Source organism: Onychomys torridus, chromosome 17 (genome assembly GCF_903995425.1).
Source record: "Onychomys torridus chromosome 17, mOncTor1.1, whole genome shotgun sequence".
NCBI classification, from domain to species: domain Eukaryota; kingdom Metazoa; phylum Chordata; class Mammalia; order Rodentia; family Cricetidae; genus Onychomys; species Onychomys torridus.
Window position 1 is genome coordinate 28,144,662 of NC_050459.1, and position 65,979 is coordinate 28,210,640.

At 46.0% G+C, this 65,979-nt stretch overlaps 2 protein-coding genes across 2 annotated transcripts; one reads left to right on the top strand and one right to left on the bottom strand.

Annotated features, from left to right (window-relative positions):
- Positions 1–19,829: 19,829 nt before the first annotated feature.
- Positions 19,830–41,575, bottom strand: Dctn6 (dynactin subunit 6). The gene is made up of 7 exons (XM_036166888.1): positions 41,442–41,575; positions 34,346–34,410; positions 25,832–25,937; positions 24,296–24,384; positions 22,964–23,011; positions 21,863–22,005; positions 19,830–20,243 (listed from the first exon to the last, which is right to left on the bottom strand). The coding sequence occupies exons 1-7, from the start codon at positions 41,462–41,464 to the stop codon at positions 20,145–20,147; spliced, it is 573 nt and encodes a 190-aa protein (XP_036022781.1). The 5' UTR covers positions 41,465–41,575; the 3' UTR covers positions 19,830–20,144.
- A 3,649-nt stretch (positions 41,576–45,224) lies between these two features.
- Positions 45,225–53,963, top strand: Mboat4 (membrane bound O-acyltransferase domain containing 4). Its single transcript, XM_036209365.1, has 3 exons — positions 45,225–45,343; positions 49,789–50,013; positions 53,000–53,963. The coding sequence occupies exons 1-3, from the start codon at positions 45,225–45,227 to the stop codon at positions 53,961–53,963; spliced, it is 1,308 nt and encodes a 435-aa protein (XP_036065258.1).
- Positions 53,964–65,979: the final 12,016 nt, after the last annotated feature.

The window sequence follows — 65,979 nt, forward strand, 5'->3', positions numbered from 1 at the left end:
GCCATGCAGTAGTGGCACACACCTTTAATCCCAGCACTCGGGAGGCAGAGGCAGGCGGATCTCTGTGAGTTCGAGGCCAGCCTGGTCTACAGAGCGAGATCCAGGAAAGGCACACAGCTACACAGAGAAACCCTGTCTCGAAAAACAAAACAAAACAAAACAAAACAAATCTGATTTACGGAAAAGCTGCAGTGATTTAGAGAACTCTCAAACCCAATATTTCCTTTGCACAAGTGCTAAGTTCTGTGTTTCACACAACTAATGAACCAGGACTGGCCCATTAGCACTGACATATGTGCATACTTCCATGGTGGGCTAGGAAATTTTATTTACCTGTTGAACTTCTTCGTTTTTTTAATAGTGCTGGGGCCTCATACACACTAGGCAAACATATCCCAACTCCTTTTTGTTTCTTTGAGACTGGGTCTTAGTGTGTAGCCCAGGCTGGCCTTGGATTTGCAGTCCTGTGTCTGCTTCCTGAGTGATGGGGATACAGGCGTGTGCACACTGCCCTGATTCTTATGAGGGCTTTTCAAAACTTCATCTAATGTTCGCCAGTCTTGGATTTGGCCTTTAGCATTGCACAGCCTGCTTAGTGAGCATATGCCCTTCTTAGTGAGCAAGACCACTAAGGTTTTCATAGACTTTCCTTGGTTTGGATGATTTTGATGATGTTGTTGTTGATTTTGATTGTTTGTTTTTCAAGTCAGGGTTTCTCTGTGTGGCCCTGGCTGTCCTGGAAGCTGCTCTGTAGACCAGGCTGGACTCGGGACTCAGAGATCTGCCTGCTTCCACCTCTCGAGTTCTGGGATCAAGAAGGCATGCGACACCACCGCCCCACTGACTTTGATTAAGGCTGGTTAGATGTTTTGTAGAGTATGGCTCAATTTAAGTTTATCTGATTTTTTTTTTCATGAACAGACTGGAACTTTAAGTTTGGGGGTGAAATTTACCCTAGAGAAGTTTTTCCATCTCATATCAAAGGTCATATTACTCTTGTAATGAACAAAAGACAATGAAATAAATTCTTAAATAAGTACTATACCATCAAACTGTGTTTGTCTCCAGAAAATTAGGAGTGTTTTCTGATAACTTTACCTGTCGAATTCTATGCAAAACAAAAATATTTTAAAGCTAGAAAAAGTTTTTAAAAGTGATGAATATGGGGTTGGGGATTTAGCTCAGTGGTAGAGCACTTGCCTAGCAAGCACAAGGCCCTGGGTTCAGTCCTCAGCTCTGAAAAATAAAAAATAAAAAATAAAAAAAGTGACGAATTTTAAGAGGAAGCACATTGTCATTTTCTGAAAAGAGAGTCATTACTGGAAAATGGGGGTTCTAGCGATCCATAGTGGGGGACCAGAGAGCCCCTGCTTTACTGGCGAGTGGCCCCAAAGACGTTTGCAGTATTAGTCCAGCATACTGGCGTCTCTAGGACACAATGGTTCAGATGGAAAACTTCACCATCCTGTCTATGCTCAGGATCATCATCACCACCACCACCACCACCACCACCACCACCACCACCACCACCACCATCATCATCATCGTCGTCTTTCTGTGAATACCACAAGAAAGGCTGCGACCGGGCATAGCTGTGAGAACAGGGGAGAGAAAGAGAAGGCGTCTCAGCCTCCATCTGGTCTGGCGCAGAGCGGCAAGTGTCAGATTGATGGGGAACACACCAGGGCCTGGCTTCGTGCTCGGGCAGTCAAGATTACAAATGGCAGTGTAGTAAGAAAGAGCAACAAAAGATCGCAGGCCCCGGCTGGGAAGACAGCTCTGATGAGAACACCGAGATGCATTCCAGGCGAAAAAGGGTAGCTCAGAAATGTAAGCAAGCCTGGAGCCGAGATTAGTGAACGCCAAATAAGTCATGCAAGGCTCGGAGCGTGCGGGCAGCTGCTAGGAGCCCAGGGCATCTTGGCATTCTGGCACCACAAACCTTTGTATAAATACTGACTTTTTTAGGGAAGACACGGAAGGTCTCTTTTTTTTTTTGAGGTGGGGATTAAGGAAGTTTATTGATTTTTTTTTTTTTTTAAATCTGGCTATTTATAAGCAGGTCTTATTTTAGATCTAATAAGTCTCCAATGTCAGACTCTGGGTAAAGTGTTTCTAGTTGCTTTGGAAGATGTTACATTGAAACTAAGTAGGCTCCATAAAAACTCAGGGCACTGGTCTAAGAGGGTATTCCAAAGCAAGGGCAATCTTGGCCAGTGTTTGTCTGTCAGCTGGTGTTTTTTGTTGTTGTTTGTACACTAGAGTAAGATAACTTTCAGTGAAAACAGATTTTTAGTTACCACTGGCTAACTTCTACTCATCCTTCCAGATCCAAGGGTTCAGTGACGTCTTCTCTGAGTCTCTGAGATGTCACGGTCGCTTCCACTACACCACCCCTAGTTCCTTCAGTCATTGTAGCCACTGGATCACCAGGTGATGGTCCTCTCTGGTCAGTGAGTCTCCTGATAATGTTTTCCTATTTCACATTCTTTCTGTCACAGTAGCTCGGCCATTGGAGACCAGCAAGCAGCTTGAGGCAAGCCTCCCAAGCATCTGGATAGCCAAAGGAGTGAATTCGGAAGGCCATGAGACCAGAGTGTACACGTGGAACCAGACAGTAGGCACAGACCAGGGAGCTGTGGAATGTAGAGGACTGGGTGTCCCTATTCCAGATCACCTTTAGTCTGTTTATCTCTGGAAAGGTCTGCACTCCCCAGAGTGTTCAAAGGGACCATGTGTCTCCCTGGAGACAAAGAGGAACATCGGATTGTGGTGGTCCCACAGGAAGAAGAACAGTTAGTTCTGCAGAGAAGGAGCCAAAGCAATCTCAGGCACTCGCAAAGACTGCCGTGACCGGGCCACCTGCCAGCTTTGTGTCGTTTGGGAATGGTCTGATCTCTTTGAGCCTTAATCTCATTTGTGAGACTCCAATGCTCGACCTCATCTTATTTCAATTGGCAAGTAGAAATTGTATGTGTCTGTGAACAAAGTGCTATGTTGATTTATATAATTTGTGAAATAATGATGATTAGCACACAAATAAATGAGCTTTTTAAATTTTTTTTAAATGTGGGGTGAACACACTTAAATCTACTCTTAGCAATTTTCAAAGCGTAGCTGACAGTTCTTATTAGTGGGTTCTGAATCTATAAATTTGGCCAGCAGTGGATCAAAAATATTTGGGAAATAAATTGTGTCTGTACTTAACAAAGCCAGACACTTCTGTTATTTCCTCCATACAATATAGTATGACAATGACTTATGGATTTCCACATTACGTTAGTTATTTGTTATGAGTGACATATGGTGACTTAAGGTGTGCAGAAAGATATGAGTAGGTTTTATGCAGTTTTTACACAAGGATTTTGAGCATCTTGATTTGTGGTCTTGGGTGTTCTTTCCTACTTCCAGACCTGTGTGACTTATTAGCTATGTGACAACATTTATACCACTACCAAGTTGTCATCTGTTTCATTAGCATGAAAATTAACTCCTTTCCCATTTCTCAGGCTTGGTCAGAAGATCCAGTGTGTCAATGTTTACGATGTGGTTTAGAGATGATGACGTGCCGTGTAAGCGCATATATAGAAATAGCTGCAGCCCGACTGCATATATCCTACTATGTATTATGTAGTAGCACCATCCAGCATTGACTAACACTGACAGCTGAGAATTCAGTCCATTTGGATTCAGCAGGATGTGGGGCGTGTACCTGTGCTCCTGATTTCCTCCATCAAGTTGAGTCGCTGATATCACCTCCTGCTTCCTCACCTCCTCCAACAATCTGCAGGTTCCTGAACCAGTGGTCAGGCAGGAATTAACTCTCCTTCCTCAGGGGTTTAGGAATCCTTGGCCCCCTGTAATCCCTCCCCATCTTGATCCCAGCTACCAGTTGTAGAGGGTGGGGCAAGTAATTCTAGAGCTTGGAGGGGAGCCCAGAACTTCATCATTACGCATAAAATGTCTGTGTTTTTTAAATCAACATAACATTTAAAAATTATTTTAATTTGGTATGTTTTTAATTGACTCATAGTAATTCTTTATGTTTATAGGGTACAATGCACACCTACAGCACACACTTTTTAATGTTAGAATGGTCAAAATTCTCTGTAGGGGGCTGGAGAGATGGCTCAGAGGTTAAGAGCACTGACTGCTCTTCCAGAGGTCCTGAGTTCAATTCCCAGCAACCACATGGTGGCTCACAACCATCTGTAATGAGATCTGGTGCCCTCTTCTGGCCTGCAGTCATACATGCTGTATACATAATTATTGGTGAAATTATTAAGCCCACTCCACGTAGTTAAAGGGGAGGTTTATTTTGTGGGGTAACTTACAAATGAAGAGATAGGTTGCAAGGTCTGGGAAAGGTTTGGCACAGTCCGGCGGTGTTCTCTGCTCGGTCTACCTCCAGCGTCCAGGGTCCTGGAACCAAGGGAAGCCTCTCCTCTTGATCCTGGGTCTTCAGCTTCCTCCCTCAGCCCTGCCTTGTAGGCGTGACCATTACTGAAGCCTCAATGGGGGTTGGAACTTCTAGGCCAAGGCTGGGATGGCTACCCACTACACATAATAAATAAATAAATCTTTAAAAAAAATTCTCTGTAGGAGCCATTTTGAAACATTCCATTAGCAGTTGACCACAGTCTCCATTAGCCCTTGCATCTAGTTCAAGTGGTTCTTGCTGCCCATCTTGCTTTCCCTGGTCCTCCCCCCCCAAGGAGCTGGATTCTAGACACATCATCTAAGAGCCAGAGGCACACTCTGCTGACCGCTTGTTGCCTGAATTTCCTGTGCTGGTTGGCCAATCCTGGTGGGAACTTATTGCCATGTAGAACTTGGATAGCTTTGAGAGCCGACCCTCCTTATTGCTAGTGAGCAGGCATCTTCCATTTCTTGCTCACACTGGAGCTTCCTACCTGTCCTGTTTCGTCAGAGTAGTACCTCTGGCCTGTGTCCTGGGATGGGGTTTGTTTTCTACTCTGTCAGCTGATTGGTTTGATAGAGGTATTTTGTTTTGTTTTCATAATGCTTGGGATCAAACCCAGGGCTATGAACTTGCTAAGCAGACACTGTGGCATGGACATAGACCCCCAGTCCCAGTCTACTGCCAACTCCCCACCCCCCACTCCTAGACAGGGTTTCTCTGGGTAGCCCTCCCAGCACTCGGGAGGCAGAGGCAGGTGGATCTCTGAGTTGGAGACCAGCCTGGTCTACAGAGCGAGTTCCAGGACAGTCAGGAATACACAGAGAGACCCTGTCTTGAAAAACAAACAAACAACAAATCTTTACTTACATGCTGAGATTTCTCCCATAACACCCCTTTGAATTCTCAGACCCACCAATATTTTAATAGCATTCTGCTCTAAGTAAGAATCTTTGCCATCATTTCAAGTCACTAATCACAACAGTAGCAATAATTACATTAACAAATAGCACCTGCCTAGGCCACATTGTATGCATCCAGCACTCTGCTTCCAGGCGTCCTGTGCTGCGGCCTATCTTATCCGGGTGGTTTACTCTGTCCAGCCTACTGGCCCTCTCCAAAAGCACACTCAGGCAGCAAGAGGACTTTGGTCATAACCAGCCATGGCAGTGTTTATAGCATTGGTTAATTTTCTTTTTTAACGGAAATAAGTAAATCCTTTCCTCTTCCTCCCTATCCTTGCCTCACCCCGTCATACAGAAAGAATTGCCCCCTACAAGCAGACCTTAAGGTGCCAGACATCGTTTCAGTAGATGTCCATGGCATTAAATTCTGGTTTATGTAGTGTCTGATGTGGTCAGAGGGGGCCATAAAGTGTAATGAAACTGTTGAGCAAACACCTGTGTCGTTTTACACGTTTCGTTTTGTTTGGTGTTTTGATGAGAAGAAAACCCAACAGCCACGCAGCTCACCCACTTGGTCAATGAGGCACACTAGGGGGCGCAGTGGGTAGTGGGCTGAGCAAAATAGTCGCCTAGTGTTCTCCGTGGGGTTCTCTCAGGCCCTAAGCGATGAGTCCAACTCCCCATGGACTGAAGCCTCGGGACCACGAACCAAAACAAGCCTTTTCTCCCTTCGGATATGTTTCAGATTTGTTTGTTTGTTACAGAAACAACACTAAAAGGAGCGATTACCACAGAGGATAATGAGGAAGAGAAAGGGGGCATCTTCAAGAGAGATTTTAGATGCAGGGGTGAGCCGGGGAGGGAGGGTAGCAGAGGAGAGGATGGAGTGTGAAAGGTAGACTTGGACTCACACTCTAGACACCCCCCCCCCCCAACTCGGGCGTGTCTAGGATATTCAGACCCAACAACAAGCTGTGTGGTACCCTACCCAGGAGGACATCTAGGTCGACTGTTGGGGAGACTGGGAGACTGCCTGAATGTCAGGAGACGGCCAGGTAGGAGATCCAGACTATAAGTAATTAGCATGTGGGAGCGTTTGGAGCCAGAGGCAGAGGTAAACATCCCCCAGGACAGCAAGTAACACAAGCACTCAGGGAGCCGCTGAGGAGGGGCGGTGGCATGTGAGGTAGGAAGTGAAGACAGAGAGTTGAGCAGAAGCTGGTGGAAGCTGCTGTGTGATTGGTCAGGCTGAGGAAGGCTGCAAGAAAAAAAGGTGTAGCAGTTACATGAGATCAAAGGGGCAGGTAGGGCAAGAGGGGGTGTGTTAACATGTGGGGGGTACTGGGGCTTGTCACACACGGTGTGGTTACATCTGGGGCCGTTCTACCCCACCGTGTACCAACCTTAAAACATCCAGACTCCATTTGGCTGACAGTTGGTTCATAACTCAAAGCTCTAAGGAGGCCACAGTCTTGACCTCCAGGCTCCTAGGTCAGAAGGTAAATCAAGCAGGATGCTCTACTCCTCTCTCCTCATCCCTGGGATCAGAACTTCTGGACCAATGAGCCAACACCTCTCTTTGCTGCTTTGGGCTGAGGAAAATTTCTGTGTGTAGGTTTTTCTGAGCACCGCTTTGATCTCACACTACAGACATTCCGGGGATGAGGGAGAAGAAGTCTTAGGAAGAATCCGCTGTTCCTTTGCTGAACGATTGGGTGCAGGGTTGGCTGATGAAGGTCATGACCTTAGGAGCAAAGCCTGCACCCCCCATCTTGAGATCAGAAGAATCCAGAGTGCTGTCAGACAGTTATGATCTTGCCGCCCTCATGGTTAAGCACCTCTAAAAACTACCACGTGGGAGCTGAATCTTTGGCTTTATTAAAGAAATAAGCAGTCAAGTGGAACAGGGTTAAAACCAGAGGAAAGCCTGCATCGAGCCTGCAAATCTAACCCTCGTCACTTACTTTTAGTTGCTTGACCTGAGACAACTTCAAAAGTCAGCAATGTCTGGAGTACAGAGAACAACTTTACCCTGTTGTCATGACGGCAGCAGCTGAGAAAGTGTGATCAGGCTTGCTCAAAACACTGGTAACTTCTTAACCTCTGATCCCTTTTTCCAATGCTACAGTTCAGAAACACCTCTCAAAACCTATCTTGGAGGAGACAGGCTTAAGACTTAAATGTTCTACTATCTCCACACTTGGGCACCTAATCGACACATTCCCTTTCGCCACGCTTGTTTTCATAATTGCCATGCTATGAAGCAGGCAAAACGGGCCAGATTTGGTAGCAGGATTACCGAGGGTTCATTGACCTACAGCGACATCACTCTGCGCAGAACCATGTCTGTAGCTGGAGGGCTTTTCTCCAGCTCCTGCCAAGCCCTGGCAGTCCCGCAGCCCACTTATAAAATAAACACACAGACTCTTACATTATTTTAACTGTTTGGCCTAATGGCTCAGGCTTCTAGTTATCTAGTTCTTACATCTTAAATTAACCCATTTCTATAAATCTATACCTTGCCACGTGGCTCATGGCTTACCGGTATCTTACATGTTGGTACTCATGGCGGCTCCCTGCCTCAGCCTTCCTGTTCCCAGAATTCTCTTCTCTGCTTGTCCTGCCTATACTTCCTGCCTGGCTACTGGCCAATCAGCATTTTATTTATACAGAGTGATATCCACAACACATGTCTATTACAGTTTCATCTCACATGAGTACAAATAACCTTTACCACATCTATCCATTTATGTCTTTATTTAAATTGTGTGTGTGTGTGTGTGTGTGGCCATATTTGTTGATGTACAGTGTCTCCCTGGAAGCACTGTCTCTCACTTGCACCCAGAGCTTGATGGTCTAGCTAGCCAGCTTCCTCCTGAGCGCTGGATTTACAGGTGAACCACACATCCCCTAGCATTTCCATGCGTGCTAGAGAACCTGAACTCTGGTCCTGATGCTCTCCTAGCAAGCACTATATCCATCTCTGCTGAAGATTTTGAATGTTGGAATATAGGACTGAGGAAGGGGGCTGGAGGATTTAACCTTGATGGCTTGGATCTACAAAGAAGTCATTTTCTCACATTTTCTGTTTTTCATGATCACCTTGTAACTGTACACCTATTAGTATTAATTCATTTTTTTTTCTGGTTAAATATACATTCTAGTAGGTATGGGGGAGATTTTAGAGATGAAAATGAGTTAAGTCAGAAATAAATCTAAGAAAGATGTGCTCACTGGGTGGATTAGGACCAAATGCTCATAGGCCCACCCGCTCACCTGCCTACCTCCTTCCTTGCTCCATGCTCCCCATGTGTGTGTGTGTGTGTGTGTGTATGTGTGTGTGTGTGTGTGTGTATGTGTGTGTGTGTGTGGTGTGTGTGTTTGTATGTGTGTGGGGTATGTGTGTGTGTGGTGTGTGTGTGTAAGTGGTGTGTGTGTGTGTGTGGTGTGTGTGGTGTGTGTGTGTGGTGTGTGTGTGTATGGTGTGTGGTGTGTGTGTGTGTGTGTGTGTGTGTGTGTGTGTGTGTGTGTGGTGTGGTGTGGTGTGTGGTGTGGTGTGTATGGTGTATGTGGTGTGTGTGTGTGGTGTGTGTGGTGTGGTATTGAGGACTGAACCCAGGACCACTTACATGCTAGGTAAACAGTGTTACCCTGAGCAATATTCCCAGCCCACTTTTTAACTTTTTGTTTGGAGACAGAGTCCAACTAAGTAGCCCAGGCTAAACTTGAGCACACTTACTCTGTAGCCCAGGCCCACCCTAACACGGTTCTCCTTCCTCAGCCTCCTGAGTAGCTGGTATTACAAGATGCCACTAGCAAGTCTGGGAAAATGGAAAATGCAGGGTTTTTTTTTTTTTTTTTTTTTTTTTTTTTGTTTTGTTTTTGTTTTTGTTTTTTTGTTTGTTTGTTTGTTTTTCCCCAAGAAAAAAGTAAAGAGGCATTTGAGACACAATTTTTCATTTCAAACCCCAGGATTATTCTCTTTCTCCTTCCAGGTTCCCATGAGGTGAACTAAGTGCTTGTGCTGGGCCGTTTTGCCACAGACCTGAAGGTGATGGGGAACCATGGGCTGCAACTATGATCCCAAGTATCCCTTTTCTCCTTTTGGGGTGGGGTGGAGTGGGGTGGGGTGGGGTGGGTTTGAGACAGGGTTTCTCTGTGTAGCCTTGGCTCTCCTGGAACTAGTAGCTCTGTAGACCAGGCTAGCCTCGAACTCACAGAGATCCACCTGCCTCTGTCTCCTGAGTGCTGGGATTACAGGCGTGTGCCGCCACCACCACCCGGCATCTTTTCTCCTTTTTACACTGATGTGCTCAGGAATTTTGTCACAGCAATGGGATGCCAACAAACACAGTGTCATTCCCAGGGAAGTTCTGGAGTGGAGCTGCTTTTCTGACCTTCTCAGAAGTCAGCCTTGGAAAGTAGCAGCCAAATGTCCTAAAGAGTCTTATTTATTTATTTGTTTGTTTGTTTGTTTATTATTTTTCAAGTAAGGGTTTCTCTGTGTAGCCATGGCTGTCCTAGAATGCATTTTGTAGACCAGGCTGGCCTCAAACTCACTGAGATCTGTCTGCCTCTGCCTCCCGAGTGCTGGGACTAAAGGTGTGTGCCACCACTGCCCAGTTAATAATTAGTGGGGGTTTTTTGTTTTGTTTTGTTTTGTTTTTTTTTTTTTTTTTTTGAGATAGGGTTTCTCTGTGTAGCTTTGGCTGTTCTGGAACTTGCTCTGTCATAATTAGTGTTTAAATTTGAGTCTTACTGTATCTTCAAACATGCCTGTTACTCTCGTTTGTATCTCCCATTTAGATTATGCACCTTTTCCTTTTTAATTAATTAATTGGTTTCTTTCTCTGGGTGATATTCTGATCTGAGTGTTTTATTATATATATTTATTTGTGTGTGTGTGTGTGTGTGTGTGTGTGTGTGTGCTCGTGCAGAGGCAGGTGGATCTCTGTGAGTTCAAGGCCAGCCTGGTCCACATATCGAGTTCCAGTACAGTGAGAGTTACATAATAGCGAGATCCTGTCTCAAAACAAAACTAAAATAACAACAACAACGAACAAAGAACCCCACAATTATGTACATGTGTGTTTGTCTGTAGACATTTGCACCCTCAGAAGCTCGAGGTGTGACTCCTTGGGGACGGAGTTACCCCTAGCTGTGAGCTGTCTTATCTGAACTGGATTCAGGTCCTGGGCAAGTGCTTGTTCTTAGCCACTAAACTGTTTCTCCAGCCTCCCAGATTAAAATTCTTGCTTGGCAGTTTCTGTCCTCATTTCCTTAAGAGTTTGTATTTACCTGTGAAGACCTGGGCAGACCAAGTGCTAGGACATGGTAATTGTGGAGTCAGTCTCCTCCTCCTCCCCCTCTCTCCCCTCCCCCCACTCCCTTAACGCCAGTTTTGCTCTTTGAGGGTTGTTGCCATCCACTTGTTTGTGACCATTCCAAGCTTTATTATTATTATTGTTGTTGTTGTTATTATTATTGTTATTGTTATTATTATTATTATTATTATTTCTAGATGCATGCTGTCACCGAGAGTGCTGTTCTGTTGTCCATGTGGCCAGCTATTGTCCTGACAAATACTCCTTCCATGTTTGGCTGCAAAGTAGAAAAATAACCAAACAATCTATATTTTGTGGTTTTAAATCTTCCTATAGATATCACCAGAGAAAGCCAGTGAGGCCAAAGAGCCTGAGTCCATTTTGTTGCAATCAAACAAATGCACAGCCCAAACCTCGTGTGGATGAGATACGGCTTCCTGTTCCAGTTCCAGCCACCTGCTTCAAGACTGTTGGCCCACTGTCTCTTACCTTACAGATCAGCAACCTCCCGCTTCCCAAAGCCCCGCCCTCCCCTGCACAAAGCCCCTCCCCTTCACAAAGCCCCTCCCTCCACTTCACAAAGCCCCTCCCTCCCCTTCACAAAGCCCCTCCCTCCACCTTCACAAAGCCCCTCCCTCCCCTTCACAAAGCCCCTCCCCTTCACAAAGCCCCTCCCTCCCCTTCACAGAGCCCCTCCCTCCACTTCACAAAGCCCCGCCCTCCCCTGCACAAAGCCCCTCCCCTTCACAAAGCCCCTCCCTCCACCTTCACAGAGCCCCTCCCTCCCCTGCACAAAGCCCTCCCTCCCCTGCACAAAACCCCTCCCTCCTCTTCACAAAGCCCCTCCCTCCACCTTCACAAAGCCCCGCCCTCCCCTTCACAAAGCCCCTCCCCTTCACAGAGCCCCTCCCTCCTCTTCACAAAGCCCCGCCCTCCACTTCACAAAGCCCCGCCCTCCCCTTCACAAAGCCCCTCCCCTTCACAGAGCCCCTCCCTCCACCTTCACAAAGCCCCTCCCTCCCCTTCACAAAGCCCCTCCCTCCCCTTCACAAAGCCCTGCCCTCCCCTTCACAAAGCCCCGCCCTCCCCTTCACAAAGCCCCGCCCTCCTCTTCACAAAGCCCCTCCCTCCACTTCACAAAGCCCCTCCCTCCCCTTCACAAAGCCCCTCCCTCCACCTTCACAAAGCCCCTCCCTCCCCTTCACAAAGCCCCGCCCTCCCCTTCACAAAGCCCCTCCCTCCTCTTCACAAAGCCCCTCCTCCACCTTCACAAAGCCCCTCCCTCCCCTTCACAGAGCCCCTCCCTCCACCTTCACAAAGCCCCTCCCTCCCCTTCACAAAGCCCCGCCCTCCCCTTCACAAAGCCCCTCCCTCCTCTTCACAAAGCCCCTCCTCCACCTTCACAAAGCCCCTCCCTCCCCTTCACAAAGCCCCTCCCTCCACCTTCACAAAGCCCCTCCCTCCCCTTCACAAAGCCCCTCCCTCCCCTTCACAAAGCCCCTCCCTCCTCTTCACAAAGCCCCGCCCTCCCCTTCACAAAGCCCCTCCCCTTCACAAAGCCCCTCCCCTTCACAAAGCCCCGCCCTCCCCTTCACAAAGCCCCTCCCCTTCACAAAGCCCCTCCCCTTCACAGAGCACCCCCTGGTTGTGCTGTGTGCCTCTAGATTCCAGCGTCCTGAGGTTTATTCTGGTCTTTTTTAAAATTTTTTAAATTTTTTATTTTCTTATCTGTTTCACGGTTGTTTCTCTGGAGGACCACCAGCCTGAGAGCTCCCACTCTGCAGCTGTGCACGAAGCCCATCATCTCCTGAATTTGGTCAGTCACCTTTTAAAACGGGGATTTATAAAATTATAATGTAGCTCATCAACATTTTATTTTTAATGCAAAATCAAAATGTAAGTTATGTCAATTCAGTTCCCCCATCGTTTAATTTCATGTCATGGTAGCCTTTTCTTTGACTGCAGGTTGCCAGCTGGGACTGTGCAAGGCTGTGTTAGGACAGCATGATCAGGCCCAGATTTACCAGCGTGAGGACTTCAGCACTTTCGAAGTGTGAGGAAAATTCTTGTAGAATTCGATTTCCCTCCTTCTGCCCAAACCTTCAGGATTGTTTTGTCCACACATAATTCTACAGTTTTGGTTTGTTTTTTTTAGTGAAGTCTATATCAACTCCTAAACATTCAATTTATTTTCATAAAGATTACAACTCTTTTCACACACAGAGTTGGTTGGCTTGGGTGATGCTGAATTCGATTATGTAATTTCGAAGTACAACTTGTATAAACAAGGTTGGGAACAAATATAATTAGCTTTTGGAATGCTCAGGATCCAGGGTTGGATATGATTAGCCCACCATTGAGCAGGCAATTCACTAGTTATGAAAATACAAAGGGCCTTGAGAGCAGTGGCAGTTCAAAGGTCAAAGCCACACAGGGCATGAAGAAAAGCTGAGCTGACTTCACAAATGGAAACTTCTAAGCGTAGCCTAGTGGTGCACACCTGTAATCCTTGCACGCCATAAGTCCAGGGGCAGGAGGATTGCAACTGTTAAGCCATTCACAGGGAAATCCTGTCTTGAAACAAATCAAAAGAAAATAAATAGCAACCGAGAAACAAACAGAAGCAAAAAGGAAAATCTAACTTCAGGACCTCAGCACCATTCAAATCACACGAAGGTTAGGAATGTCAAAGGCTTCGGAAGGGATGTTAACCATGAGGATCTGGTCAAACCATTCTTGGTCAGGTCTCTGGTGGCACTGATAACACTCCCCCACGGACAGTGTGGCTGGTACCTCCTGTAGGACGTTTAGCAACAGGAGACTGATCTCTGCTAACTCTCTGAAATATTTAAATGTAGTAACACTTTAGAGGAGCCAGAAAGGAATCTGCTCTTGGTTTATGTTCCATAATGTCTGAAGTGTCATTGCTACAGGTGACAAAAGTCTCCACAAGGACTGGCCAGCACCTCTGAGCATCAGGGAGAGGCTGCACTCCACTGCTGGACTCTCTTGGGATAAAGCAGATGATGAGCTGCGGTAGGGGCCGCAACGGTTTCAGAGGGAACTCCAAGCCCTTCAGTTCCTTAATGCTTGGACTGCAGTCTAAGAAAGAGCCCTCAGAATGAGAAGAGGCGGTGTCCGAGGGTGGGCTGAGAAATGAGAAGGGTTTCTCACCGCCTAAATCATCGTAAATGAAATTATATTACTGTAATCAGCAAAACCCAAGAACTAAAAAGCAAAACACCAGCTCAAAGTCCCAGCAGTTGTATGATGCTGGCCCTTAGAGTTTTGGGCAGACTGGCAGGGAGCCCCAAAAATGAGGTCCCTGTTTGGTTATTTCTTATCAAATTCAGTAAAAAGACCAAGTAGCCTTTTCTTTTTAAAATTTCCCTATTTTTATTTCATGCAGATGAACTTTATAGATTGAAAAGGTTAAATTCAACTCCCTTTCCCTCCCTAGCATCTAGTGAGCTCACTAAATTACGGAACCTGGATTTTAGAAGTCTTAATAAGACTTCCAAAGGCAGCACAGAGGATGATTCAGATTGCCATCTGTGGGGCCCAAATGTCATTTACTAGCTAAGGGACCTTTGGGCAGTTACCTAACCTCTTTATGCCTCTGTTTCCACATCTGCAAAATACAGGTGCTATTGGAAGAATTGAAGGCGTCAATATGTAGTAAATGAGCTGCCATGTGTATATAAGCTCCATGCAAACAAAATGGTTTGTTTGTTTGTTTTGTTTTTCGAGATACAGTTTTTCTGCTATCCTGGAACCCAGGCTGACTACCTCTGCCTCCCCAGTGCTGGAATTAAAGATGTGTGCTACCACGCCCAGCAAAGATTATTTTTATTATTTTTAATTATGTGTATAGAGGAGGCAGGGAGTGTGCCTAGGAGTGCAGGAGCCATTGAAAGCTAGAGGCACCAGATCCTCCTTGAGTTACAGTTAGAGGTGGTTGTGAGCTTCCTGACATGGGTCCTGGGAACCGAATTCCGGTCCTCTAGAAGGGCACTTCACTTTCTTACCTGCTGAACCATTTCTCTGGCAAGTGTAATAAACACAATTTTTTTTAAAGTCAGAGTTGACTAAATGCGTTTATTACTGTTAGGAATCCTTTAGTACTTTCAGGGGTCTCCCACTGAATATTATCCTTCAAGGCTTTGTTAATAACAATTCATATTAAGCCTTGACAAGTTAAACTGACATCTAATGAGATGTATGTTATATTTAGGGGCATTTCTAAACGGTGAGGCAAAAATATTTGTCTTGGTTCCTGCTGTTGAGTTCCACAAACTTCTGGAACTTACCATCTTGTGTACGCTGAGACCGGGGTCTGAGAATGATGCTTCAGCCCCACCCCACCAACTCCAAGGAGAGTAGAGGAGCCAGAAAGTGGACTGCCACCTCTCAGGTGGCATTCACTGAGCTTCCAGTTGACAACACACTGCCATGCAGGAGAATGATGCTCCAAGGAAATGAAGCCCCATTCCATCCCCACTCCACCTCTTACCTCGCTCACCTCTGCCACTCTGCTATTCCCAAGTTGTACCCTCTACAGTGGGTCTGGAACAGTGAGCATAACTCTCGTTCTGGTGGCTGTGATGAAACACCGTGGCCAAAAGTGACTTGGGAAGGAAAGGGTTTACTTGGCTTACCCTTCCACATTGATTAACGGAGCAGGAACCTGGAGGTAGGTTCTGATGTGGAGGTCATAGAGGGGTGCTGCTTACTGGCTTGCTTAGTCTTTCTTTCTTTCTTTCTTTCTTTCTTTCTTTCTTTCTTTCTTTCTTTCTTTCTTTCTTTCTTTTTCTTTCTTCCTTTCTTTCTTTCTTTTTCTTTCTTTTTTCAAGATTTATTTATTTATTATGTATACAGAAGAGGGCGCCAGATCTCACTACAGATGGTTGTGAGCCACCATGTGGTTGTTGGGAATTGAACTCAGGACCTCTGGAAGAGCAGTCAGTGCTCTTAGCCTCTGAGCCATCTCTCCAGCCCAGCCTTTCTTATAGAACCCAGGACCACCAGCCAGCACAGGGATGGCATCACCCGCAATGGGCTGGGCCCTCCCTCATCGATCACTAGTTTAAAAAATGCCTTACAACCGGATCTTATGGAGGCATTTTCTCAACTGAGGTTCCCTCCTTTCAGACAACTCTAGCTTATGCTAAGTTGACATAAAACTTGCCAGTATACCTCTCCTGGGTCCCGTGAGTCATTTAGGATAATTATTAAAGCCAGAGGGGTAATCGTAGGAACTCTGTATTGGGCAGCAATATGGACAGTTTTGTCCACTTGCAGCTAGCAAACAAGATAGAGACCGTCTTCAGTCTGGAGGGTCTGGGCCAATTCCAGACAGTGTCAGAAGTAAATTGAATCAAGACACTTAGTTGGTATTGGGGGAAAACTCTGCATGCTTTCTGTTAGAAGATACCCTATGATTGGGCTTCAGGGTGGTTAAGACAGAAGGTCTTGACCGTGTCATGAGCCATGATACGTAATAAGCAGCTGCTTTCCAAACTCATCTTCCCTACAGCATGGAGACCTTCAGAGAGATTCTGGATCAGTTTGAAAGGAAGCCAGTCACCGTGTCATGAGGACCCTCGAGTGGTCTAATGTGGTAATGAACTGAGGCTTCCTCTTGACGACCATGACCATGACATCGTGAAGCAGTTCCTACAGCCTTACTCATCTTCTGAGGATCGGAGCTGTGGCCCCTGACAGAAACCAAACCCAGCCTAGCCACCCAGATTCTGGCTCCTCAGAAACTGTGCAGTGACAACACCCATGCTGTTTGAAGCTACTGTTTTGGGGGCAATTTACCACACAGCACAGGCAACTGGTACAGTGGACATGATATGCAATATAAGTATTTTTCAGACTTGACACTTCAACTGGCAAAATCCATCCCCCCTGACTCAAGAGCTAGTGCCAACTGCATCAGGATGCAGGGAAAGAAAGTTTCTTTCTTCCCTGCCTGGTTGCTACCACAGCCAGGGTATGTTGGTCGGCTTATTCTACCATGGAGTTTACTGTCTAGTACTAAAGTGTCGTGACTCAGGGTCAGTGGGAGCATGCCACAGGAAGGCTGGTAGCCTACCTACAGAGGGGAGAGAGCAGCAGAATGTCTGAGCTTTGGTTGTTCGTCTTGCAGGGTCAGATACTACTTCACCAGAATATTCAGAGACTGGGAAACTCAAAGGCCCAAGGGCGACTCCACAGAAGCTGAATTCACACAAGATAAATGTAGAAGCCAGAGAGCTCCTCAGAAGATATAATGTGTGCACTGGATTCTACTCCTGGCCAGAGCTCCTTTGCAAGAAATCAAGTTCACAGTTGCACCTGAAACTAGAAGGTGGTCCAGTTAAGCCAGCAATTAATGCTTTAAAAAATAGTGTCTACATCTGAGGTATGTTCTCCTTCTCTCAAGCCACAGCTGGTCCTGTTGACATGAGAAAACTCTAGTTACAGAATGGCTTAGAGCTCCTGGGTTCGAGACCTCCCTTCATGGATAACACTACATTCACAGTAACATTCAGTTTCTCTAAAATCGATTTTTGGTAGATTGTTCACATTTTCTCATAACTCATAAATGAGTTACTATTCCTTCATAACCTACAGAAGGCTTCAGAGGCACCCAGGGTCTTCTCAGCACATCCCCCCCTCCCCCATCTTGATGGAGCCCAGGGCCTTATGCATGCTAGGCAGTGTTACACCCAGTCTTTACGATGCGTGAATTTGTTAAGCTGAACTCCAATCCTTACGGTCTCACTGTTGCTAACATGCTTCGAGCGGCCATTCTGTGGCACAGCAGAACCTGCCCGAACGTTTTAGAGCCAGCCTAGGGTTTCTCAGGTGGTACTTTTCACAAGCACCGACGACGGGGTTGGAAGCCTGCACTTCACGCCTTAAGCGGGTACTCTTACCTCCAGGCTCCAGCTCGGGTTTTACTCTTTGAGACAAGGACTCGCTAAGTCGACCAGGTTGGTTAGAACTCACAAGGTAGCCCTGGCAGACCTTGAACTTTCCATCTTCCCACTCAGCCTCTGGAACAGCTGAGGTTATACGGGCTGCACTACCAGCCCTGGCTCAGCTCTGTAATTTCTGATGTTCTATTGAATTTCCACAATCAACAGAATTATGACTTCACCGTCAGGCCTTGAAAAGGAAATGGCAGTTACCAAACGGGGTATCAGCAGCGCCATGTTTTCTTGTCCCCACGGCCTCGTTCAGCCTGCTCCAGCTGAGTGCTCCAGCCCCGGAGTCATGGATATTCCTACCAAAATCAAATCTCACCAGTATCAGAAATGTAAAAACTCAGTTCTAGTTCCTAGTCATGTGAAAATGAAGTATCAAGACAGTATCTTAGTATTTTACCATCTTCGTATTAAATTTTTTTTTTTTTTTTTTTTTTTTGAGACAGAGTAGCTCTGTGTAGCTCTGGCTGGCCTTGAACTCATAGAGATCCACTTGCCTCTGCCTCCTGAGTGCTAGGATTAGAGGCGTGTGCCACCACTGTCTGGCATTAATCTTGTAATTTAGTATCTTGGTATTAATGTTATTCACAAGCTGAAAAGTTATGTTCTATTAATTTTATGTACCACTTGTAGATGTAATTCTAAACAGTCTTATTAAATAAGAAACACAGAGCCAAATAAAGAGTTAAAAGCCCCAGAGGTCAGAGCAGTAGCTAAGCCTTTAGTTTACCAGGCCCTGCCGTCTTCCCCTGAGAAAAGAGACCTACTTCCTGTGTGTCTGTATTTTTTATTGACTTTCTGTTCTGCCTTCTCATTGGTTGTAAACTCAACCACATGACTTCCTCATCACTGCCTGTCTATACAGACCTCCAGGCCTCTATGGTTGGTAATTGAGATTAAAGGAGTGTGTCTCCATGCTGGCTGTGTCCTTGAACACACAGAGATCTGCCTGTCATGTGATCAGGATTAAGGACATGTGCTACCACTGCCAGACTTCTGCTAAATGGTTTGCTATTAGCTCTGACCCCCAGGCAACTTTACTTATTAATATACAAATAAAATCACATTTCAGCACAAAGAAAATCTCTCCATAACTACTGTATTGGATTATTAAGATATGAGAGGCTGTAGGTGTGGCTCAGTGGTAGAATATGTGTGCTCAACACATATGAGGTCTTTGGTTCAATCTACAGTCCTTAAGTTTTCACCCTCCACATAATTAGATAAGCAACCTTATGCATACTTACTAGTCAGTGATTAGTACTATTGTCAAAAGAACTTCATAAGCATGTCAAAATGTTTTAGTACTTATCTCCCTACATTTATTTCCTGTGTCTGTGTGTGCGCATCTGTGGAGGTCAGAGTAGACAGCTTGTGGGAGTCAGTTCTCTCCTACCATGTGAGCTCTGGGGATGGAACTCAGGTTACCAGACTTGGTGGCAAGTGCCTGGAGCTTCTGCACATTGAGCTATCCCTCCAGCCCCCAGCCTTCATTTTATTATCCTCAGAAACTCAGGAATACACTAAGCTAAGTGGTCATGTGCTTGCCATTTTAATCAGAGACAAATCCTTCCGAATGTACTTAAGGCTTCTCTTCCTGACTGCTTACCAAGAGAAGAAACATACAGCTCTAGAGTCGTTTAAAGCAGAGTGAGGCCTTACACTCAGGTGCTGCTGGATCTCACCTGCATCTTCAGACGTGAGCCTAGCCCATGCGAACCATCTTCCAGCCCTCATGGGTATTACAATTTGATTAGATGTATTCACCTTTTATGTGTGTGTTTTGCCTACATGTAAGTATGTGCCCCACTTGTACACCAGGTGTTCTCAGAGATTAGAAGAGGGTATTAGATCCCCTGGAATTGGAGCTACAGATGGTTGTGAGCCACCATGTGGGGGCTGGAAATCAAACCCAGCTCTTCTGGAAGAGCAGCCAGTACTTTTTTTTAATAATAATTTATTTATTTTTCTTTTATGTGCATTGGCATTTTGCCTGCATGTATGTCTGTGTGAGGGTGTCAGATCTCGGAGTCAGAGACAGCTGTGAGCTGCCATGTGGATGCTGGGATTTGAACGTAGGTCCTCTGGGAGAGCAGAGCCACTCTCCAGCTCCCAGTACTCTTAACCACTGAACCATTCTCCAGGCCCTCCTCCATTTTTAAAAAGCTATAAGTACACAGGAGGTAAAGGGAAGACTCTCAGCTTGGATGTATCATAAATATTCAGCCAGACTTTTATTTAGTTATGGTTATATTAGAATATAAACACATAACATGACATGTCATCATGGATGGTCTTTACATAATAAATGCAAGGCTAATATTTTGATCATAAAAGACAAACTGAGTCAAAAATCACCACAAGGACAAGAAACAATACACTCCACACAAATTATAAAGGTAGTTACAGTGGGACCCACCTCTCTCCATAACTCAAGTTTCCAACAGAAAGTCAATGGGATGTTAAACTCCCGGCCCGTTCAAAAGCCAGCAGAGACGGAGCACTACTTGACAACAGCTTAATTCTTAACTGGAGTCGAAGCTCCCTTCGTTGTCTTCTTTAGGTGGTGGTAATTGGGCAAGATTTTCATCAAGAAATCCAGCTGCAGTGTCTGGGGCTGAAGAGACAGATGGAAGATTGCAGAAAGCAAGGTCAACACTAGAGATGGAACCGTTTCCAGTTCATGGAGTTGAACATGATTTCACTCATGTGCCCGTTTGCTGTCTTAAGTCTGCAATGGTAATGTCAAACAATTTCACATAGAAAAACACATAGGAATTTCTGTTTATAGATTTTTATCTGGCTCCTAGACATTAGGAGTGCTTCTCATACACCCTGTGATGTCCTAGGCTGAGCTTTACTTCCTTGGGCCAGCACTTGAGGGACTTGTGAAAAGCAGGGATTCTAGCCTAGACACTGTGTCACAGAGTCTGAGGAAGCTGTCTTAATAAGGACCACCGTGTGATCGCCTGGTTACGGTTGGTGACGTCTGGGAGACGGTTGTACACTTCTGACATTAGACTTCGGACGTTCTTGTTCAAGTCCTTCTGATGGCCTTTCTCCAATTCTGCCTTTATTTCTCTTCCTTTACTCACTTTTGTTATTACACAAAAAGGTAATCTAAAAACTTAAATTTCCCCTTTCGCCTATGGAATACCAGTTCATAATAACAACAACAACGCCAAGACTACAAGAGAAGAGTACGCCATTGGGGCGAGGAGGCTGCCCAGTTGAGTGGCCTGTGGCTGGCTTAGCATGCATGAACCCCTGGGTTTGTTCTCAGCATCACACAAAGCAGGCAGTGTTGGTGCATGCCAGTAACCCAGCCCTAGGGAATTGGAATCAGAAGGACAGACGTTCAAGGTCATCGGTGGCTGTAAATTCCAGACCGACAGGGGCTATATTAAACTCTGAGAATGGGAAAGTAGAATAATCTAGAAAGAACTGGTTTTAATTTATGATTAAAAATATGGTTAAGAAAGGTCAAGTATCAAATGTCTTGAAAATATTTTCTTTGGGGGGAGGAAAAGGAAGCTCCAGAAATCTATACTGAGCATGCCAAGACCTGAGCTTTACAACTGCGGTCTGAACGTCTCCTGTCTAAGGGACGCTCAAGGCCTGGGCCTTTCATCTCCTAGTCAAGCATTAGTCTCGATTTGGGTTAGTAGGAGGGGATGATTTCTTGTAAGCCTGGGAAATATCTAAACATACTTCCTTTATTCATAAGCTGTGTTTATAATCCAGCTACACTTTCATAAACTAGGTTAGAAACCCAGTGTGATGTTTGTGGGGGTCATTCCTCATCTTGAAGATTTGTATTTTGGAAGTAAATCAGAATTGATATTTTTGGTGTGAGGGTCAAGGGTAAGGTACATCAAAATATCAATTCCAGATCCTCTTTTACACATTCTCTCTCTCTTTCTCTCTCTCTCTACACACACACACACACACACACACACACACACACACACACACACACACACACACACAGATTTTATATATTTGATTTTAATCTAAAGAATCATGAATGAACTGCAAATAAATTCAAATCTGGGGAATGTTTCTCTGATGTTTTACTCATTTGCCTTTGGAGATGGAACCCAAGGCCTTGCATGCTAATCACACCACTGAGTCACACCCGCAGCCCCTAATTATCTGCTGCCCATTGAGACAATCATATGGGACTTGGGGAGAGTCAGTGGCCCTAGACGACTCCTCTTAGAGAGGCTCCGGTACCTGCGGCCGCTCCGTCTGCACCCTTCGCAGGCAGTCGGCACTGTGGATCACCGTGTTCTCAGGAATGACTTCAAAAGTGTTTAGGTTGCAGCAGGCCCCGATGACACAACCGCTGGTCAAGATGACATTTCTGCCTATGTATGCTGTGGTGAGGACAGAGTCACAGCTTAAGACAAGTGAGTATGGACATTTCTCATTGTTTACACTTTCCCTTATGATCTTAGGTATAAAAGGACAAATAGGCCTTAAGAAGAAATTGAAAGGCAATGCCTAGGTCCAATGATCTCATAGACAGCACAGAACCAGGTGGTGTGTGTGTGTGGGGGGGGTTTATTAGAGTCCCTGCCAGCAGGCCGTGTGGCACTGTAAGTCAGTGGAAGCTCTCTGAGCGGGGAGTCTACCCTCCTTCTCAGCTCCCTTTAAGGAGCAATAGGTAATGAACATACAGTGCCGAGCACATGTCGACTCAGAAATACAGAGAGGCCAACAACAACAGTGATAGTTGGTAATGAAGACTAAAACTATTAAGCAAATTAATGGAAAGTACACTTTGTTATTTCAGAGAAGCAGCGTTCTCTTTCACATCAGTCAGGGCCAAGACAAAGCAGTGTTCTCTCTGAACCGCAGGCCAAGCGGTGGGACCTGGTTCCCAGCAGGGTGGGGACCTCACGTAATCCCCCGCCTGGCTCTAATTTTGATAAGTGGATGACATTTGTCTCTGAATGGCGAGGGTAAAGCAGTCCTGACATTAAAGAGAGCAATTCCTAGCGAAGCGGCCACTTGTCTCTCTCATCCCGCAAGCATGTTCATCCAACCGAGCACAGCCAACAGAGAGAGGAGTCCGGCTCAAGTCCTTCCAAGGAGCTTTAATCCAGCCCCTACTTAACCACACAGCTGGCCTTTTAACTTAATGCAGTTAGTTAGCCACCTTATCAGATGACCACATAACCAGGTTAGGCTCTTTTGAGGCAAAGTCTGAATCTGGCAATGACTCTGGTCCAATCCAGGCATGCCGCCTTGCTTGAACTTAGGTCGTTTCCCGGACATAACAAAGAGAAAGGAGGCAATTACTTTGACAATCAAACTCTGGCCACAGCTTACCTTTTGACTCAATGACATTATTATCTCCTATTTTCATGGCTTGGGAATCTGAAAGCCTTAATTAAGGAAATGCTTTTTCCCACGAATGCAGAGTGTCCTCACAGTGTACTGGGAACAGAGCTGTGAGAACAGCCAGCCGCACAGACTCAGCCTTGCCGGAATTCTTTGTTAGAGCCAATCTATAGCAAAGCTTTAATTCTCAAACACAACTATCTCCAGGTATAAACATACCACCCATAAGCCTTTACGTATTTTATTACATTGACTTGTGTACTGCATATATGGCTACATGTGTGTCTGAACATCCATGTGTGCCAGGTGTTTGTGTTTAGATCAATGACAAATTGAGGGAGTCATGAGCCATGTGGGATGGGGGATAGAGCTCGGGTGGTCCAGCCTGGTGTTCTCTCCCTGAGCCATGTGGGATGGGGGACTGAGCTCAGGTGGTCTAGCCTGGAGTTCTCTCCCTGAGCCATGTGGGATGGGGGACTGAGTTAGGGTGGTCCAGCCTGGTGGCAAGTGCTTTTACTGACTGAGCCACTGTGCCAGCTTTTACATCAAACAGGAGCTGGACTTAGCTTCTCAGTGTTTAATGCCCCCACCACGGTTATCTGTCATCAAGCAGGCCTAGTACATGACTTTCAAAGTGCTAAGATGTGTGCTCGTGAGTGCGTAAGTGTGCGAGTGTGCACGTCAGGGTCAGTATTTACCTGAGGGACTTTGTTTCCTGTGGTAACAGGAATCAAACACAACCCCAGTCCCAGAAAGATACATCTATCTCTTTCACTGTCTCCCTCCCTTGCCCCTTTCCAAGAAAAGATTTCTGTTTTTCATTTTTAATGATTTATTTTTCTTTTATGTGAACTGGTATTTTGCCTGCATGTGTATCTGTGTGAGAGTGTCAGATGCCCTGAAACTGGAATTATAAACAGTTGTGCACTACCATGGGGGTGCTGGGAATTGAACCCGGGTCCTCTGAAAGAACAGCCAATGCTCTTAAGCACTGAGCCATCTCTCTAACCCCCAGAAAAGCTTTTTTTTTTTTTTTTTTTTTGGTTTTTCAAGACAGGGTTTCTCTGTGTAGCTTTGCACCTTTCCTGGATCTCACTCTGTAGACCAGACTGGCCTTGAACTCACAGAGATCCACCTGCCTCCCGCGTGCTGGGATTAAAGGCGTGTGCCACTGCCGCCACCCAGCTAAGATTTCTTAACATACTACAAATGGCCCAGTCTATATATACTTTAAATATATGTGCTAGATAAGATGTATCAGTTTTTACATGGGGAGGAATCATCTAGGGAAGACTTGTAGCAGATTAATGCATAGGATATGACAGCCAACTTCAAACACGTTGTTGGTGCCAATGATCATAGGCTTGGGTTCTGGCTCCTCGGTGTCTGGGATGATATTGTCTGGATGACTGTAAAGAGAACAGACAAGTCAGCAAAGGCCAAGGACAGTCAATGGCTGCTACCCACTGCAGAGTTTGGATCAACTGTCTCAATTTTACCTGCACCAAGGTTAAAACCCACAGCTATCTTGCTCCTGAGGCAGGTGAATTACTTCTTCTCTGTGCTGGGGAAGGGAAGGCTAGCTTCTGAGATGAACAGAACTACAGAAATGTAAGAAGTCACGGATAGAAAAGTGACCTCAGAAGAGGGGCCAACCTCAGCACCTGGAAGGTAGAGGGACGTGGATCTCTGAATTCCCGTACAGCCAGGGCTATGGGGAACCCCTGTGCTCCCCCACCCCCAAATAAAGAGGGTATCGGATCCGCTGGAGCTGGAGTCACTGTTGGATGTGAGCTGCCCCATGTGACGGAGGAGAATCGAACTCAGGTATTCCTCAAGAACAGCAAGGGTTCTTACTACTGAGCCATTTCTCCAGCCTTCCCTTATTTCTTAAATTCTTCCTAACTGTACTTTCAGCCTGCTACAGCAGAATGAAAATCACGCCTAACTTGAAGATTTCTCACTCATCATAACCATTTAAAACTGTAAACAGACAGCCACATGGAACCATTATTTTGTGAGATGGGGTATCTAGTGAAATGTGTGGAAAATAAACCTCTGCTCTAAGAGGATGGCTTTATCTCTGACAGCTGACCTCTGCAGAACAGGCTGCTGGGAATGGACTCACACCCAAGCTGCCAAATAGAGAGCATTCATACTGAAAAAGAAAAAAGAAAAGAAGAGCGAGAGAGAAGGCTTCACGCCCTAAGAAACTCCCACATGACCTGTGCTAAGTGTCAGACAAATCACCTTTTATCATAGCTAAACATTCTCCCACACAAATTCCATACATTGTTGCTACAAATTAGGTAAAAGCTTGAATTTCTTGCCAAAATTTTATCTAGAAAATTTTATACACACTTTTGAAAACATACTGGGTATTGCAGCCCAGTTCACAAAGATTACACATGGTCTGACATCACATTTTTATCTTTAAAGTTTATGAATTGCTACAAGGATCCCACACTTTGTGAATGTAATTCTGGGTGGAACAGGGGAAAACAGTTAAATTCACATGTGGCCATCAAAAGAAATCCAACCAAAAACGTCTTCAGCATGGTAGCCACAACACGAGGGCACTGGATGGTGAGCCGAGAAACCATGAAAACGTGTCACACTGGACACTACTAGACCCAGGGCTGGGGGCTCTGGCTTTCTCACCTTGGGCAGTCTTTTAGTGGTCTGTTTTTGTTTTTTTCCCTGGGTTCCTCGTGTGCTTATGCTGGAAAGAGCCTTAACCCCCTTCTGTAGTTCTGAAAGAGTGCTCTCTCGAGCTCAGCAGGAGCTCGGCTCCTGCACAGCTGACATGGGAAGTTTCCCCGTGGCGCTCAGCACCTGTGCGTCAGTCTTACTCACGCATTGATGATGAGGGCCTGCTCTTCTATCAGGTTTCCTTCACCGATGATTATCGGCCCGGCCTCCGCAATAATTCGTGCTTTGGGGTGGATCACAGTCCGAGCGCCTGGGAAAGAGAGCAGGTGAGAAGTTACTGGTGTAGGCCACACTTCCCGCAGGAGGGTGAGAGGTGATGGAGGTGGGCGAGGCTGCTGGGAGGAACAGTTTCTAAGTCTGTGCCAGGCACCAGGCTAGGTACCTTACAAACACTATCTCTGGCTGTTATCGGCAGCGGTTAGTGCCAAATCCAGAGCCAAAATAAGTGGAAGGGCACAGGCAGCTGAGCCAGACAGTTCAGCCTCCAGCTCCAACCTCCTGTGACCTCATCAGGACATGGGGGTGACCGGAGCAGCAGTCCTGCGGGACCAAGGGAAGGGTTGGATGCGATGACGCTGAAGACAATGGGTGGGTGGCACATGGGCAGTGATAAAACTAATTGCCATCTTTTCTTTCAGACAGGCTGGGTACTCTGCTTATAACATAGAACGTCCATCTTGTACCACGTGATCAAGATTCTGTCCGTGGCCAGGCGGTGGTGGTGCACACCTTTAATCTCAGCAACTCAGGAGGCAGGCAGATCTCTGAGTTCGAGGCCAGCCTGGTCTACACAGAGAAGCCCTGTCTCAACAACAATTCTGTCCATGGGTAGACAGAAGTCTGGGAACACAGGGTCCACGTCAGCCTTGTTCCACTGTGGTTATCTGAGTGCAGGCATGCTCACTGGAAGCAGGCAAGACATGACATGGACAGTTCAAGTACTCAAGAGGACGGAGGCAAGGGGAGCTAAAGACGAATGCCGGGCCACTCAGACTGAGGCTGGGAGACCTGAGACACGTCCTGTCTCAATCTAAGGACAGAGGGAGAGCGCCCTTGGAGAGCACTTATCTGCCTTCAGGCCTAGTATTTTGGTGATAATGAAACCACGCAGAAGAAAACCTATCTTCCTTCAGCCTCACACCCACCTGCTCTTATCTCAGCATCTAAGCGAGTTTCCTTTCCTGTTTCCTGTTTTGTCTCTTACGGCGGGCTCCACTCTGGGTCCCTTGCTGGCCTGGCTCCTGCTCAGCCTCCTGAGTGCTGGATTATTCAAGGCTATCTCAATTTTAAACAGTGACAAGAAGTAACTCACTCAGAAAGGAAGGTGGACAGAAGGATCAAGGGGGTAGAGGTGACACTTCCAGGATTCTGTGATATAAACTGTTCATTTTTAAATAAAAAGTCACTATTGGCTTATAACAGGCAAGACATAATGCTGTATGTTACAGGGCAGCAAAAAACGAACCTGTGATGGGGCCAGGAGTGCAGCTCGGTTGGTGAGCATGTAGGAAGTATGTACAAGACCCCGGGTGGGTCCCCAGCACCAAATCTCTTACACACACATACACACACACACACACACACACACACACACACACACACACACACACGGGACAGGGCGGGGGTAGGGGTGGGGTGGGAGACAGAGACAGAGAGAGCACACAATCTAGTATAAACAGCATAACAGCCTTGATAACTCCCTGACACCTTCGCTATTCAGGATAGAAGATAGGGTTGCTGAGATCCTTGGGAAGATTCTCAAGTGGACCATGTGTGCCTTTTTCTTCTTATGTGTATCTGTACATGTCCATATGTACACACACCTATACACATAGATCTCCTTATTTATGAAATAAATACACAATCATTACTAAAAATGAAAGTATACAAGCACGAAACGAGAAGGTCGGTTTGTGAGCCCCACTCCTGAAGGGCATGCCTGTCTACAGTGCAGGGGACAGGTCCTGCAGACTAAACACCGTGGTATACCTGAGACCGGCAAATACCAGAGCATACAAAAATCACCAAGGAGTTTAAAAATAAATAAACCTTGGGGGAAAGCATTCAACTGCTCCTTTTTGATGGCTAAAAACACCTCACATTTCATTAACGCACTACCATTTACTCATTCTTACTAATGGTCGTCTAGACATCTGCAGTCTCCAGGCGCTCAACAATGCTATCACACATACTGGATTCTCCAAATTCCACATCTTGCAGTGGTACAAGCCAATGGAGAGCTGTAGCTCACACAATACAGATTGCTACTTTACTTCCAAATATTCAAAATATAGGGTCATAGTCTCCTTTAGGTTCTTTGTAGCTGGAGCCCAGCCAGTACCCACCCTTGTCTAGAAAGTCTGGACTGCGGGCTCTCACTCACAGGCAGCGTGCATGCCGGCGCTCTCTCAAGGGCCCATTTCACATCTATAAAAGGACGAGATCCTTAACAGCCTGTCTCACTGGATGGAAATGTGAGCTACAAGAAACAGTGTTTGAAAGGGCTATCACAGGACCTGACCTCCACTTATTCAGGTGAGATTCCGGGGCTGACAGGATGGTCCAACAAGTAAAGACACACTGCCAAGCTAGGGACCTGAATTCTATCCACATGCTGGACCGACCCCTCGGGGCTGTCCTCTGACTCCACATACTTGCACGCACAGACCAAACAATAAAACATTAAAAATGAGAAGTCCACTGTTTGCCACGAAGAGCTAAAAACTTCTGAAAAAGAAGCAAATGGTGAATTTAGGCCCTCAGGACAGAGCAGGGCCTGCTTTTCTCCTTTATTCAGGGATCCTGGGAATGGCTGTTAAGCACAGGAGAGACTTCCGGTTCGTACAGGGTTGACTGAGTAGGACACAGAGCTTGTCAGGGCTTGCTGTAAGCAGCCAGGGGTTCCAGGCCTCCTGCTGACCCTCAAGCTGCAGCTTGGACAAGAAGAACATGAGAGAAGCCAATGAGGATGGATTCCTCTAATAGACCTCTGGAAAGAAATGACACTGTTTTCTTTCAAAAATACTGACGTAGGACTGAGACAGCTCAGTCAGGATCCCTGCAGCTAGCTGCCTGCTGAGTTCTACAATACAAAAGGTAGGTGCCTGAGAGGGTCACCTGAGCTTGTCCCTGGCCTTGACATGCACATGAACCCTGGTATCCAAACACACCCTCCCATACACTAAATATGGGGCCACCTGTAACCCCAACACTTAGGTGGGAGGGAGCAAGAAGAGCTGAAGTTCAAGGCCATCCCAGACTTCACAACGAGTCGGGAGGCCAGCCTCAAAAAACCCAAACCAAAGAAGCAAAATAAAACAAAGTTATTATATAGCAAAACCAAATCAGAATAAGTATTTTTTGGAGGCAGAGTCTCACTATGTAGTGCTGGCTGGCCTGAAACACTGTATGAAGACCAAGCTGACCTTGAACTCGGAGATCCGCCTGCCTCTGTTTCCAGAGTGCTGAGATTAAAGGCGTGCACCACCACCACCGCCCAGCATCTGAGCAGTTTAATCTGGTGTTTTATTACTGCCGTTATTATTTGTTAATCATTAGTACTAACAGGTAACTGGAACACACACACACACACACACACACACACACACACACACACACACACACACACACAGAGTTTAAATGAGGCCTTTGATTTGGACACTACTGCCACCTGCTGGCATCACGGCCTAACTGCAGGCTGTGGCACACCGGGGCTGAAATAACCAGGGATAAACCAGTCTGCTTTGAATCGGGAGATGGAAGCAATTGTCGGGGCAGCAATAACTGAACAGTCCGAGAGTGCGCGAGCACAAAGCACAGGGGACAGCGAAGAGTGTGGTTTGGCAGTCCTAGCAGCCTCAGGGACAGCAGCGTGCTGGCTGGCAGGCCGTCTCCTCCGGGTTCCCCTGTGTATCAGGAAAGCTTTTATCTAGAATGGGTCTGATTTACAGCCATGTTTAAGGGTCTTGAAGTTAATAATGCTTAAAAAAAAAAAAAAAACAACTCCGTCCCCGTGCGGAGCCCTTTCCCATTGCGCTCTGGCGAGGACCTTCTTGGCGCTCCCCCTGGCAGGGCGGTCTGTGGGTCCCTACTGAGTGTGCTGAAAGCCTCTCTGGCTTATCTCCTTGTTTGGACAAATGTGTCTGGAGTCGGAGCCGCCGGAACTGGCGGATGAATTCTTTTTCTCAGCGGCTGGCTGGGCTTCCGGAGCAGGGCCAGGCAGACATTCCTGCAACACGTCTCCTTTTCCCTCATTTGGTAAAGGGCGCTCGCCACCTCTTCCACAGACAGCAATCCCTGGGTACAGTTTCATCTATCAATAAATAATTTTAAAGTAAACCCCAGCTCTTTTGAAAATCACCTCCCTTGACCAAGGCTTTGCTGGAGAAGGCTCCACCGGCGGGAGGGCTTTGGGGCTGAGTGCGCTCGGCGGGGGAGAGTGGCTAGCAGGGACAGTTTCCCACTGTGCCCAGTCTGTCGCTCCACTACTCATGCTCACAGCAGGAGTCCGCCCTCACAAGCACAGGGACGGGACACCACGGGGCCCTCCTCACGTGCTAGTCAGCTCTCCAAAGGAGGATTTGCAGAAAATGATGTTAGCTAAGAAACTGCGCTGGACTCTCAGTCTGAGCGCCCTCCAAGGAGGGCGTGGGGAGGTGGGGAGGTGGGGAGGTGGGGGCGCTTCCCCAGGGCTGTAAGTCAGAGCACTCCGGACAAGGGCTAGACTGTGGAGATCCACCCCGACACCCCTCCCTGTCCTACGCTGCCCGCCTTCCCTGCTCCTTTCCAGACAATGTGCTGTAGGCAACCTGACATATACACACCTGCTTCACATTTTAATCAATTTCACTGATGGAGCAAACAACTGAATTCCTAGAAAACTGCAGATCTGTTTAAGGGGCCAAAAACTTGAAACATGGCAAAAACAACCAACCAACTGGAAAAAACAAAACAAAACGAAACAACAACCAAAAAAAAAAAACAAAACAAAAAAAAAACCCAAAAAACCCTGCCCTCTCCAAACTAGTAAAGGTGTAAAAAGTCCACACGTGGAGGACCCCAACAGTGGACCAACAGAACCCCATTTCTGTTTACTGCTCTCGAGCTCTCTGGTAAGCAGTTTATCAAGTGCCCAAACCGCCAACTCCACAGCACAAGGGAAATACAGCAAGTTCAGCAGAAACTTGAGCAAAACAAAACAAAAAGCTTTAAAGGAAAACCAAGACCTGGTGGGGGAGCTGGAACCAGAAAACTCTGCTCCGGTTAAACTTTATAACTGTGTCTCTCAGGAGGGTTTGAATCAGGGGTGTTATCTCAAAAAAAAATGAACAGCTGCCACAGATGAGATAATGTAATAAACGACAGAAACAGTTATCTAAGCACAAACTCTGGAAACCCCTATTTATAGACACAACTAAAGAAACAGAAGGTTTGAGTACCGGGTGGGGGGAAGATAAAAAATATTCATAACAAATATGAGATAAAACTGTGGGAGACAACATCGTGTAACTACATCACTCTTTGCCTCTTTTCCTTGCTTTAAACAGAACTGCTTGCTAGGCAGTAGTGGAGCACGCCTTTCATCCCAGCACTCAGGAGGCAGAGGCAGGTGGAGCTCTGTGAGTTTGAGGCCAGCCTGGTCTACAGAGTGAGTTCCAGGACAGCCAGGGCTACACAGAGAAACCCTGTCTCAAAAAAAACCAAAAAAACAAAAACAAAAAACCCAAAACCAATAACAAAAAAACAAAACCAACCAACTAAACAAACAAAAACAACCAGAATTGTTTCTAAAATAAATGTAAGCATATTCAGAACATGTCTGATGACAAGCACCACTATATGTTTGTAGTTTATATACACACATACATAACATACACAAAACAATTCACTGTTGATAAACATCAAATCATTCTAGCTTTTTTTCCTTAAAGATTTTAAAAAATCATTTCTGAGGGGGTACGTATGAACATGATCAAAATACATTGTATAACGTTCTCAAAAGAGTAATAAAACTATTTTTTAACCACTTCTTAAGGCCAGGTGTGGTAGTACATGCTTTTAATCCTAGCACTTAGGAGGTGGAGGCTGATGGATCCTTGCGGGCTCAGGCTAGCCTGGTAAAGCAAGACTGTCTCAAAACTTGTTATCTCTTACTAAAAATCTGTAAGACAGACCATCTTACATGTTTAATATTCTATCTGTATACTATCAACAAGTGACCAAATGTCAGACCAAAGTGACATTTCAACCCTGTCTTTGGGGGCTGGAGAGAAGGCTCGGCACACACACACACACACACACACGACTGCTCACAACTCCAGATGTGTGTCTCCAGTTCCTCTGGTCTCAGCTAGCACTGTGCACAAACAGTACGCAGACACACAGACATGCAGACAAAAATACATACATATAAAATCACAGTCTTTGCTTACACAACCCCAACATTTGGGGAGGTGGACGACAGGGGTTTGTAGAAAGTGAGGACACAAACAGTGGAAACTAGAGGAGCAGGAGGGGACTGTGCTAAGTGCAGACCCTGGTGCCCAACCCCAGGAAGGGCCGCTGCTGGCTTTGCGCGTGGGAAGTCCCATCAGCTGCTGTAGTCCCGGAAGGCTGTGGGATCTAAGTTTACAGCCCAGCTCCACCTCCCATCCTCTGCCTCCTGAGTGGGGATAAAGCAAGGCATCAGCTCTCACGGCCAGGCCTTCTCAGCTGGACAGGCTGCGATGACTGATCCCTTCTTAAACTATGAGTCTGACACCTCCATCCTTTCCTCTTCTTGTTCTGGAAGTTTCATGTGTGTGTTCATCCTCTGGATAGATCTATTCTATTCTCTCTCTCTCTCTCTCTCTCTCTCTCTCTCTCATTTTTCGAGACAGGGTTTCCCTGTGTAGCTCTGTGCCTTTCCTTGGTAGCCCAGGCTGGCCTCGAACTCACAGAGATCCACCTGCCTCTGCCTCCTGAGTGCTGGGATTACAGGCGTGCGCCACCACCGCCTGGCTCCTATCCTCTCTCTTTATGTATTATATAGTACTATCATAAGCTGATTATTTAAGATGAGAAGGAATTAGAAATGCAAGGGAAGTTTTCCATAGTTGACGCACACATGACTTCAGTCTTTTCTTCTAATTATAGAACACCTTGCCGAGTTATGATGAGAGCCACGGACACTGGAGCCAGCGGGGAGTAACAACATGGATGTGCCTCCCAGTGGGTCCCGGCTCACACTTTCTCCTCATGGGAAGTTTGCACTGACGACAGAAAGTTAGGAGAACTGAGAAGAAACAGAGCGATCTTCCAAATTCTGTTGGCTTAGAATCAGTCAACAGGTCATGTTTTAAACCAAGTCCCCCAATGGTGGCACGGTCTTCACTGGAACCATAAGACAGGACACATAAACTGGCTGAGGGCTTCAACTTACTAGAAGGGAAAATGACTTTTTTTTTTTTTTCTTTTTTTGGCCATTAGAGAAACTATTGTCAGGCCTGGTGAGGCATGTCTTTAATCCCATACTCAGAAGCTGAGGCAGGTGGATCTCTGTTGAGTTCGAGGCCAGCCAGAACTGCACAGTGAGACCGAAAACCAACCAAACCAAGGCACTGTTGTTGTGAGGGAACAGAAATACTACTGTGAGAGTGTGTGTGGTACACGCACGCTGTGGCTAAGGAGGAGCATTGCAAGGATCCAGTGTCTGGGAAACAGATTGTACAAAAAGAACTGCGTCGTAGACATGGCACTGGGGACTCAGCCATGCATGTAAGTTACCTGCCACATGCTGGGCTGGCTTGATCTGGGCGACGGCTCTGACTTCTGGCAAGGCTGTACCGTGAGAGTTAACCCTAACAACGGGAAACTCTCTGAGCTTTCACCCCCATTCTTGCTCTGCATGTGACAGAACCACTAATTGCCATCCAGTGTCACTCTCCTCTTCTTGCAGTAGGACCCCGACTTTATTAGGGGACAGTGCAGCCCATGCTGCATCCATGTCCTAGCCTTGAGACACGCGGGAGAATGGCTGTGTGGAACTTACGGGAAGGCTCTTTAAACGGACAGCACTCATCTGGACCACAGGGACCCTTGTTCATAGCCTCCCTCCTTGGTGCGGTAAGGGCTGAACAATCAGTGACCTCCAACTTCCTATATGCGTCATTGGACCTCTGCATGTCTAAGCCACCCCGCAAGCCATGCTGCTGAACCTGACGTGGTTATGTACAGTTCCACAGACGGGAAAGACTCGGGAGGGCAGAGAGGCTGAGTGACACGTCCAAGGTAACCCACAGAAATGGCAGGTGACCCTGGGCCTGTGGACTCCAGGGTCCATGCCGGTAAGAGAGCAAGACCCACAAAGGCAAGTTCTTTGTTCGGCTCACTGCTATGGCTCTGGAGTTCGGCAGTGCTTGGCACATCCAAGGTGAACTACAGCTCTCTCTCAAATCAAGCAGTGTCCAAGCCACACTCAGATTCACACATGGCCTCCATCACACTTAAACACTTAACAGGAAAAAAAATTAACTAAAAACAGACGGAGGAGAGAGGACTTAGAGGTGAAACACTAAAATCCATGGCACAGACTACATCAGGTCTTGAGAGGCAACACTGATCATTTTCTTACCTATGGTCACACTAGGTCTTGAGAGGCAACACTGATCATTTTCTTACCTATGGTCACATCGCCTCTGATTTCACTCTCTACACACACCACGGCTCCAGGGGCGATCTTCACACTGTAGAAGACAAAGGTGACACTCATGCCGGGTCTGGTTCACTTTAGCATGGGCTGGTGAGATGGCTCCACAGACAGAGCACTGCCCTGTGCAAGCCTTACCACATGAGTTCGAGTCTGGGAACCCAAGTTAAGAAAATGAAAATTTACATGTATTGTTACGGAAGGTGTGTTGGGGCCAGCAAGATGGCTGGCTCAGTGGGGTATGGAGCTGATTAAGGAGCTTACTGCCAAGCCTGTTGACCTGAGTTCAATCCATGGGTCCCACATGGTGGAAGGGGAGAGAGACAACTCCATGTATTGTCCCCTGACCTCCACATGCACACTACTGCATGCATATAGCCCCATACATGTAAATACTCACAATAGAAAATAAATAAATGTGTACTGTTACTTTTGTGTTGTAGAAATGAGCACCTTGACCACAGCAGTTTGTGGAAGAAAACATTTATTTTGGCTAAGAGTCCATCATGGGGTGGGAAATGGAGGGGAGAGATGGCTCAGTGGTTAAGAGCACTGATTACTCTTCAGAGCACCCACATGGCAGCTCACAACTGTCTGTAGCTCCAGTCCCAGGGGCTTCACAGATATACATGCAGGCAAAACACCAATGCACATAATATAAAAATAAATAAACCTGCTAGGTGGTGGTGGCAGCGATGCATGCTTTTAATCCCAGCACTTGGGAGGCAGAGGCAGGTGGATTTCTGTGAGTTCCAGGACAGCCAGGGCTACATGGAGAAACCCTGTCTCGAAAAACAAACCAAACCAAAAAAGAGTTCATCACGGTGGGGAGTCGGGCAGCAAAACAGGAAACTGAGACATCACACCTTGCACTTGGTTCACCTCAGACAGAGACTGACAGACAGAGACTGAGTATATGCAAGCAACTGGAAATGTCAAGAGCCTTTGAACTCTCAAAGCCCTCCAGCTGGTGTGGAATATTAGCTTAAGATGTGTTACATTCGTTGATGCTGTGGAACATTTGTTTAATGATGCAAAGATGTGTTGCATTCTTTTATGTTGCATTTGTTTAACTCTGTGAAGCTGTGTTACTGTGCCTGTCTAAAACACCTGATGGTCTAATAAAGAGCTGAACGGCCAGTAGCAAGGCAGGAGAGAGAAATAGGTAGGGCTGGCAGGCAGGGAGAATATATAGAAGAAGAAATCTAGGGAAGAGTGAGGAGTGAGAAAAGGAGAAGGAGAGGAGAACACTGGGGGCCAGCCACCCAGCCAGCCACAGAGTAAGAAGGAAAGAAAGATATAACAGAGTAAAGAAAGGTAGAAAGCCCAGAGGCAAAATGTAGTTAAGGAGAAACGGGATGATTTAAGTTAGAAACAAGCCAAGCTAAGGCTGGACATTCATAAGTAAGAATAAGTCTCTGTGTATTTATATGGGAGCTGAGTGGTAGGCTCCCAAAGAGTAAAAAAACCCCAACTTCCTCCTTTGAGGCCACACCTCCAAAACCTTCCTAAATGGACCAACAGGGGACCAAGTATTCAAACACATGGGCTTACAGAGGACAGTGTCATTCAAACCACTAAAAATAATAATAAATGTTTTTAATGAAGCGATGTTGACTGTAGTTAAGAAAAAGATTTAAAAAATTCATAGAAAAAATGAGAAATCAATGTTAAGAGGGTTTAATTATGGGCCTCTCAAGCAGCACAGTCCAGTAGGCCAAAATCACATATACTTCTACACACATAAGCAAACAGCTTTGGATCTTTTCTTTGAATTTAAGATCGGCATTGAGTCTAAACAAGAAGCTAACTGCACCCCCCCCCAGGTGTCCATCAATGGGGGCTGTTTAAGAAGCTAACCGCACCCCCCCCCAGGTGTCCATCAATGGGGGCTGGTTAAGAAGCTAACCGCACCCCCCCCAGGTGTCCATCAATGGGGGCTGGTTAAGAAGCTAACCGCACCCCCCCCAGGTGTCCATCAATGGGGGCTGGTTAAGAAGCTAATCGCACCCCCCCAGGTGTCCATCAATGGGGGCTGGTTAAGAAGCTAATCGCACCCCCCCAGGTGTCCATCAATGGGGGCTGGTTAAGAAGCTAACCGCACCCCCCCCAGGTGTCCATCAATGGGGGCTGGTTAAGAAGCTAACTGCACCCCCCCAGGTGTCCATCAATGGGGGCTGGTAAAGAAGCTAACCGCACCCCCCAAGGGTCCATCAATGGGGGCTGGTTAAGAAGCTAACCGCACCCCCCCAGGTGTCCATCAATGGGGGCTGGTTAAGAAGCTAACCGCACCCCCCCCAGGTGTCCATCAATGGGGGCTGGTAAAGAAGCTAACCGCACCCCCCCATGTGTCCATCAATGGGGGCTGGTTAAGAAGCTAACCGCACCCCCCCCAGGTGTCCATCAATGGGGGCTGGTTAAGAAGCTAACCGCACCCCCCCAGGTGTCCATCAATGGGGGCTGGTTAAGAAGCTAACCGCACCCCCCCAGGTGTCCATCAATGGGGGCTGGTTAAGAAGCTAATCGCACCCCCCCAGGTGTCCATCAATGGGGGCTGGTTAAGAAGCTAACTGCACCCCCCCAGGTGTCCATCAATGGGGGCTGGTAAAGAAGCTAACCGCACCCCCCAAGGGTCCATCAATGGGGGCTGGTTAAGAAGCTAACCGCACCCCCCCAGGTGTCCATCAATGGGGGCTGGTTAAGAAGCTAACCGCACCCCCCCCAGGTGTCCATCAATGGGGGCTGGTTAAGAAGCTAACTGTGCCCCCCCCATGTGTCCATCAATGGGGGCTGGTTAAGAAGCTATGGTATGAACTAATAAGCACTGGTCAATAGAGCACTGTCTTATGCAAAGGTTTTGACATGGTAGGACACGCCTGTAATCCCAGCAGTGGGGAGAACAAGGCAGGAGGACTGAATTCAAAGCCAGCCTGAGCTACACAGAGCAAGAAAAGAAGGAAGGGAGGGTGTGAGGGAGGAAGAGGAAGGAGAGAGGAAAATGGAGGGGGCAGACAGGAGGGAAGAAAGAACAGGATTTGGGATGACTTCCAGACTACCTGGCTAAGGAACACGGCAGAGCCCCTCAAATTGGCAGTATGTAAATGGGGTGGTGGTGGTGGTGGTGTACGTTCTATTTAATAGGCAGCAAAGCGACAGGTCAGAAATGCAAAATTAGCAAATACTTCTCTTTAATCTCTAACAGCAAATGTATGTTTTAAAGCTACAAACCAACTAAAAAAAATTATAGTACAAGCTGTTTAAAGACAAAGTTTGAGTCTTAAAGACAATTTCCACGTAACCTACTGGTGCTTTTGGATACTCAGCCACGATCAAAACTCTTGCTGATCGCTACCAAACAGGTGCCAGGAGACCATGCCTCTTCGCCTTATTCCCAGTGTTGGAGGAAATAAGTTTAGTTCTATAAGCCACAAGTCCTGGAAACTCTCTTAAGCCTGGAGTTTCAGGCTCTAAGCAGAGTGTGAGGACCCTGGTAAGTCAAACAGTGGAACCTTTGCAGGTGGCCACAGCAGAGCTGGCTCTGCAGGCGCCCTGCTTATATCAATTCACCTTTTTTGGCGAGGTTTTATTATTCATGCGTATATTTATGTAGATAACACAAACGATTAATGCTATTTTATACTTGTGTTTCAAGCCTTTTTTTTCTTTTTCTAAATAAAAACAGACTGTAAGAAAAAGAGGACTGTGCAATTTTTTTTGAATACAGCTCTATGATGTCTCTGGGATGGCAGACAGGGATGGATAGTGGCTGCCTGCATGAAGACATATTGTCAATGACCTTGACAGGAGATACAGCCACCAACTTCACTTGAACAGTACACAATCCATCCAGGGAAGTCAGGGCAGGGACTCAGGCAGAAGTGTGAAGCAGAAACCAGGCAGGAGGCTGCTAACTGGCCCAATTTCTAGTCCTTTCTTAAACAGCACAGGCCTGCCTGACCACAGGTGGTACTGCCCCCAGTGGGCCGAAGCCTCCCATATCAATCCAGACCCTCTCTCACAGACAAGAACAATTCTGATCCGGGTAATCCTTCAATTGGGGTTCCTTCTTCCCAGGTGAGGAAAACTAAACGGGACATCAACTCTAGAATTTTTATAGATGGTCAAATGGAAATGCATACCAGAAATTTCTTGAAGCAAAGTTCATTCCTGGGAATTCACTGTTCTGTTATCAGTATCCTCAGCAGTTAGCTGAAGGTTGCCCAGAAACACCCTGCTCTCTAGTCCTTTGTCCAGCGATAACTGAACGACTCTCTGTGGGCGGCCTATCATTATCTATTTATTATTTGGTTTGGTTTTGTTGTTGTTTGTTTGTTTTTTTGTTTTTGAGACAGGGTCTCAATATAGCCCTGGCTGCACGGGACACTCACTATGTAGACCAGGCTGGCCTCCAACTCAGATCTGTAAATTCACCTGTCTCTGCCTCCTGAGTGCTGGGATTAAAGGTGTATGCCATCACACCCGCTTTTCAGTGTCCTATATTACTTTTCATTTAAAGTGGCTTTGGTGTCAAAATATAGCACTGTTTAAAGCTCTGGTCAAATAAGCTAATTTATAACATGTTACGGAATAATGTTTTTGTAAACTGTGAAGACTTGTCACTTGGATTGGTTTAAAAAAAGCTGGGGGCTGGAGACATGGCTAAGAGGCTAAAAGCACTGACTGATCTTCCAGAGGTCCTGAGTTCAATTCCCAGCCACCACATGGTGGCTCACAACCATCTGTAATAAGATCTGGTGCCCTCTTCTGGCCTGCTGTCATAAGTGCCAGCAGAACACCATATACATAATAAATAAATCTTTAAAAAAAAAAGCTGAATGACCAGTAGCTAGGAAGGATTTTTGAGGCAGAGAGGACTCTGGGAAGAAGCTGAGACAAGAGGAGACTAGAACAAGCAACATGGGAATTACAAAGTAAAGGTAGTAAAGACATGAGACAGAAAGCAAATTGGGCTAGTTTATAAAAGCTAGTTAGAAACAAGCCTAAGCTATAGGCCGTGCTTTAATAAGTCTCCTTGTTGTGATTTGGGAGCTGGCTGGTGGAACAGAGAAAGACTCATTACAATAACCACCGCCTCCCTCATCCCCCAGGGTTCCACTATGTAGCCCTTGTTGGCACGGAACTTGCTATGCGGACCAGGCTGGCTTCATATTCAGAGATCCTGCCCCTGCCTCCCAAGAGCTGGTATTGAAGTTATTTAATACCATGCCTAGCTTCCATAAACTCTCTCATTTCCTGTCATGACTTGACGCCTTCAAATAAGTAAATAACGCTCACTCTCATGCAGTAAGCATTATGAGCAACTAAGGGTAGAAGAGATTCCAAGATTCTAAACCTTGTCTTAGTTTGGGTTTTTATTTCTGTGAAGAGACGCCATAACCATGGCAACTCTTATAAAGAAAACAATTAATTGAGGAGGCTCCCTTACAATTTTAGAGTTTCAGTCAATTATCATCATGGTGGGGAGCATGGCAGCATGCAGGCAGAGGTGGTGCTAGAGCTGAGACTTCTGCATCTTTCAGGCAACAGGAAATCAACCGATACACTCAGCAGTATCCTAAGTATAGGAAACCTCAAAGCCCGCCCCCACAGTGACACATTTCCTCTAACAAGGCCACACCCACTTCAACAAAGCCTCGCCTTCTAATAGGGCCACTCTCTATAAAATCATGAGATTATGGGATTATGGGGGCCAATTCCATTCAAACGACCACAGCCCTACTTAATACCCTAAAGAGAAACCCCAAGTACTGTTTATGGCCATCAAAACATTTCTCTGGGAGGCAGGACATAACTATTAATAAATTTATTATGAGATCAACTGGTTATAGTAGGAAACATGTTTACTAACATCTCCCCACGGATCCATTGCACCTTGTAAGGGTGGGTGGTGGGACACAGTGGGAAGCAGGCAGCTAGGAGATGGGTATTCGGACCTAGCAAATGACAAGCCAGGCTCTCGCCCTCTGACGGCTGTGTGCATGTATACTGTTGTGCAAGTGATACAGTGATGCTTATAGCAGATCGGTTTCTCTTTAGCTTACGATAAAGGTGACAGATTGCCTGCACAAATCGAAGAAAACGTTAAATTTTAGTTTATGGCACTGGATACAACAAGGGTTTTGTTAAGTCGGCAGAAGAGTTGGACAGAGGAAGGGAAGGGAAGGGAAGGGAAGGGAAGGGAAGGGAAGGGAAGGAAGGAAGGAAGGAAGGAAGGAAGGAAGGAAGGAAGGAAGGAATCTCGGCCTAGTTTGGCTCAAGATATTAGTCGCAGCACAAAGGAGGTAGAGACAAACCAATGCCTGTGAGTTCAAGGCCAGCCTGCTTTACATAGAGAGTTAAAAAAAAAAAAAAAAAAGCTAGGGCTACATACATACTGAGAACCTGTCTCAGGAAAAAGAGAGAGGGAGTGTGTGTGTGTGTGTGTGTGTGGGGGTGTCTTTAAAAAATTACAAAAGGCTGGGTGGTGGTGGTGCACGCCTTTAATCCCAGCACTCGGGAGGCAGAGTCAGGTGGATCTCTGTGAGTTCGAGGCCAGCCTGGTCTACAGAGCGAGCTCCAGGGCAGGCACCAAAAACTACACAGAGAAACCCTGTCTCCAAAACAAAACAAAACAAAACAAAACAAAACAAAAATTACAAAAATGGCTGACACCGAGGGTGCTCAACAGAGCTGCCGTTGCAGACGGTTCTGTATGCTTTTATGTCAACCCTGCAGACTCTTCCTACCGCCAGTCCCCATCTGTGAAGACGGTGACCGAGGCGGCCACAGCTCCGGGCCCCCGGCTCTCAGTCAGGGCCGATGGGGCGGCTTGTCGCTCGCAGAGTCCCCCGGAGCCCGGTCGGAGAGTCTACACAGGGGTCCTGGGGTCGGGGGGCCGGGGGTGTCAAGGCACAAGCCCTCCCCGCCCCCACCCCGGAGGACGCCGGGCGTGGCACTCCGGAACCGGACACCTAAACGCCGTCCCAGTCCCCCCCCCACGCTGCAACCCGAAACAGGTTCTGCCCCTTCGGGGAGTGAGAGCAGGCTTCGGCCGAGCAGCATACGCACCTCTTTTGAGTTTTCTCCGCCATCGTCAGGCCCGGGTCTCAGGAAGAGCCGAGATCGACCCGGCAGGCCTGCCTGGCGAGAGCGATGACCTCGACACCCAATTGCAGAGCCTGGCTCGGCCGGGAGGGGCGGGGCCTGAGAGATCGCGCTTGCGCACCGCGGAGGGTTTGCTCCCCCAACCCCACCCCACACCCTCTTTTGCTTTGCCGCATTGCTACAGATGACATCTACCTGCAGGTCGTGCGGGCCATTTCCCCAAATCATTCCTCCACTTGGCATTACTCCACCAAGTCTGTTCTAACCCCAACTGCCCAGTCCTTGATTGTTAGCTCGCTCTACCTTTAGCCTCTAGAATCACGTTCCCCAACCTCCTCCGCAAGCCCTGGTCACGGCTTTTCTTGTCGAACTCTGTTTTGAACATCAAATCCAGTTTTAAAATCTCGCATTCCATGTATGTATGTACTTGCTCCCGCAGCCTTTTTTTTGAGACACGGTCATCTCATGCTCTTTCTCACACTTTGAAGAAGCCAAGCTGACTCTCTACCTCTAACTACTGCTCTTCCCCCCACCTCTGGCATCTTCTAATCCAATGGTTCTCCAATGCAGTTCCTCACGTCGTGGTGACCCCACCCCTCAGCCCAACCATAAAATTATTCTCATTGCTACTTCATAACTGAGATTTTGCTACTGTTATGAATTGTATTGTACATATCTGTGTTTTCCGATGATCTTAGGTGACCCCTGTCATTCGATCTCCCAAAGGGGTCGTAACCCAGAGGTTGAGAAACAGTGTTCTAATCCTTTAAGTCCCAGATGGCATAGTCAGGATTCATTCTGAGAAACAGAACCGGCCGGAGATATGAATCAGGAGGGTTTTTGCAAAGAATTGGTGCAAGGTCAAAACCTGTAGATCAAGCTGTGACTTTTCATTTGGAAGTCCAAGCTGCTGTCCATGGGTGGGATCATCCCCCTTCTCCCCCCAGCAACTACAGGGTGGCTCAGAACCCTCTGTAATGGGATCTGATACCCTCTTGGTCATGCAGGCACACATACAAATAGAGCGTTCATATACATAAATACATATTTTCTAAAAAAAAAAAAAAAAAAAAGGAAAAGGGGGGTATTGGGGATTTAACTCAGTGACAGAGCGCTTGCCTAAAGGCCCTGGGTTCAGTCCTCAGCTCCTAAAAAAAAAAGAAAAAGAAAAAGAAAAAGAAAAAAGAAAAAAAGTAAAAAAGTAAAAGGAGGAGAAGATAAGGCTGAGAAAGAAGAAGACATAGGAAGAAGAGAGGGTTTAAGAGATATGGCTTAAGAGTATAGTAAAGAATGTGCAATCGTCCCTGGAGACTGATTGCTGCTTTTCCAGAGGTAGTGAGTTCGCTCCCCAGCACCCACGATAGGTGGCTCACAGATGCCGGTATTCCAGCTCCAGGGGATCTGGTGCAGTCCTCTGGCCTCCATGGGTCCCCTCCCCCCCACAGATGTGGCACACACGCCATGTATGCGTTCGAGAGTATGCGCGCGCGCGCGCACACACACACACACACACACACACACACACACACACACACACAAATAAATCTGTTTTTAAAAAAAGAATGTGTTGTAGTAAATTCGATGGAGAGACATAAGCAACGGTCCTAAGACCTAACTGAACAGAATACAAACAAGAGCAAAGACATCATGAGCCACATATGCAACAATGGAAGTCAAATTATAGAAAATGAGAGACAAAAAGAATACTTGTGGCGTGAGTGGCTGGCGCAGCTGTGCTGAGGTAAAGGTGAAGTTCTCAGATCTCTCTGGCTCTAGCACATTTTTATGTGGCGTCATGTGGGGACTAAATAATAGAAATTCATTGTTCATACTTCCAGAGGCTGGGAAGTCTGAAATCAGGGCATTGTAGTTTCTATGATGAGGGCCAGTTCCTCACAGATAGTACCTGTCTGCATCCTTATGGGGTGGAAATCAGTTCTGTCAAGCCCTTCAATAAGACCCCTAATCCTATACAGGAGGGCAGAGAATTCGTCATCCAGTCCCCAGAGCCTCATCTCTTAATGCCATCACCTTGAGGATTAGGCTTTAAGGAGGGGACACAGACATTCAGAACACGGCATCATGTAACAACACAGTGGCACCCTTCTATTCTGATTATTTTTTAGGCTGAGTTTATTTCTTTTACTGTTGTGGCTGTTTGAAAGAAAATAGCCCTCTAAAGAGAGTGGTACTAGGAAGTGTGGCCTGGTCTTGTTGGAGGAAGTGTGTCGCTGTGGAGGTGGGCTTTGAGGTCTCATGTATGCTCAAGCCACCCCCAGTGAGCTAGTCTGCTTCCTGTTGCCTGCAAGATGTAGGACTCTCAGCCCCTTCTGCAGCACCATGTCTGCCTGCATGCCACCATGTCCCACCATGACAGTAATGGACTAAACCTCTGAACTGTAACCAGCCCCAATTAAATGTGTGTGTGTGTGTGTGTGTGTGTGTGTGTGTGTGTGTGTGTGTGTTTTATAAGAGTTGCCATGGTCATGGTGTCTCTTCACAGTAATAGAAACCCTCACTAAGACAACTGTCTCCACTGGAGCTGAGATCCATGAGAATAAGACCCTGAATGCTTTTCAGTCTTTCTTCAGTACCAGAGTGTCTGATGCATGGCTGATAATTCCCTCCCCAAATGTGTTGAGCCCTGGCTGGGTGGCGACAGCCCGGCAATGTCCTGGGCTAAGCAGACAGGTCTCCACTAGCTGAGAGATGGCTTCTCCTGTCTTGCTTTGAGGACATCTCCTCAGCATTACCAATCCCTCAAAGACTCTCTTTAATTACTTCCTCTCCACACTTTTTTTGTCCTCCAAACCTTAACTTCAATAAATGTTTAATGAATACAAAATAGGTTTGTTTCCCTATTCTGTCTGCTGGTGATATTGCAATAAATGGAACAGGGTCCTGCCCCTTGGAGAGCTCTCGATTTGCTTATGAATGGCAAAAAATAAACTAGTCAAGAAATAGGTACATGGGGCTAGAGAGGTGGCTCAGTGGTTAAAGGCACTCACTGGCTGCTCTTCCAGAGTTCCTGAGTTCAATTCCCAGCAACCACATGGCAGCTCACAACCATCTATAATGAGAGTATTCTGGAGTGTGGGCATGCATGCAGATAGAGAATCCATATACATAAATAAATCTTAAAAAGAAATAGGTAGGGGTTGGGGATTTAGCTTGGTAGTAGAGTGCTTGCCTAGCAAGTACAAGGCCCTGGGTTTGGTCCTCAGCTCCAGAATAAATAAATAAATAAATAAATAAATAAATAAATAAATAGGTACATGATGGGGGCTGCTGCTATGGTAGAGAAAGGGCACTGTAAGAGAGTTGGTGGAGAAGAGGAATCTTGTTTTTTGTCTTGAGGATCTGCCTTCCTTTTGTCCTTAGTCCAGGGCTCTTTGTCCACAACAATGTTTTTCTTTTCATTGACTTAGTGAAGAAAATATATGCAGTGTGACGGCTGGAAAGGCAAATAATATGCCGTATTGCCTGCAAGATACAACCTCTGAGAGCAATTTATCAGTAAACACCGTGAGGTGAGAGATCACCACAGCGTGAACTGGTTTCCATAGCTTGGCTCCTGTATCAGGAAGTCAATCTTTACACAGCTTATCTCCAGAGCTTCCATTTCATTCTGCTCCCGCAGGCCTTTCTACCCCATGTAAAAAGGCCAGGGAGAGCCTGGCTGTGACTCCCCTTGCACGAGGGCACCAGCCAAGAACTCCAGGAAGGACAGTGGGTTCCGGGCTTGCCATGGACTGGCTCCGGCTCTTCTTCCTCCATCCCGTATTGCTTTATCAAGGGACCGCTTTCCCCTTTGCACTGCTGTTTAATTATCTCTGCAGCATGGATTCCTTTCCCACCCGAGCCAGGTAGGCTGGATGGCTAATGCTGCTTTTCCATCCGGAAGGACAGTAATAGGGCGGAAAGACTGCACGTGAGGAGGCCACACGTGAACTGCTCTGAATGCGCACTTTCTGTATGTGATGCGCTCAGAACCCTTTCCACCAATTATTGGCTGCTTGATAATGATTGTCTATACATTAGCAGTGGCGCTCAACCTTCCTAATGCTGAGCCCCTTTAATACAGTTCCGCATGTTTTGGGGACCCCCAACTATAAAGTTATTCAGTGCTATTTCATAACCGTAATTTTGCTACTGTTATGAATCATAATGCAAATATCTGATATGCAGGATAGCTGATATTTGACCGCCAAGGGGGTTGTGATCCACGGGTTGAGAACCTCTGGATTAGAGTAAAACTGATTCAGAAATTAACTTCATGTTTGCACTGACTCAAAAATGGATAAATAGGTTCGTGTGAAACTGGAAATGGATAGATATTGAGATGATACTGGTAGTCCAAAAATGTATACCTCTGTGCTGACCACAGATCCTGGATAGTCTTTAGCAGTCTTCGTTTTATAGGATTTTTCTTACCACAAATTAATTAAACTGTATGGAAAATATTGCTTGTGTGTTACAGCTATAAAAGAAAGTCTGAGTTTTAAATTTTGCCTTTGGATGTTTTTTTGTTTCTTTGTTTTTGAGAAATAAGTCAAAACAACTCTTGGTAGATTATAACTCGAATTGGTCTAAAATTGGTGATTATATATTTTCTTTATGAAGCTCAGTACATTAGAAGCATGTTCTGTTTTGAAGAGGGTTTAGTGGGAGATCCTTCTGAAAAGTCAAAACACTCTATTGCCTAAAGCAACAGACCTCCTAATTTTTCTTATTTAGGAAACTAAGATTTTTATTTAGTGGAGCTGTAAATGTGTGTATGTCCAAGTGTGTGGCATTCAGGGTGGAACCCAGGGCTTTGCACATGCTGAAAATGCACTCTACTGCTAAGCACCACCTCTGAGAGCCAGTGGATCGTCCTAAGTCAAATCTAGCTATATTTAATATTAGCAATTACCGGGTTTGACTAAATTAGGTGTGTTATCTGTGTTCACAGCTGGTGACTGGCCCTTACTCTTGTTTCTGGGAGATGACTATAAGGGGAACAGATTTTCTTTGTTTTTGTTTTTTGTTTGTTATTTTGCAAGACAGGGTTTCTCTGTGCAGCTGTGGCTGTCCTGGAACTCACTCTGTAGACCAGGCTGGCCTCAAACTCAGAGATCTGTCGTCCTCTGTTTCCTGAGTGCTGGGATTAAAACCATGCACCACCACTACCCAGTTTCAGGGGGACAGTTATAAAGAAGCTTTCTGTATACAGAGACTCACGGAGCAGCAGAGAGAGCATGAAAGTGAGGGTTAACTCCCACACAGCTACTCTAGGGCTCAGATTGCTCTCTTGACCTGTTGACGGATTTTGTTTATTTTTTAAATTTATTTTATGTGTGTGTCTGAGTGTGTATATGTGCACGTGTGAGTGTAAGAGCTGATAAAAAGTCATGAGAGGGTGTCAGATCCCCTGGAACTAGATTTGCAGATGGTTGTGACCCACCCAATATGGGTGCCTGGAATCAAACCCAGGTCCTCTACAGGAGCATAAGGGTGCTTAACTACTGAACCATTTCTCCAGTCCCAAGACTACTGTTGAGTCCTAATTCTCTCGAGTCTTTGTGTATGTAAATAAGCTTCCTGAGGCACCCTGTCCTTACCTATAAAATGCAAAAAACAAACAAACAAACAAAACCAACCAACCAACCAATCAACCAGACAAACAAAAACCTGTCTCCTGGCCTTTGCAGCCACAGTCACTTCAGTGTTGGGAATGATGGAACCCAGAGCTTTGCACATGCTATCAAGGGCTCTACCAGAGTCACATCCCTAACCCTCACATTTGTTTACTTGTTTGTTTCTGAGATAGTGTCTTACTGTATACCTCAGGCTGGCCTTGAACTCATGGCTGTATGGTCTCAGCCTCCTCACTACTACTCATTACTAGCAGAAGGCCTAGAAAAAATCAAAAGCACTCAATAAATTTATTCAACTTACACTATATGTGTGTAGGTATTTGATGCTTATATGTGCACATGGGAGTCCTTCTCATTCAAACTACCACACAGAGCAAGCAAAGGCTTAGATCATAGTGTTAGCTGGGGTGATGTGGGATGAGTCACCCCAAGCATAGGCTTAAAAAAAAAAAGCCTAGGAATGGTCTGGAACATTTATGTAATAGAGTTTCTCACAGAGTCATCTGCTGGTGTTTCAGGAAAGGAACTATGATTCATATGTGTCAGGCACTGGACCCACACCCCGTGATGACAGTGTCTCTGGGTGCTGAGTGGTAGAGAAGTACATGCAAGCTTTGTTCACCTCGCTGTGCCTGGGCTAGCCCACATTACAGGTGTTCCAACGCCTTTCTCAAGCTTTATTAATGTGTCAAAATTGAAATAGTAATCTTTCATATAATGCAGAAAGAAAAGCCAAGTCAATATAAGATGGACTCTCCCAGACTTTACACATCTTCCTCCTGGAGGCTCCTGAGCAAGGGCTGGGGCACACCCTGTTGCTTCCATGTGGGTACCTTACATTGCTGAGGAAGACAACAGAGACTGCTCACCATCACAGAAGACATGTTGACCACATCACTACTTCAGTGGCAATGAACTTTTACACTAGGAAGGCAGTGATACTAAGAAGGAAAACTGGGGAAAGCTGGCCAAATGGAAAAGCCATACCAGATGACTTCTTCTTTTTCTTTCCGTCTTTTTGAAACAAGGCCTCACTATATAGCTCAAGGCTAGTCTGGAACTTGCTATAAAGCCCAGGCTGGCCCTAGACTTGGTAATTCTCCTGCCTCAGTCTCTTGAGTGCTGGGATTACAGGCATGGGGCACCATGCCCAGCAAGTCATCTTTAATTTGAGTCAGATCTCATTTTGGCAGTAGCAAGATAACCGACATAATTTATGGTTCCTTGGATTATGCAATGAGAAAGGAAGCCATGAGCTGATGAAGAAAGACGTCCGGGCTGTGGCGAAAGGAAGGTGGGAAGAGAATGAAGAGAGGGAGAGAGAAGACCAGTACTCTGCTGGAGAGAAGAAATGAAGATTCTGCCATGACTGTGGAGTTTTCATAAACTATTAAAACCTAAACAACAACGACCAAGCAAACTATGAGCTCCTGAGAGCTAAAGTACAGTAGTGAGGATGAAGGGCTGACATAAAGATTTGCTGCTTATGTGTTCAAATTCTTGTCTGAGAGAGCCATTGTATCTCCTGATGGAGACTGTCAGAGTCCATCTCCAACCTGCTCCCACCTTTCGGAAGGTTCTTAGGTAGAGGAGAGAGGAATGAGGAAATAGAGACAGAAAGAGACAATAAGAAAGACAGAGAGACACAGGATAGCTTCAGGAGGGTCCTGGGTCAATACCCAGTCATCCAGAACTTTATTCAAAAGGGCTTTTTATAATACGTCAAGGGGAGTGGCAAAAGACCTCCCCTTGCAAGATCAAAGCACACCATACAGCCAAGTGTAGCCCCTCCCAAACACCTGGTAACCATGCCTGTGGCCAAATCACCCTATTATGCAGCCCTGCTGGGTAAAGCAAGCTCAGATTCTCTGACCTTGAGTAAGGTCTCACTAGGGAGCCTCTGTGGGCCACCACGGTCTCCTCTCTCCAGCTTTCTGAAATATGCTGGCTGATGTACACCCTGTGAGGAGGGAAAGGTCTTGACTTTGAGGGTGGGGACTTGCTAGTTCTTCCACACTCCACGCTTGTTCACATTACTTCTCAGTTAGATCTTGAGAAGTCCCATTGTCAAACTTTCTTAGTGACTGTTCTATTGCTGGGAAGAGACACCATGACCAAGGGAAGTCTTATAAAAGAGAGCATTGAATTGGGGGCTTGCTTACAGTTTCAGAGAGTTAGTCCATTCTTATCATGCCAGGAAACATGGTGGCATGCAGGCAGGCATGGGGTTGAGAGCTTATATCCTGATCCACAGGCAGAGGTAGGGAGAGAGGGAAGACGGGAGGGAGGGTAGAGGGAGGACCCCAATAAGTCCATACGTCCTCCAACAAAGCCACACCTCCTAACCCTTCCCAAACAGTTCCACTAACTGTGAACCAAGCATTCAAACATACGAGCCTATGGGGGGCATTCTCATTCAAATTATCACCGGCTCTTAGTGGTTATAGCCACTTGTATGATAGGCATGCAAGAGTCACCAGGATCACCAAGAGAGGACGCAGGATTTGTCTCCGGAGGCAGTAGTTCACACAGGACCTGGGCTCTCTTGCCTTCAAAATGGAAGAGTCACTGTGGCAACCACACAGCTTCTTCACGTGTTGTATCAGATTCCTTGGACGATGGAATCCACCACACTATCCTAAGTGTCATCTTGGTCGTCTCTTCTCATTCAGGTACCTCTTTCTCCTGGCCGGAGGAGGTGTCCTGGCCGTGGCTGCCATGGGGCCCTACGCTCTGCTCATCCTCATCCCGACTGTCTGTACAGTGGTTCTGGTCTCCTTCTGCGGTCCACAGGAAGTCCACAGACTGACCTTCTTCTTTCAGATGGGCTGGCAGACCCTGTGCCACCTGGGTCTTCACTACACTGAATACTACCTACAAAAGCCTCCACCTGTGAGGTAAAGGCCCCCATGGGTTTGCTTGTACTGAGCTAACTCTAACCCTTGCATGTCTGTGGAGCACACTCTTAAGCTGTTATAGCGTCTCCCAAGGCTCAACCTCTTTTCCTAGAAAAGGAACCCAGAGCTGGCAATAGCTATCTTGGAAGGCTGTGTGTGGTGTTGGAGATCATCAGTGCAAATGCAGTTCTGTAACTAAAGAGTTGTTCCACGCCGCTGCCTATGCACTGGGTATCTGGCATTTGCTGCAACTGTCATCCAGCCTGGCAGTGATGACAGTTTGCTCATCTCAGCCTTGGCAGTTTTGGCACGGCCAAATCACAGAGGGCCTGGCTGCCACTGCCTGCTATCTTTCTTTGGGCTCACACCCCTTCCATCCCCAAGGAGGCTAGCCACCCAATGGAGAGAGTAACAGAGAACAAAAACCAAGAGCTAATTACAGACTAGAGATGTACGTCATGAGCCGGGGGGACTGACAGGATTGGGAGAGTAAGTATCTCTGTCTGTGGTCCTGACACCGAGTGTTCCTGGCTCTCCATGGCTGTCAGCTGGCATAGGTCTGTGTCACTCAGGGCATCCAGGCTATGACAGCAGCGGTCAGGTCACCGTCTGCTTCGAACCCATTAGCTCACTGGATTTGCCACTCCCACTACATCTAGAGTCTTTAAAAACTATGCCAAACCAGACATGGTGACACTGGCCTGTAACCCCCAGCACAAGGAGGGAGAGACAGGGGGATCAGGAGTTCAAGGAGATGCTCAGTTACACAGCAAATCCAAGACCAGGCTGGGATGCATAAGACCCTGTCTCAAAAACAACAGACAAACTAATAAGACAATGTTCACCAAGACTTCGGACTTGCGGGGCTTAAAGAGATGGCTCAGTGGGCAAGAGGGCTTGCTGTGCAAATCTGAGGACCTGAGTTCAAACCTTAAGAACTCGTGGAAAAAGCTAGGTATGGCTGCATATGCACTTGTAACCCCAGCTCTCTGCATATATTGGGGGAGGCACGGTGACAGGAGGGTCACTGGGGCTCGATGACAGCCAGCCTCACTCCAGGTTCAGTGACAGACTCTGTATACCAAGGGAGTAAGGTAGACAGGGATAGAGCAGGACATCCATCCCTTATTCTCCGTTGGCCTCCACGTGTGCATACAACACACACACACACACACACATAGATATAGACGCCACACACACACACACATACACACATAAGATATACACAGATACACACAGACATACACATTTTACACACACACAAGATATACACAGATACACACAGACATACACAGACATATACACACAGACACACACAGATACATACAGACATACACACTTTACACACACACACACACAAGATATACACAGACACACACACATACACACACACATAGATACACACAGATACAAACACACAGACACACATAGATATAGACACCACACACACACACACACACAGATATACACAGACATACACATATTCACACACATAAGACACACACACACACACACAAGACATACACAGATACACACAGACACATCCAGACACACCACACACACACACACACACACATACACACACACACGGGTGGGTTATGTTGGGGGGTAGAGACTGACTTAGGGCTTGCTTCTTTGGGAAAGATTAGATGGTAAGTGTGTGGGATTCGTGTACAGAATATGACGAATCAGGTCTGCAGTAGGAAGCCAGGACCTGACAGAGGCCAGAAGGGCAAGTTGAACAGGCTCTGAGCCGATGGGAGGAAGGCTGGGGCAGAAGAGAATGACAGCATGTGCCAGCTAGCCAGAGCTGCTGGAGCCGAGCCCACTGACTGGGTGATGCACACCGCAGAACTGTATCTCTCCACAGCTCGGGGGCCGGAAGTGCAAGGGTGGTGTGTAGGCACAGGGTCTGCATCTGAGCCTTCTCACTTCGGCTCATAGATGGCCACCTTCTCCTGGGTTGTCACATGGTCATCGTGAGTGTGTGTCCCCATGTCCGGTCACACACAAGTGACTGTATGTGTCCGAATTCTGTAGTCACGTTGGATGAGTGTGATGTGTCTGTCCATATGATATCACTTTAATCACTCCTTTAAATACTGTCTCTTAGTATGCTCACACTGAGTCACTAGGGGTTGGAAATTCAGGATGTGAATTTGGGGACACAGCTTGCAATAGTAGAAGGGGAGCTGGCATTTGTAGGGTACCCTGTGGTTGGTTGTTTGGCTCTTTTGGCTCTTTGTTCTTTGGGGGGGCGCACCCCTGGAGTCCTCCTCCTTCTCTGGCTCCTTCTTCTTCTCCTCCCAGATTTCTCCTTCTATTTATTCTCTCTGCCTGTCAGCCCCATCTATCCTTTCTCCTGCCTTGCTATTGGCCATCCAGCTCTTTATTATTATCTTTATTTATTATCAGGTATTTTAGACAGGCACAGTAACACAGCTTCACAGAGTTAAACAAATGCAACATAAACAAAAGTAATATACCTTCAAATCATATTCTACTACACGACCCTGATCTCAGGGTTAGTCAGACAGGAGGATCTGATGTCCTCAAGTCAGATGCACAGATAGTTGGGGACAGGGCTGTGTTCTTGACTGTGCAGTGTGTCATTGGCTGTCCTCAGCAATCTCATCAGCAGAATCTCTGATGGTGTCTTGGTGAAAGTTCAGAGACAGCTGCTTGTGAGCCACCGTTCACCCTGATGCATTTTCCAGCACACATCCCCTGTCACCAGAACATTACAGCCAGGGCCTGGCTCAAAAAAATAATCATCGAATATTTTCCACATTATTTCTCATCATTTTTTTTTAAATTTCTAACCAATGATTAGTGTTTTTGCCCTAGAATAATGTGTGGTTCTGAAAGAATCTAAGAGTCCTTTGTGGAATATGGTTTGCTTTGAGATCTGTGGGCAGGTCGGGACAGGAACGAGAGAATAAATCCGGTGTGGCTTCATATATGTTTTTATTTAAATCTCTTTCAGATTCTACATCGCTCTTTCTTCTCTCATGCTCTTGACCCAGAGAGTCACGTCGCTTTCCCTGGACATTCGTGAGGGGAAAGTGGAGGCAGCGTGGGGCTGCATCGGGAACAGGAGTTCTTTGTCTAAGTGCCTGAGGGAGACTCTACCCTATTTCAGCTACTTGCTCTTTTTCCCTGCCCTCCTGGGAGGCCCCCTGTGTTCCTTTCAGAGATTTCAGGCTTGTGTTGAAAGACCAAGCTCTTTGCATCCCAGTATCTCTTTCTGGGCTCTGACCCGGAGGGGTGTGCAGATTGTGGCTCTGGAATGCCTCAAGGTGGTGCTGAGAAGGGTGGTGAGTGCAGGAGCCGGGATGGATAAGTGCCAGCAGCTGGAGTGCATCTACATCATGTGGTCCACCGCTGGGCTCTTCAAACTCACCTACTACTCCCACTGGATCCTGGACGACTCTCTCCTCCGTGCGGCGGGCTTCGGGCCTGAGGCTGGCCAGAGGTCTGGGGAGGAGGGATACATCCCCGACGTGGACATGTGGACCCTGGAAACTACCCACAGGATCTCCCTGTTCGCGAGGCAGTGGAACCGGAGCACAGCTCGGTGGCTCCGGAGGCTCGTCTTCCAGAACAGCCGGCGCTGGCCGGTGCTGCAGACTTTTGCCTTCTCCGCCTGGTGGCACGGACTCCACCCGGGGCAGGTGTTTGGCTTCCTGTGCTGGTCTGTCATGGTGGAAGCCGATTACCTGATTCACACTTTTGCCAATGTCTCGATCAGCTCCCGGCCCCTGCGGCTGCTCTATAGAGCCCTCACGTGGGCTCATACCCAGCTCATCATTGCCTACATCATGCTGGCGGTGGAGGGCCGGAGCCTTTCCTCTCTAGGCCAGCTGTGCTGTTCTTACATCAGTATCTTCCCCGGGGTGTACTGTGTTTTGCTTTTTCTATTAGCGAAGAGAAAACAGAAATGTAACTGAAATCCCTCCCCCCGCCCGCCATCCAGCCATGAAACCAACCTTAGGAAATGCCAAGGATGCATTGATGATTAAAGTATTTCAATTTTTTTCATGATGAAAGTTTTTAAGTATTGGATGCATAAACCTGATGTCTGGCCACAGAAATGTGCTGGCCTACTGTGGTAGTTTGAATAAGAATGGCCTCCATAAGTTCCTATTTAAATGTTTAGGGAGTGGCACTATTTGAAAGGATTTGGGGGTGTGGTCTTGTTGGAGGAAGTGTATCACTGGGGGTGGGCTTTGAGGGTTCAAAAACCCAGGTTGGCCTAAGCTCTGCTGCCTGCCTGTGGATCAGGATGTAGAACTCTCAGCTTCTTCTCCAGCGCCATGTCTGCCTGCATGCCTCCATGCTCCCTGCCATGATGATAATGGACTAAACCTCTGAACTGTGAGCCAGCCGCAATTAAAGGCTTTCCTTTAGAAGATTTGCCATGGTCATGGTGTCTCTTCACAGCCATAGAACAGTGATTAAGACACCTACATTTAACAAGCTGCTCTGTTGCTGCTGGGTTAAAACCAGAGAAGCACATGGACTTATAGATGTGGAAGAGACATTTAAGTGAAGCAGTATATAAAAACATAAGGCATGCCGGGCGGTGGTGGCACATGCCTTTAATCCCAGCCCTTGGGAGGCAGAGGCAGGAGGATCTCTGTGAGTTCAGGTCAGCCTGGTCTAGAGTTCCAGGATAGCCAGGACTACACAGAGAAACCCTGTCTGGGGTGGGGATGGGGGAGTGGGGGTGGGGAATGACGACACACAAACCAAAACCAAAACACAACACATAAGTGGTATTTGGAGGGCACATTGAGTGTTTGCCCAGCATGTGTGAGGTCCTAGGTTCCATCCTTACCACCACATTAAAAAAACAAAAACAACCCCCACCAACACACACACACACACACACACACACACACACACACACACACACAAACCTAGATAAAGCCTCCAAGTACTGTGAACCACATGAAGATGTTATACACACGGAGATTCAAATGTCCAGGGTTCAGTGGGCCCTGTAGACTCTGGAATGTGGATTATAGTAATCTGGCATGAACTGACTTTTCATTGCTATATAATGACATGTTAGAGACATGGTAACTTAGGAAGAAAAGGAGGTTTACGTAGATGCCAGGTTTAGAGGCTCAAAGTCTAAGACTGGTTGGTCCTATTGGTTCGGCTTCTGTTGAGGGCCTGATGGTGGATACTGTCACCTCACAGCAGAAGCAGGAGTAGAGACAATGGCTCCCACCTCAAACAGTAAACCAGAGAGCTGTCAGGACCAGGATTAGCTTTTCCTAACAATCCTCTTGGGAAATATACTAAGGAGTCACCTGAGAATTACCTTCAACTCTTTGGGGGACATGACCATCTCTTAAAGGTTTTGCCATCTGTCAACACTGCCACCCTGGGGGCCAGGCTTCCAATTCATGTACCTCTAGGAAACACTCAATCCTAGTAATTCAGACAAAGTGTCATACGACTGGAATCCCAGTACTCAGGAATCCTCGGCAAGGAAACCCCAAGTCTGAGGCGGGAGGGCTCCACATAATGAGACCCTACCTCAACCAAACAAATACTCAAATCAACCAGCAAACAAAGAGACTATAAGACACAAAGCAAAAACGACAAGACTGAACCGTGTCATCATATTATTCTGTTCCATGAACTCATCCCTAGCCATAAGCTGGACACATTTAGTCTACACAGCCATTCAAGTCCTGAAAATACCTCTTACATCCTAAGAGACTGGAACATTTGCTGGACCTCATGGCTGAGTTAATAACACACCTTGAGGTCACTGAAGACTTAAGTCAACTATCCTACTGTTTACTCACGACTGCTGGCTTCACCTGCTTTTAAGAGGACAATGTAACAACTGACCTTATTTGCCTTGGATTTCCCATGTAACCAACTTTTACAACCTAAGCTTAAACAGTAGCTGTAATCTTAAATTATATACCTTTCCATGCCCTTGACCCAGATAATGCATGTGTATTATTTGCTGAAAGCAGCTGTCATAGTTAGGGTTTCTGTTGCTGTGAAGAGACACAGCAACTCTTATAAAGGAAACATTTAATTGGGGCTGGTTTACAGGTTCAGAGGTCTAGTCCATTATCAAGCATGGCAGCATGTAGGCAGACATGGTGCTGGAGAAGGAGCTGAGAGTCCTATATCTGGATCTTCAGACAGCAGGAAGAGAGAATGACACTGGGCCTGGCTTGAGCTTCTAAAATCTCAAAATCCACCCCTAGTGGCACACTTCCTCCAATAAGGCCACACCTACTCCAACACAGCCATACCTCTGAAGAGTGTCACTCCCTATGGGCCTATGGGGAACATTTTATTCAAACCACTACAGTAGCAAATACAGAAGTTGAAAGAATAAAATCAACCATAAAGGTTGAAAGCATCCATTTATTGGTTGATACTAATGTTTGATATCTGGATCAGTTGGGTTAGTTGGGGCCAGCGACTTAATCCCTTGTAAAACTCTACTAAAGATGTCTGCAAATTATCCCATTTGTTCCCCATGTAAAGCTCTTTGTCAGGGACAGGCACACAGACAGACAAAACAGACAGATACACAGGGCAGGCACAGATACAGACTCACGGAGCAGACAGACAGAGGACAGAAGATAGAGCATGAAGCTGGTTATCTAAATCTGGCCTCACAAGGGGCAGTGCTTTTCTTTCTTTCCCTAATGAGACACCAATGCATTATTGGTAACAAGCAGCCAATCACTAATGTGTTTAATCCATGCAGGACTAAATTGGAAATTTTGATTAAAAAAAAATAGAAATAGTAATTGGGACACAGACATTTTTGTTTGAATGAGTGTGTATTTCTTTTAGCATGTACGAGAATGAATTATCACTGGTAAACTGGACATGATGATGACTTATTCTTAGGAGACTAAGTGAGAAACCAACCCATGTTGACTAGTGTGTCAGCTTAAGTCAAAGCAAAGTCATCAGGAAGAAGGGCCCTCAGCTGAGGAGCTGTCTCCTTCAGACTGGATGGGGTGTGGGCATGTCTGTGGGGCATTTTCTTGACTGAGGATTGGTGTGGGAGGGCCAGTGGTCCTGGGCTGTAGAAACAAGCAGGCTGGAGAAGCCGTGGACACTAAGCCTGCACACACGCACGCACGCAGCACTCCTCCATGGTCTCTGCTTCACCTCTTGCCTCCATGTTCCTGCCTTGAGTGCTTACCTCAAGTGATGGACTTAAGGTAAGGTGAAATAAGCCCTTTTCTCCCCATGTTATTTTTGGGAAGTCTTTTTTTTTTAATCATACCACAGAAATCAAACTAGATTACCACCTAACACTTGGTAACTACTTATGTAGTTGTTGAAACCAAAACTGACTAAACGTAACAAAGGAAGAGGTGGGCTGCAGGAGGCAAACACAGTCTCTGGAGAACGGTAAGGCAGCTGTCCTTCCTTTCCCTGGCTCCTTAACAAACCGATCCTTATGTTTCACCCACACAGGGTATCAGAACCTCCAACTTATCCAGGAAGCAATGCCACATCTGTGGGCATCTGGACCATACACAATTTCTCTTTTCCTTTAAAAAACAAAACATGTATTTGTGTGTGTGTGTGTGTGTGTGTGTGTGTGTGTGTGTGTGTGTATGTGTGTGTTTTCACGGGCTGTTGTGGAATATTATTTGAAGGTTTTTTTTTTGTTTATGTTGCATTTGTTTAATTCTGTGAAGCAGTGTTACTGTGCCTGTCTAAAATACCTGATGGTCTAATAAAGAACTGACCAATAGCAAGGCAGGAGAAAGGACAGGTGTGGATGGCAGGCAGAGAGAATGTATAGGAGGAGAAATATAGGAAGAGGAGAGATGTAGGAGCCAGAGAAGGAGGAGGACATCAGGGACCAGCCACCCAGCTACACAGCAAGCCACGGAATAAGAGTAAGATTTATGGAAGAGAACAGGAAAAGCCCAGAGGCAAAAGGTAGACAGGCTAAGTGAAGAAAGCTGGTAAGCAACAAGCCAAGATAAGCCAGGCATTCATAAGTAATAATAAGCCTCTGTGTGTGAATTTATTTGGGAGCTGGGTGGTAGGCCCCCCAAAAGAGCCAAAAACAACAACAGGTGTATGTGTGAGCATTGGGTATCTTCCTCAATTGGTCTCCATCTTATTATTTTGAGACATGGTCCCTCACTGAACTCTGAGCTTGGGGATTCAGCCTGACTGGCTGGTCAGCAAGCTCAGGGACCCATCTGCATCTACCTTTTCAGTGTTCCTGTGCCCTGCTTTTATGTGGGAGCCGGGGGTTGAACTCAGGTCCCAATGCTTGCATAGCAAGCACCTGACCCAAGTTATCTTTCCAGCCTGACTTGTCTTTAAATCTGTGTTAAATCAGCTCACTGTTTCTTTACACTCTTGGACTGTTTTGAGAAATAATCTCACTATGCAGCCTGGTCTAGACTCAAACCACAATCCTCCTGCTTCTACCTTCTGAGATCACATCACCATGTCCAGTTTACCAGTGATAATTCATTCTAGTACATACTAAAAGAAACACACACTTGTTCAAATAAAAATGTCTCTGGACCAACTAAAAGAATCTGCTTACCTGGGATGACTTCCACCACAAAAGGCATAATATAGGGATAGAGCACATGGTTAACACATACAAGGCCCTGGATTCAGTCTCCAACACACACACACACACACACACACACACACACACACACACACACACACAGGTTTGTAGCTAGATTTTTCCTGCCTGGCCCACAGTCAGGACAAATCTCTCTCACCCGCCAGTCCCACAGTTGCTCAGACCCAACCAAGAAAGCACACAGAAACTTACATTGTTTACAAACTGTATGGCTGTGGCAGGCTTCTTGTTATCTACTTCTTCTATCTTAAATTAACCCATTTCTATAAATCTATACTTTGCCACGTGACTCAACAGTACCTTACATCCTTCTGGTCATGGCGTCAGCTGGCAGTGTCTCTCTTGCTCCAGCCTTCACTTCCCACAGTTCTCTTCTCCTTGTCCTGCCTACCCTATCCTTCCTGCCTGGCTACTGGCCAATCAGCACTTTATTTTAACCAATCAGATCAACACATTTGACATACAGAACATCTCACAGCACTTCCCCTTTTCTTTTTTTCAAAAAACAAGGTTTTAACTTTTATATAGTACAATTACATATAACAAAACAATTATCAAGCAAGAATTACAGTTACAATATTAAAGAAGATATCCTATCTATCTTATATTTGTGAGTCTAAGGTTTTATATCTAACTTATCTTTTATCATGACTGAGGAAATTATAACTATCTAGTCTTCAACCACATCAAAGACTCAGAAGGATATAATATTACCTGAGAACTGGGAGAAGGATGCAAGCAACTTTCGGGAGTCTTATAGGGTAGACAGAGACAGCTGGCAGCCTGGACAGTCACCTAATGTTCCTTTGTAAAGTTGGGGCATTTGTCTTCAGCCCACAGGGCTAGAGTCTCTCGGTCACTTTTCTCAGTGTCCTGTAGAATGTCTGGCAGTCTCCTCTGCGAAGCAGGAACCTGAAGGACCATTTTTTCAAGCGAAGTTCAGTGGTCACCTTTCTGTAGGTCCTGCATGTCCAGTTGATCAAACAGTCCAGGCAAGAACAGTTTCTTGCCCAAATGGCCATTTTTGCCAAGGTGAAGATAAACTTCATATGAAGTGTCTTCAGTGCCCATCCTCCTCTCTTAAGTAAATCGGTGCTGCCAAGAGCAGACATGTCTCACTGTCCAGAAAGTCTAAATTTAAAAAAAAAATTTTTTTTTTTTGGGTTTTTCAAGACAGGGTTTCTCTGTGTAGCTTTGTGCCTTTCCTGGTACTCGCTTTGGAGACCAGGCTGGCCTCAAACTCACAAAGATCTGCCTGGCTCTGCCTCCCAAGTGCTGGGATTAAAGGCGTGTGCCACAACCACCTGGCTTAAAAATATTTTAAATGCCATATTCTGTAGACCTTTGAAGTGTTTGAAGATTACCTGTCTATCTGAAATATATCTATGTATACCTAGAAAACTTAACATGACTATAAGTTTGACTATCATAGAAGACTAATTGATCTGTATATCTTAATTATCCATTACAATTTAAGTGAGTTGCATAAACACAATACCTCAAACGAAAGTAGAAATATATATATATATACAGTATAACAAAATTAACTTTAAGTTTGTATCAATAGACTAAAATCTATACCAATGTAAGACATTTTAAACAAGTTGTTGTTCTTTAAAAGTTCATTAATCTACCCTTTCATCCTATATCTATATCATATGCCCTTTTTTTCCTTTAGAAAGAGATCGCATTTATAATCAACCTGATTTAAATAAAAATACTGGTTTTTCTCTGTCCCACACCAGAGGGCTCTTCTGATTTGGGACACAAGAATCTCTTAACCTTTTCTTTTAGCAATATGTCTGGGTTTAGAGAAGTAGTGAGCCAATTCCATCTCCAAAGCCAGTTTGATAATTTTGGGAATGTGGGCATAGTTTCTCTTACTGCTTGCTTCCTGCTGGAGGGGGGCGCTGTATCTTATGGGGACACAAAGAAAATTTTAGGATTATGGAGTAGTCCATGAGGGTAAACCTCTGAGCCAGTTGCCTTGAAACCATTCTGGATGTTGGATCATTTGGGCCATGGTGTCATCGGAAACCTTTTAGGTGGTCTTGGCTGATCAAAACTGATGTATCTTAATCTGGAACAAATCCACAGCCTCTGGCTTTCTGTGGAAACAAAAGCAGAGATTCTTTCCAAAGCAACATATCCTTATATCCAAATTTCGAAGTCAAGGTACCTTTAAAATTTACATATTTGTTTAACTCAACAGCTTTTACGATCAAATCTTTTTCTGTAGTTAAAAATCCCAAAGACAACACAAACCAGATTCTCTGTGTAATATCCATCTTTGTAAGATTGAAACGCCGCTGTACCTTCTGGCTCCACCCACCTCAGCTTCCCAACATGGCGGTGGTACAGTTTACCGCCAGCTCTGGGTCTGGAGCCATGTGTACCATCAACTATCAGAAGCAATTCTATCAAAGCAGTGCATAGCCCAGAAACTTTTTTTTTTTTTTTTTAAACTAGCAAAGGCTAAATCCACCACACAGCAGAGTAAAGTGCCACTTGTAGACTCCTCATTCCTGCCACACTGCAGGGCAGACGCACACGCCAGGAACCTGCCATAGTAGCTCAAACCAGCAGGCTGCTGCTAACTTGAGAGAGACAACTAGGAAGCTGTTTTTAGCTCTGTTTAGAATCTTTTTTTAAAAAAGGTTTTAGGTGGAAACTCTTGCCAACATGTTGGGCACCATTTGTAGCTAGATTTTCCTGCCTGGCCCAGTCAGGACAAATCTCACTTACCCACCAGTTCCACAGTCGCTCAGACCCAACCAAGAAAGCACACAGAGACTTATATTGTTTACAAACTGTATGGCCATGGCAGGCTTCTTGTTATCTACTTCTTCTATCTTAAATTAACCCATTTCTATAAATCTATACTTTGCCACCTGACTCATGGTTTACCAGTACCTTACATCCTTCTTGTCATGGCGTCAGCTGGCAGTGTCTCTCTTGCTCCAGCCTTCACTTCCCACAGTTCTCTTCTCCTTGTCCTGCCTACCCTATCCTTCCTGCCTGGCTACTGGCCAATCAGCACTTTATTTATTTTAACCAATCAGATCAACACATTTGACATACAGACCATCCCACAGCACAGGTTGGCGGTAGAGAGAGGGTGAGTGAGTTCGTTATAGGTCATCTAGTTCACATGGAGGCAAGGAGACAAATCTTAACTCTGAGAGAGAGCATCCCCATCAACCAATGAGTGGGGGCCCTGATGAGCAGAGGTGGCGTGGATCTGCAGTCTTACCCACAGCAGTTTTTTATACTTCCTATACTTTCTCTCAATAGTCAACAGTCCAGAAAAGCCAAAGTGGACACAGGATTTCCCTGCGTCGGAAGTGGTCAAGAGCAAACGACTGATGGCCAGGGAGGGTTAAAGGATCTACAAACATGTCATAATGACCATCCTTGTGGGGGACCTGTAATGTGGCAAGAAATTTAATCATCATTGCAGCACTATTTACAGAAAAAAAAAGTTGGGGAAAGTTGTCAATTAATAGTATTAAACAATAACACTAAATTATGATTGATCATCACAGATGATCAATTAAAAATGAATACTTTGCATGGGGGTGCTTCCAGGGAGGGAGCAGGCTGTTTGGGTGTATTTAGCTTATGAAATATCCTTCAAGATGTCATTAAGGCTTGTGATTCTCCTCTCTTTTTGCATATGTACATATATATATATATATATATATATATATATATATATATATATATATATATATATATATATAAAATCTCCACATATATAGTTCCTGAGTACTTTCAACAGTTAGAGAAATGTTGGGGTTGGGGATTTAGCTCAGTGGTGGAGGGTTCGGTCCTCAGCTCCAAAGAGAGAGAGAGAGAGAAATGTTTCTGAGGAAATATTAAAAATTTTAAAAGAAGTTGGTCAATAAAAGTTAAAATGCTCTGGCAGGTCAGCCAATTGGCTCAGTGGGTAAGAAGAGCTTGCCTTGCAAAGCCTGATGACCTGAGCTCAATTCATGGAACCCACATAAAGGTAAGAAATAATGACCGCCGTGAAATTCTCCTGTGACCTCCACATGAATGCTGTGGGATGTGCACATTTTTCATGTTTATTACATTATTACATTTATTTTTACATTATTGTATAATTATAGTAAATGGTTTTTTTTGTTTGTTTGATTGTTTTTGGAGACAGGGTTTCTCTGTGTAGCTTTGCACCTTTCCTGGAACTCACTTGGTAGCCCAGGCTGGACTCAAACTCACAGAGATCCGCCTGGCTCTGCCTCCCGAGTGCTGGGACTAAAGGAGTGCACCACTGCCGTCACTGCCGCCGCCACCACCACTGCCTGGCAGTAAATACATTTTTAAAATGCAATTAAGCAAACAAACAAAAATTGGAAAAAAGAAGAAGAGAGGGTGTGTGAGTGTGAGTTTGTGTATGTGGGTGTTCGGGCACATAGAGGCCACAGGTATGTCAGGTTTCTTCCTCGATCACCCTATACCTCATTGTTTTTGAGACAAGAGTCTCTCAATGAACCTGGAAGTCAGTTTTGACTAGGCTGGCTGGCCAGTGAGTGCCAGGGATTGATTGGCCTCTAAGTACCGGGACGACAGGCACTCACTTATGGGCTCTCACCTGACATTTTATGTGGGGCCTGGGAGTCCACCCAGGTCCATGCACACATAGCAAACACTCTACGGACTGAGCCTCTTGGAGTTGCTTCTTGTAGACGATTCAGACCATGCCAAAGCCAGTCTACCTGACTTAAGTGAATCCCAGGAAGCCGCTTTAACTGTGAACAGTTTTAAAAGTGGCCTCCAATCTTTGAAGTAAGCCTAGCTTTCAGGAAAACATCTGTTCCATTTTGGGGGGCAGTTCACAAATCTATGCTTATTTTTATGCCACAGCTACATTTACATGACATTACACAATACCATCTGGTATTAAATGCCAAGCACATTTGTAACTCAATTATAGCCATGCTATTAACAATTGCACGGTCAGCTGGAGAGATGGCTCTATGGTTAAGAGCACTTACCGCAAGCCTGGCATGGTGGTGCACGCTGCTACTTCCAGCACTTGTGAGGCAGATTCTACATAGAGAGTTCCAGAACAGCCAGGGCTACACAGAGAGACCCAGTCTCAAAAAGAAAGGAGCAAACAGAGAAGAATACTCACTGCTCTTGAAGAGGACTCAGGTTCCCAGTACCCACATAGGGGTTCACAGCCATCTCTAACACCAGTTTGAGGGAACCTGGCCGTTGTAGAGTATTATTTTAAAATGTGTTACATTTGTTTATGCTGTGGAACATTTGTTTAATGAAGCAAAGATGGACTGTATTCTTTTAGGTTGTATTTGTTTAACTCTGTGAAGCTGTGTGACTGTGCCTGCCTAAAACGTGATTAGGCTAATAAAGAGCTGAACGGCCAATAGCAAGGCAGGAGGAAGGATAGGTGAGACTGGCGGGCAGAGAGATAAATAGAAAGAGGGAAAGAGAGAAAGAGAGATCAAGGAGCAAGAGAAGAAGGATGCAAGGGGCTGGCCACACAGCCAGCCAGAGTAAGAGAAAGTAAGATTACAGAAGTTAAGATAAAAGCCCAGAGGCAAAAGGTAGATGGGATAATTTAAGAAAAGATGGCTAGAAACAAGCCAAGCTAAGGCCGGACATTAATAAGCAATAATAAGCCTCTGTGTGTGATTTATTTGGGAGCTGGGTGACAGGCCCCCAAAAGAGCCAAAAGAATGAAAAAGCAACAACATCCAGCACTCTCTTTTGGCCCCCACAGGCACGGCATACATGTGGCACACAGACATACATGTAGGCAAAACAGTCACACACGTAAAGTACAAATAAACCTTAAAACAACAAATGCACGGAAGCATGCAGGCTTATTCTTTCCTATTCCGTCCCATTTGACGGTTTCTACTGCTCTAAAGTAAACGAAGCTCTTCCGTCACAGTGGTAACTATGGGACTGCCATGAAAATTAACCTGTCACCTGTTAGTGCTGCAACTGAACACAAACAAGAAAACAGTTTTCACTGAAAAAGAAATGCTTTATGGTCCCGACCTCTCATTCATGGAAACCATTTTTGGATTTTATTCCACCCCATCTCCACACAATAAATATAATTGAAAAACCAAACCAAACCAAACCAAACCTTCAGCCCTAAACACTTCCTAATTACAAACAATGGGTGAGGGGATACTTAATGAGTCAGAAGTTAAAGGCTGTGAGGCTCAGTCACAGAACGGCTCCTTCCTTAGAGTGTCGGGGGCTTAATTACAGGCGTCTGCTGGTGTTCCACAGCTTGCTCTCATTGCTCACCATCTTAGATGATCTGGACAGTTAAGAAATACCATCAGCAGGAAGAGCTCTGTTCACAGAGCAATTCACGTGTGCAGGAGGCGAGAGCTGCCCAGTCCATGGTGTAGCATAGTGGTGTGTACCAGTGTCATGTGACTGATTCAGAGCATTTGATCAGCCCATTTTCCCCAACAGTGTTCCACTCTTCCTAACCTACACACTAGCAAATTAGACACCTATTAAATTGAGCACTAGGGTCAATTTTAAGGCAACAGAAACCTCCTCAAATATAATTTATAGCCATTTAAAAACAGAAAATTTAAAAAAAATTATTATTGGTATATGTGGGGTATACTTGTAAAAGTGAACATTTGGAGATCAGAGGAAAACTTGAGGGAGTTGGTTCTCCCCCTTAAAAAAGTTTGTTTTTAAAGATTTATGTGTATGAGTGTTTAGCCTGCACTTATGTGTGTATGTACAGTGCTTGCAACGCTGGTTCCCACAGAGGGCGTCAGAGCCCCCTGGAACTGTTATGATGGATTGTATGAATTATGAGCCATCAAGTGGGTGCTGGGAACTGAACCCAGTCTCCTGCAAGAGCAACACGCACTTTTAATTCTGAGCCATCTCCCAGACCCCAGTTCATTCCTGCCATGTTGGTTCTGGGGACCAAACTCAGGTTGTCAACCTTTACTCACTGAGCCATCTTGCTGGCTTGTAACTTTAAAAAAAGTTAATGTGTGTGTGTGTGTGTGTGTGTGTGTGTGTGTGTGTGTGTGAGAGAGAGAGAGAGAGAGAGAGAGAGAGAGAGAGAGAGAGAGAGAGAGAGAACACGAGTGGGTCAATGTGTGTCATGGCGGGTGTGTGGAGGTCAGAGGACAACGGGCAAGAGCTGGTCCCTCCTTGCCCCATGTGGGTCCCTGGGATTAAACTCGGGTTATTAGTGGCTTGACTCACTGAGCCTCCCCTATAGCCCTTAGTTACCAATGAAAAAGCAAAATATTACAAGAAAGCTCAAGTATATGACCTCCTTAATACTTCCGTTGAATGGT

Coding starts and splice junctions, on each gene's coding strand:
- Mboat4 (XM_036209365.1), top strand. CDS start 45,225: ATGGACTGGCTCCGGCTCTTCTTCCTCCATCCCGTATTGCTTTATCAA. Junction 45,344..49,788: donor TCCTTTCCCACCCGAGCCAG/GTAGGCTGGATG, acceptor CTTCTCATTCAG/GTACCTCTTTCTCCTGGCCG. Junction 50,014..52,999: donor CAAAAGCCTCCACCTGTGAG/GTAAAGGCCCCC, acceptor AATCTCTTTCAG/ATTCTACATCGCTCTTTCTT.
- Dctn6 (XM_036166888.1), bottom strand. CDS start 41,464: ATGGCGGAGAAAACTCAAAAGAG. Junction 24,385..25,831: donor CAGGCCCTCATCATCAATGC/GTGAGTAAGACT, acceptor TTCTCTTTACAG/TCATCCAGACAATATCATCC. Junction 23,012..24,295: donor CGTGTTTGAAGTTGGCTGTC/ATATCCTATGCA, acceptor TAAGGCTTTCAG/ATTCCCAAGCCATGAAAATA.